Source organism: Pithys albifrons, chromosome 10 (assembly GCF_047495875.1).
Source record: "Pithys albifrons albifrons isolate INPA30051 chromosome 10, PitAlb_v1, whole genome shotgun sequence".
NCBI classification, from domain to species: Eukaryota; Metazoa; Chordata; class Aves; order Passeriformes; family Thamnophilidae; genus Pithys; species Pithys albifrons.
The window spans coordinates 18374208-18446296 of record NC_092467.1 but is presented as its reverse complement, the minus strand read 5'-3'; the positions used below and the strand labels follow the sequence as shown (position 1 = coordinate 18446296).

The window sequence follows — 72089 nt, the reverse complement described above, 5'->3', positions numbered from 1 at the left end:
CCACATTTGCAATTAACTTCCAGTTTAATACTGGAGTGATTTTACTTTCCCATAGACTTTTTTCTTTTTGTTTTTTTTCATATCTGTGAATGTCACTGTAGCATAGTTATTAAAATGCCTTCCCATTTTAAGTACTTGAATTTTATATATTCTATATTTAAATGAGTAGTAAATTGTCCCAGTACTTCAATGTTAGATAGTTACAGTCGTTCACACAACTGCAGAAGGATTAGGTAGCAACAGAAATTAGTCAGAAAGTTGAAAAATAATATGCAAACAAACAGCTTTCTGATTTTCTGATTAATTTTAATGTACCTGATGTAGGAACTATGCCTGATATTAGCATTAACATGTTATACTTACTTTGTGTTCTATAAAAGATGGATCTGTTCAGCCATCAAATAGTGGTGTTTCCATAGTTGGGAAGGTCTAATATATCATCTGATGTTAGGACATGGAATACTTTAGGACAGGGACCATTTAATGTATATAAGTTTATACCTGAGATAATTAGGTACTGGTATTCACATCAGGCAAAAAAAGAAAAAATCAATTCATGTGATGTTATAGATAAGGAAACAAAATTTATGTTTCAAATTTTAATCTAGTAAAACTTCTAAGATGCAGAGAGGTTCTCAGTCTAAAATGATTAATTTCCTACTAATATTTTAAACTACAAAGACTCAAATTCAAATGCTGTTTCAAGGAAAATAGGTAAAGAGGGCATTTTGGTCAGGAAGGTTTTGTGTGTGCTTGTATGTTGACACGCAAATGTAATATGTCTGGAAGATGTTGCTGTGACTAATGACACAAAAGAGAGTAAATTGTAGAGCCTGATTATCAACAGATAACAAGACATACTGTATATAAATAAATGCTCAGCATCAAAACCCATTATTGGATTAGCTATATAATCATGTTTCAGGCTGTAAGTCTGTGCTGACAAATGAACACTTTTCATTTGGCTCAAGGTCCTCATCAGCAACGGAACTAATTTTACATTCTCACCCATTAAGTGAATAAGATGTGGAAAAAGCTGTCTGCTTTTTGAAGTGTAAATTTGCTGCTACAGGCTGTGCAGACCAAAGCTCTTTTGAAGCAGTGAAATGAGATCATCTCTAGGGACATGTGAACCTGACAAAGTTTAGGTCATTTCTGTGGAAGGTACAGCAGGGGGGAGCCATTTGGATATGGTTTCAGTAGTGACTTGCATGGGGCAATCTGGAAGATGCTGAACTTCACAAGCTTTTTGTTCAAATTTTTGAGAGGACTTGAACTGGAAGCACAGATGCAAGCTTTCAACCCTCAGACAGAAAGCTTCATAAACATCTGAACTGGATACTTAGCCAGCACAGTTTGGGACTGCTAAGCAGGCTGTGTGCTGAGCCTCTCCTGCTCAGCAGAACTTAGCAAGTCATTTTTAGGGGCTGGATACTTCCCCTGCTTTCCCCTAGCCCCATACACACCCCCACATACAAACGGAGATCCAGGACCTGACTTGGACCTCTTTCTAGAAAAGGTACTGGAGGTGAAGAAACTAGACCATCACATCTCACTTTCTACCTGGCGAAGTCCTGTAGGAGAGAGGACGATCACACCTCTGAATCTCTTCTGGTGGCCAGCCCCATAAACTGCAGCATGGCACCAGCTCTGGAAGCTCCTGGGAGGGGCTGTGCCCAGGGGAGAGAGGCATGGTGGCCATGGAGGGCAGTGTGGGCAGAACGGCAAGGGGAGGACCCCTCAGAGGGCTCAGTAAGGATCCCTTTGGTCAGCTGGTGTAAGGGGCAGGACGGCAATAAACTCCAGGAAGCAGCATTGTGATGCACCACAGTGCAAGCAAGGGTGATGAAGATGTTGCTGACATCAGCTTAGAAGAAAAGATTCCCATGGAAATAATTTAACTTTTTAGACTTCTAGACACGCAAAGCATTGTTTAACCACTGTTTAAGATCATGAAAAAAATATCCCCAGGCTGTGTTGTGTGTCTAACCACAATGTTTTTCATTTGCAAACCAACAGAAAATTCAGATAGGCTTTGATTGTTCATTTGTTAATTTGATTCCACCCCCTTCACTTTGTTTGCTCACTGGAACGTGCTTGCATGGCATAGGCTTTTGGTCTTTCTTGGAAATTGTACAGTTGTTTCATCCACTACTTCCTGATTTCTTGTAGCCCACCAGTGATCCATGGACCACAAGCTAAGAAACACTGTGAGAATCCTGTATAATGCTGTGTGGGTATAATGAAACCAAAGAAAATTACAGGAAGCCCAGGCTGTCATATTTGCATGAGAAAATAAACCTAACCCTTGATATGCCCCTGTGTGAACAGGGCTAATTAAAACTTAGTTCAAGCACCTTGAGCATATGGTTTTGAAATTGTTTTTCTAAGAGTAATGGCTATCGAAGAGTAAAGATGTTTGTCAGACACTTGTATAAAACAACAACAGGTTTTTGAAAATATCCTCTGGGCAAACAATTTCACTGCTTTCTCCCACAGCATTTTTGGCCAGATGCATTAACATGTAGGAGCACCTGACCAGCAGAACTGAACAGAAACAGAGGTGGGTAACCCCTGTGCAGTCTTCACCTGAAAAATAAACTGAAAGGAAGGCACCCAAAAGCAAAATTTCCACTCTCTTCTCTGAGCTCAGCTTTCCAGATTTGCTGCTAATGGTGTTGTGCCCACCAGCAGGCTTAGTTGTCCACTTGCCTGGGCACACAGACAGGGGTTTTGGTCCTTGGAGCAGCCCCACTGCAATCAGCATCGATTATTCAGGACCTCCCCTTTCTTTTCCTCATCAAAATAAAGCTATAAATACTTCTCTACCTCATTGGCATGTTATGAAAGTTAATGAGTTGATGTCTGCAAAAGACTTGGAAAGTATGAAACGATGTGGAAGTTCTGAGCACTGTGTTGTGAAGGTCTCCCTTTCCCCAGCTTAAGGCAGAATGAGTTAAAGTTAGCCAAAGGGGATAAGAGAAACAAGAGAGATTTCATGAGTGTACCAGGGGAAAAGGAAATACTGGAGAGAAAATAGACCCATTAGCAAATGAGGAAGGAGATGAAGTTAATTATGATTTTAAAATGGATGAGCAGTGGAGCTGCTTCTTTTTAAAAAGAAAAAAATCAGTCGTTAACAAAAATAATAAGGACAGACAATTAGGAAGAAGTGAAGACCTTGTGAAAACCGGTTTGATTAAAACGTGAGGGGGAGAAAACTTGTAAAACATTAATATATGTAAATGAGCAAGTATAGGTGAAACTCTCCTAAAGAGCAATGAGAAACTAATGCATTTTTCCAAATATTTATCCATGACAGATGCGAGGAAAGTCATATTAGAAAAGAAAAAGCAACAACTGCCACAAAAAAAAGCTAACGATGTTTGGAAAAATGATGCGAGTGGTTACCTGCCAGTAAGTATTTGTCTGTACTAAAAGCAAGAAGCATAACTGGAGTGAGCAGGCAAGCATCACGTCAGTTGGGCTCTGAAGCCAAGCATCACATCTGTTGCGTTATGAAGCCATGCTACACAAATGAGGTTTCATTATAGAGTTACAAAATACAGCAAGGAGAAACCCAATACATGCTGGGTCAGATCCAGAGTTGCTGCTCTGCCTCTTTACACCAGCAGGTCTATTTGCAACATCTGAACTTGAGTAAATCATTTGACAGAAATACCTTGGAAATTTGAGTCTGAGAAAAGAAATCCAAATTGGCTTTGATAGGAAGGGTGTCATTTGGGCTGAAAATGGCAGTATGAGGCCACATAGAAAGTGATCTGAAGACAAAAATTAAAATAGAGTCTAGCTGTAAATATGTTATGATTATTTCAGCATAAAGAATGATTAAGACATAATTATAAAAAGAAAACAAGCTACTGTGTGAACAGCAGAACTAGGGCACCCTGGTTCCCAATGTGTTTAGATGCTGTAGTTGGATTCTCTGGTGTCTAATAGGTTTCCTCTCTGACAGCCCCTCTGAGGTGCAGTGGGGATGGCACCTCAATGGGGGCAGTGGTAGGGGTGCAGTTTGTGATATCTGGGATAGTCCTGTGTGTTTGAGCCCTACACAATCTCCAAATGTAACTGTTATCAAAAGGCCAACCTTTCCAAAAGTTCTGAGGAGGAAACTCAGAGAGAGTGATCACATTTACCTCAACCATTTATTGAGAACTCAGACTTAAAAATCTAGCAAGATGGCAAATTCTGAATGAAACTTGGATTGTCACAAATTAACAAAATGCTCTGAATCTTGAGACCCTGTACCTCTCCTTTCTCTTCTTTCTAAAACACTGTGTCTATATGGATGGAGTATATACAGGTATTAGCTGCAATGATCTTATTTTCATACCTACTTCTTAGCTACTATTTTAGAAGCTTCTCATCCTCCCCCACCAAAATGACAGATCTGTTTGTTCCATTTTAGTGTAAATGATTAAGGTAATGAGGAGTTTCTATACTGATTACTTTGAGATATATTATTCTTTAAAGCCAGCCTCTCTCTGACTGTTGAACATGTACAACCAGCTATGATCAATAAAACTGTTTCTTGCAGAGAATGATACATACAGAACTTCAGACAGGTTAAATTTGCCTGTTGCAGGGAGGGGATCAAAGCTGACTTACAGTTTATTGATATTAAACTTTCAGTATAAAACTAGATCTGTAGAACCTACTGAAGATCATGTCTATGTCTTCGTTGCTGTACTGGGGACTAAAGTGAGCACAAAGGCACTACTTCTTGTCTGTAAATCAAGAACTATCACTGGGGCATTCAGTAGCTTCATATATGAGGACAGAAGGATGCAACTCTTTTTAAGAACACCAGAATAATGTTATGGTGATTCTTTTTCATGTCCTATTTCTATTATCTACTTGATAATAGCAGAATTTTTAAAAGCTTTTAGCCTTACGAGGTTTCACATGTAATAAAAAAATGTGTCCTACACGGTTTCACACCAGTAAGAGGTCAGAGCACACATGGACTAAGAAGAAATCCCCTTAAACAGCAGGGACTGTGTAAGGAACACCTCAAATATGATTTTGAGAAAAGTGACTTAGCAGTTTTCATAGCTGTAAAGCTGACTCACAGATGCATGGAAATCCATGTCGAAGTATAAGTCCCTGTCTACCACCAGAATTACAAAGCCCAGAGCGGAAAATGTGGAAGGAATGGTAGGCAAACACACAGAGAGCTCGGTTCCCACCTGCAAACACTGTTCTTCCCATGGCTCCAACACAGTTACCTTTGGAGTGGCAACTTTACCGGGGGGAGGATTAGGGCCCCTAGAGAGCCCTTGTCCTCTCCTGCCTTGGGTCACACATCTGGGCAGCACCCATCTCCTTCTCCTGCTGCCAGGGTAATGTCGACCCTGGGCATGAGCATTTACACACCCTGATTCCTTCTGTTGCTTTAGGTTCTGGTTGCCCCCTGCCCATGGTTTTCCTTGTAGGTTGCTTATGTCTTAATAGTGCAACTTAGTATATTGTGCATTCTCTGGGAGCCTAAAAAAGCAAGACAGATTTTATCATTTGAGCTGTAGATATCTAATGCCCATTACGGACTGACTAAATTTAGTAGAGTGGCAATTCACCAGACTACTAAATTTAGTTAGGCCATCCGGTCATATCATTTTACTTAGCTTAGTATTGAATATCATAAGATAGGGCCTATCAAACAGTATGGCTCCAGCTTCCCCAGCTGCAGATCATATTATCATTATAGCTTTTCAAAACATTCATGCTAACTTTCTTAAAGCCTTGACATTTTTTAGTTTGTATATTTTGTTACAACTTTATAAAGATGGTCAAAATTAATTTGGTTTTCACTGTAGAGATCACTGTTCAAAAAAAAAAGATGCTGCTGTTTTCATTTAAAGCAAAATCTTTGACTTCTCTGTTTAAGTTCAGTTAGAATAGGGTGAATTTTATTATCAAAGCTAGGTGGACAAGGTGGAGTCCAATTTGGAGGAAAATTCTGCACAATGTTTTTCATTGCCTTTATGCATTTCTTGTTGCCATTTAATGCCAGTTTTAGTCTGACAGAAAAGAAAAAAGCTTTATGAGAATCCAGACAACCTGGCCTGTGACAGCAAGAGGATTCTCAGTGCTGAAAATTCAAACTTGTCTTGTGCAGATCAAATGGGGAAAAAAGAGATCTTGGTAAGATTCCATGCACAACAGCTGGAGTTATGATGTGGGATCAAATATGCCTAACAGAATAGCAAGTACAAAGTCAACAGTCCTGCTATAATTCTGATATAGTATATGGAAAGAAAATTGCAGTAGCAGTATTCTAGGAGTCCATGGACTTAATAATCTTTTTTGGTAGGCCTTGAAAGGAAGGCAGTGTCTCTCCATCCCGAGTCAGTCATTTCCTATCCAAGTAAACTGAACTGAGATCATCTAGATTCTGGTCTTCGTTTCTAATGAGCTTTCACAGTAAAACAGGAACTAATAATCTTGAAAGGGGAAAAAATGGTCAAAAATCACTCAGAGAACATTTAAAGGTTTGTTCTGAACAAGCAGGGCTAAGAAAAAGGCCTGAGAAAAGTGTGTCCTGGGATCACTCACAGTTAAAGCACTGATTAATTAAGCAGAGGGTCATTCTTCAGAAAGACTTAAGGGCAGTTTTGGCCCTGGGGCTGTAATTTGGACACTTCTGGAGTTCTAGATACACTGAGCTATTCTGTGCAGGGCCTGTGAATATGTGCATTCTTCTGGCTGAACAATGGCATCTTTATTTAAATGGGAGCAACTAAGTAAGTGGCTGTCTCCTAATATGGGTGGTATTTCTTCCTGCTCTGCCTCAATCTCTGCTGCTTTCCCGTGGCCTTATCAGTGCTTTGTAGCACAACTTACAAAATGAAATCTATTCATAATGCTAAAACCCTCCCCCATTTATAGACACAGGAAAAAAACCCAAACGCTTACATATCCTCCAATTCTGTGGCAGGGTGTTTACTTCTTTAAACGCAATTCTGCTTATCTGACACTGGTTTGGAAATTAATAAAATGGTGCCTGGCTTTTATTGTTTTGACTATAGGAAGGAAATTAATCCACAACTATTACAAGTGTTTGATCCAAACAAGCAGAGATACAACTACGGTTTCAAGAAACATTGTTCCCTGTTTGTCAGGTATCCTAGTGCTCCTGACAAGTCTGATTTATTCCTCCCATGTTTAACAGTAACATTGTCCAGGTAGATGATGCCCATTCATCTTGCTTTGTGTAGGTATTTCTTCAGGGTGGCTTTATTTATTATGCCTTAACTACTGTTTCTCCTTACTCACTAGGTTTAGCTCTGCCAGAGGTTAGAAAAGAGATTGTTTGTCTGAAGAGATTGAGGGTGTGGTGAAAACACTCTGTGCCAGTCAAGTGAACCAAAACACTATCTGAATTACAAAGCAGGCTGGAATATAAAATTTAACTGACAGAAGATCTGGACCCCACCTGTGCTGAGAAACAGATAGAAAAGAAATCACAGGAATTGGCCATGTACATCTGGAGATAGGTCTGGAGAAGGGGGGCTGTGTCCCCCAAATCCTCTCAGCAATTAACAACAGTGGAGCAAGATTTATAGCATGATTGCATGGGGAAAACTAATGTCAATGTTTATGCAACATTAGTTGGTACTGTTAATAGTTAATTTGGTGAGAGCAGGTTTGCTGTGAAACTGTACTGCAGAAATCTGTGACTTTGCTTATCATGGGGACTGGGCTGTGGCACCACCTGTCCCAAACCACACTGCAGCTAACCAGTGGCTGCTGGACTCCAGGACTGGGATGGTGGGCAGACATCTTGCTTGTTTCCACCAAAGCCAGAGCCCAGGCACCTTCGAGCTGCATGTGCCTCCACAAATAGTGCTTCCTGAAATACCTCTGAATGTCCTAGATCTGTATAACCACCAAAAAACATTGTACAGAGTGCTGCTTTGGTATTTCATGCAATTGCCATGTAATATAAAATAGACCATCCTAGTCTTCCCTGTAAGAGTTCACTCCAGCGCCCCACGAGTGTAAGGCAGAGAGGCAGCCACACTGGTGGTGCCACTGCAGCTGTGGCCCTTGGTGGAGGCAGTTGCCTTCACACCTGGCAATCTTTGGGATGGGGACAAAATGGGACGGAAAATGGCTGCAATTATTGCTAGATGCTGGCTGTTGGGTCTGTCTGACCCGCTAAGCAGTGCATACTGTGGGAGAGGGCACCAAACAGATGTGTGTCCCACGGCTGCGTGGGGAAGGAAGCCACGAGCCGAGCCCTGTAGGAGTCCAGAGAACAGAAGTTTTGCATTAGCGATGAGCCAGAGTTGGTTGCTCATATTTAAATGGTACCAGGCTCTGGGGAAATTTAGATGCAGACCTGAAATACATAGCTTGGCAAAAGACTGTTGTTACTGTCACATGTCTGACCTCTGGAAAATAACATTAATTCAAAAGTTAAATGTGTTCAGCTGACAGTGATGGAGTATTTGTGTTAAGGAGGCGATTTTTCAAAGGCACAAAATCAACTTAGGGATGTGCTACAATTGCTTCATTGACATCTTATAGAAGGCCAGAGTGCAGTAGGTCTGGGAGTGCTTTCAGCTGCTGTGAGGCACTCATTGCACTGAGGGGTGTGGTTGTGAGCTCCCACTAAAAGGGCTGCATTTCCAAAGGTGGTTCTGAAGATTAATGATCTTTCTGGACACTTTAAATGCAATTATTTAGGAAATTATTTCTCCTTGCTTAGTTTCCAAATAGGCAGTTAGATGGGACAACCACATCTTGTAACTAGCTTTGAAATGAGAGAGCAGCATTGCCATAATTCTGGAGATACCTCTTTCTTTTCTGAACTACTTTGGCAGCTCATGATACCAACCTGTCAAAATGATGCTCATTCTGTATTACACAGAGTGTATAAAAACTTGTGTTTACATTTTGTCTCCTTTGCCTTTTTCAATTTTGCTTTACTTTTTTATAGTTTTGTAACTTAAGCCATACGTATTTGGAGATGGGTTTTTTTCCATTCCTTGTCTAACTTTATGGCTTGTTCTGGCTGAGGCATCCTTACATGATTTGATTTTACAAGAAATATAGGCTAGCACATATGTAAGTAATTGTTCCACAGTCAACCAATCTGTCTGGAGCACCAGGGGAAGATATATAATAAAACTTCTTTCATGCTATTTACAAACTAAATTGCTAGCTCTACAAATGATGCAAAATATTAGGAACTGCAAAAATAAGGCTCGAGCTAGTTAGCAGGAAGTATTAAAAGTATGGTGGAGCCAAACACTCATCAGAGTAATATTTTCATCAGAAACAGAATGTACTGTAACCAGGGGAGATAAACATGAGTAGGCAAAACTGACTCTGCTTAGAGCCAACATGCAGCAGAGCTACAAATCACACAGTGCTGAGTGAAACCTGAAAAATGGAATCCTGGGTCTTCTACCAGGAAGGATCTTTCCTGTTCTGAGCAGGCGTGGGTCAGGAGTAGGTCATGGGCACTGCCAAAATGTGCCAAAATACCTCTGTGCCAACAGCACAGAACAGCTGTGACAGTAGGTAGGAGGGGAGGCCAAGCTGTGCCCAGCCTCTGGAGACCTGCCGCTCACTCCTTGTGCTGGGAGCAAGTGGCCCTCTGATAATGGAGTGTTTAAGGAAGTGTCACAGAGCCAAGTGTATTGAGAGCAGGGAGCCATCATGGAGGAGCTTGGTAGCCTTTTCCACACAAAGAAATGTGGGAGGACTTTGGGATTTCCAAGTAGGAAAGCAGTGAGAAAACAGCCAAGAATTGCTGCTGAGGTAGAGTAGCCAACCTTGTTTAACAGAAGGTGCATTGCAGTGGTATCAGCAACGTGGAGTCAGTGCTGCAAGTGCCGCATAGTAGGACTTATTTAAAGAGGCTTTTGTAAAAGTCTTCGAGCCAGTTAATTACCAGTTTTTGTTATGTCAGGAACTCCTTGAGTTAAAGCAGAAAGAAACTATTCATGAATATGTTCCAGTTCTGTAGTTTAATGACACAAATTTAAAAAAAAAAAAAAGAAAGAAAGAGAGAGAGAAACTGATAAAATGATTTAGTTCACAGAACAAGTGAAAACCCTTACAAAAAAAGCTGAAATTACATATTGTACCCCATCTACTCTAGCATAAGCCATTGAAATTGCTGGAGACTTAGTTGGACTAATCGTCCATTGCAGTTATGCAGGAGCATTAGGGAGTGCATGGGGTGCCTATGGGCCAAAGCACCAGCCTATGAAAGAAAGAGAAATTACCCAACAGCATTTTTAAAAGAGTAGACATCCAGGTATGAAAAGGCAAGAGGCTTGGCTTGCATTTTAAAAGCATCAAGAGCAAATGAGGAATTTAATTTCATTTATTCACTAAGTGGACTTGAAGAGGTGTGAAAAAAGGACCAAAGTTGGCCAAGCTGGACGGGACTTTGAGCAACCTGGTCTAGTGGAAGGTATGCTTGCCCATTGCAGGGTTATTGGAAGTAGATGATGTTTAAGGTCCCTTCCAACCCAAATCATTCTATAATTCCGTGAAGTGATGTTAGGCAAGAAAAAACTTTAAATGGAAAACAAAAATCTACAGAGGACATTAATGTAGACTCATTCCCTTCCTGCTTACATCAGTTTTTGCCTCTGTACCTCCCTGTTCACTGGGAAGTTATTGATGGATCATGGTTATGGCAAGCAGATTCGGGCCTAGAAATTCTATCTGCTCAGAATATAAATCATATTGCATGATGCAAATTGAATCAAACTGAAGATATTGGAGTAAATGGCAGATGAGAGCCTGTCTCATACACTCAGCATTCTTTAGACATTTACTTTGCTACTTTCCACTGTTCAGAACACCCTGAAAATCACAAACACACTATTAAATTGAGGTTTAAAAGCACCTCAGGAACAGAAACAAATCATAGCTTGTATCTCTGTGGGCTAGAATGCTATTGCCAAGGGGGTGCTTCCTGCATGTGTCTGAGTACCTCCAAAATGACCTGCCATGTGCATATGTGTCCTGGTTTCTTTTTTACAAAGACAGTTTGTTAGGAATTTAGCCTACCTCTTGAGAGAAGAAATGAGGCCAGCATACCAGAATACTCATCTTCCTAGTTCTTACCATTCCATACCTAAGATCCAAGACCTGCTCATGTATTATGAAACATCTTGGTGAAAGCTTTTATGATTTTGTGCCTATAAATGCAATAATCTCTCAGGATATGGAGACAATGCAGAGGATATTGAACACAGTTTTTTAGGTCTTTTCTTTTTGTATTCCTTGTATCTTTTCATCCCTGGTAAACTTCTCTGTGTCTGGCTTGTCAGAAGTTCCCGAAGTCCTACACCAAACACCTTAGGTGACGATACTACTGTAATGTAGGGCTGACCACACTGTACAGGTTGTCAGCCTTTCAATGGTGCTCTCTTCCCAGGGCTGACTCCCCATTTGGCATGCTGCTCCCCACTTCTCCTTGCTCCTGCTCCCCTCCTCTGCCCAAGGGCTTTGCTCTGGGTGCAAGAGCCCTTCTGCTCCACACTGAACTCCCAGGGTTCAAGGCACAAGGCTTTTGCTGTGTTGTTCTTTAAAGTGCTAATTTGGTTTTACTAATATATTTTCAATGGTTTGGATTAGAGGTGCTTGTAAGAACATATCAGACCTGTCAGGTTTACAAGTCCACTCACCACCTCCACCCCCTTACATATATTTTTAAATAGCTAATTAGGAGATAATGCCAGTAGAACAAAATACTGTCACAAGATAATGATCTCACACCGCTATAGAAATGGTAAGTGGAAATGTTTATTTTCAAAGGGAAGAAACACTGATCATGTGCCTAATCCTATATTCTTAAACAAGTAAAATTCCTGTAGATTTCAGTAGAGCCTGAGGTGACAACATCCTATTACTGTGGTAGTATTTCTGGATACCAAACGGCTGTAAGTGATGCAGTCATTTTCTGCAAATGATACTGGTGCAGTATTGGAACAGATGTTTCCCTTACCTTTATTAGCCTGTTGTATCTTCTAACTTGGAGGACAAATTTTGCATATGCTTCATTGCATCAGCTTAGATGAATTTTTTTTTTTAGGATGTGCTTTAGGAAGCAGTGAACTGTGGTTTGGATGAAGTTATGCTCATTTTTAACTTACTGACAGTTCATAATGATGATACACAAGTCTGGGGTGCTACTGCAGGCTCCCTTTGGTACACTAAGGAGCCTCTCTGTTTAAATCAAAGATGGCCTTTCCTCTGTCCTTCTGGAATTTTGGAAACAAGAGTTGTCTTAAATTCACCTTTCAGCAATAAACCACCTTATCTTTCTGGTGGGGGGGGGAAGGACTACTCACAGGCAACAGATACAAGTTTATTAGCTCATCTGGCATAACTGCTCCTGTTCCCCAGTAATAGATTTGAGACAATTCGGGGCAGTTTTACCTCTCACTCAGGCTCATCCTTGTGTTTGTATTCCCACCTGGTGGGGGCTGCACCGTGCAAATCCTTCCCCAGATCACCTGCCAGGGAGCCCCTCTCTCTGCTACGAGGCAGCAGTAATGGGATGGCTACATTCGCCTTTACTGCCTTCCCCCAGGGAAACCTCTCTACTGCAGCTCTGGACTCACTTTAGATGCAGGGTTGTCTTACAGACAGGTGAATACTGCAGTGGAAATTGGAGGCAGCTACAGAGCTGCTTTCAGAGAAAAGCCTGACAATGAAAGCACTAAGGTTTATCCTGGTCAGAATTAACTTGCAAAAGTTGTCAGTGCTTCACCATGGAAGGTGGCCAGTGGTTTTTAGAAATTACAGCTGCTTTCACAATTAATGAAGGTTCATCATTCCACTGGATCATCTCTAACCTGCTGTAATTGTTCTGATTTTTATTTTTTACCTTGTTCTCCAGTTCATGTCTAAATACAAGAAGATGTTTATATTGCATACATTCAGCTTTAATTGGCCCTTAAAAGAAGGTGTTGATTAGAATCTTCTCAACATCAACAGCTCGCTCGCACAACATTCTCTAATTACTGTTTATTAATTTAGTTCAAGTGGCATAGTTGAAAGCCCTGCTCAGATGGGAGAAGTAAATTGTCACTGGTATTGAATATGTAAATTATGTGCCATGTAAGTTTCCATGAAGAATGTTTAAAGTTAAATGTTACGCACATAAAGCCTTCCAGTTTCATCTAACCCAGCCATATGACAGCTTTGAAAAAAGTGTCATGAAAATTTACCAGCCCTGGCAAAAAAAGTACTTGCCTATCCTTTACTTTTTCTATTAACATAATCATGTTGATAATAATAATTTATTTGCCCATCAAAAAAAAAGTAATCATTCATGCTGGATGGCTGGAGATTTGCAAGGCTGCCAATTGAATCTGAAGTACATGTTGCTGTAGCATAGACATTCAGCAGCCTGGATTTCTTGCCCTAGTGCAGTAACCCTCCCTTCTCTTTAATTAGCTCATAAAGTCAGAATTTCTTAAACAAAGTACTCATTAAACATTGCCTTGTTACATTACTTTAAAATGCAATTAAAAGTTTTGAGAGTGTTGTGGAGTTTGTGTGTCAGTGTCCATGTCACTCACTACCAGTTTCCACCCACTAGAACAGATCAGAGGCCTGCCATTAAATACAGATCACAATTTCATAGTGTTTGTATATGGACTAGGCAGAAAACAATATCCTGACGGGGATGACCTGACTGCACCTTGTACTTCTAGGAATAAGAGAGGAATGGAGGGGAGGATATTCCAGAGGAAGGAGGAGCCCAGAGTATTAGTTGTGCTTCCACCTCTGCAGTTCTGTCTCTGTGACCCTTTGCATGGCAGCAGCTGCACATTGCTGGTAAGTGTGCTGCTCCCAAGTCTTCCCTCATGAAGCTGCATGGGAATACCACACAGCTATTCTATTATACATGTGAAACAATGAGACCAGACATTCTGCTAAAAGAGAAAGAAAAATATCCAACGCCTGAATGCTGCCTGGGCCTTCACCCAGTCCTCACACTCTCGCTGGCTGCTGTTATCATGAATGGCACTGATCTGTTCCAGGAAATCTCTACAACAAGCATTATGTCACATATGATTACATCATTCCCTCTAACCTCTAGGGCTTCCTGTTGATATCTTTGGAGCTCTTCTACTACCAACTGATATTAGAAGAAATGCCAAACAGTATTTTATCCATTTCTGTCTGCCAAAAGGAATCCAAATGTTTCCCTTCTGCAGATTTCACCTGCTGATTCCAATCTTTGCTTCTTAAAACAGGCAAACTTTAGTGGGCCTGCTCAAGGTCCCCCCAGATGTTTCCATAAAGGATGTGGGGGCATGCGAGAGGCTTTTGACATAGAAGGGGCTAATGCCTCTGACAGAGTTTATTTATTCTTAATGTCTACCAAATTGCTAATCCAGCCTGTCAGTTGTGTAACTTCTGTTAAAAATTTCACCCCAGGAGGTTGTTTCTCTCTTTCTTTCCTAATTCTTTCGTGTTTGATGCTGCTTCCCAGCATGGGCTATGTTTCACCCCATCGTTGATTTCAAGCAGTGTGTTGCTTGGCATTCCTCTCTTCCCTTGCAGGACCACCTCTACAGGTATATAGGAGACATTTCTCTCTTGGAACAGACAGTGGCACCCCATCAGCTTCTCCTTGCAACCCCCACTTATCCAGCACTCAGCTGAAAGAAGCAGGGCTCAAAGTCTTTCCAGATTTAACATGCAAGATTTTTCCCTCTTGAAACCACTATGCTCCTTGGTTTGGGTCTTTTTTAATTCTTATTATTTGTCTGGTTTATACCTTCCTTTCATTCTAGCCGTTTGATTTTTGTGGCTGTTTCTGTGTTTGTTCGCTGCTGCACTAGGTATCAACAACATGATTAAATTCCAGCTCTGACTGTTGCAACCTAAGTGCTCTGCCTTCATTATCCGCGGTGCCTAAACCTATTTGATCTCTAATAAGTTCACCTGCAAGTGTGTCTCATTTGCATGATGAGGCTAACTGGTGTAGCCTGGGTGCATATTGGTCTCTGATTTCAGCTTCTCTTCGATCAGGTGCATCAAACAGAAGGAACTATTAGAATTGCCAGCAACTGTATTTTTTTGTGTTAATCACGTCAGAATATTAGGAGTTCCAAGCAGCCTTATGAGGCTGGAGAAATCCAGTGATAAAAGGCATGGGAGAGCTTCTGATGCCAGATCACACACAAAATAGCAGTGTGCTGGAGATAGCTGGTCTGGTTTGATGGCACACAGTGCTGAGATCACACCCAGTTCCTGACCTGGCTATTCAGTAGCCTGCTTTGGTGAGTTGCACGTCCCACTGGCCCCAAACCTGTGAGGGAGCTGTGCCACCCAGCAAGGACCTCGCCCTTGGTCCATCGGGGTCAGAGCTGGAGGTGTCCTTCAGCCCCTCTGAGGGTCTCTGCCTGACTGCCCTGAGCTCACACTCATCCTTGCTGGTCCTGCACTTAGGCCCAGTTGACATTTATTTGGCATTAGTGCCAAGGACTGCCCAAAGTGTCTAGGGAGAGAAAATGTGTTTTCTTACACCAAGCTTTTAGGAACAAGAACCTTTCTTTATGTCTGAAACAGAAACAGGAGACTTCAAAGCTAAATGTAAGTAGAGAACAGCAGCTCAGGAATTGTGAGATTCATAGCAATAGTGCTGAAAATATGTCAAATTGCCTATTTCCTTTCTAGATCAAGTTCAGGATAGGCCTGTGGGTTTTTCTGTGTTCAGCATGACTTTCAGACATGTGATTTGTCCCACTGCAGCATTCCTTTAGTTCTCTGATTTCAGAATTCAGCTTTTTACATTCCATTTTAATTTGAGACAACTTTTAATTGAACTGAATAACCTCTGAGAAAACTGAAAATTCTCTCACTGATCCGAATGGGTCCTAGACTGAGTTTGCATTTCATACACAAAACCAACTGTTTTCTCTTGCTCTTGGGCTTGCACAGAAACTAAAAAACTAAACCAAGCAGAACCAAACAAAAGAACTCCAAGGATCTCATCAACAGTATTTGCTTTGCACATGAACAGTAATTTTTCCCTAGCACATACTTCCAAGAATTTTTTTAAATGTCATTCATACATCACGTGCCCTAACAGACAATAGCTGTTCCAGAGAAGCTGTTGCTCTATATTAGGTCAATGATCAGTGAACTAAACATTTTCTACTTAGGCCTTCATATGATAAAAGCCTAAGAGCTTTGAAGGAGCCATTACAGACTATTGCCTAGAAGAAATATCCATTTGAAAATTCAGCAATTATGTACTTCTATAACAGCGTGTAAAAGGAGCTCTGGACCCATTATGGGTTATTGAGTAAATAATGTATTTTTAAAAGTGTCTAAGTAATTTATATGATAGCCTGTATTGGCAGCAAAGAGTGATTGTAGACTAAACATTCTGTCTTGCTTTCTCTTTAAAAATCTCATTTAAATCCCTAAATAGCAATTAAAAAAAAAGAAATCCCTGATGCAGTTTCAGTATTTCTTTAGTAGTCAATAGCTAATGGCTCTGACTTCACTGCACTGAGGCTGCCATTTTGTGCTGAGCCAGTTTCCTCTGGTCGGACTTACTTTTTTTGTCTTGATTGGATAAGACAGGAGACTTCATTATCAAACATAATATAGAAGTGTCCATAGGCCTTCTGGAGGTCAAACTCACAGTCATCAGACCTACCCATAATCAGGAACAGCCACGAGCCAAAAGAGACACAAGCCCAGAGAGAGAAGACAGGAAGTTGTCAGTCCCTATTTTGAGGAAAAAAATGAGGCTTGGAGAGAGAAAATATGTTGTCTGAGATCATGCAGGGCACAAGGAACCTCTGTATCTCAAGACCAAGTGTTTCCTTGCTTTATGTTCAGACCTTCTATGGAGAGGCACAGCCTGATCTCCCCATGGCTGTGGATCCTCAGTGCTAATGCAAACCAGTCCTTTACCAGGTGACTGCACTCAGCACTTTCAGGCATAGGGCCTGGTCAAAGCAGATAGGAAAATAATGCAGTTCAAAAAATTTCTATTGCAGCAACAATGTGCTACGAAACAGATGTGCTGGAAAACAAACTTGTTTTCTGCTCTTAAGTGTGAAATAAGCTTTCCTTAGTCCTTCCCTTTATTTATCACACTGCTTTCTGCTTTGTCAAAAATTGTAAGAGTAAGTTGAAACAATAGTTTTTTAAGAAACACTGGTGCTTGAGCTGCACTGAATTTTGGAGATTATCTTGAGATCCCCTAACACCTGTTAGACCAAGCAACCTTCTGTGCCCCAGGAACAATACTGTACTTTTGTACTACATATACATTACAATATTGCAATGCGCCTGATTTGAAAGAACAAAAATAAAACAATTTTCTGCCTATGGTGATGCTACACCTTAACTCTTTTTGATGGTATTTCCCTGGCATACATTTGAGACAAAGTCACTTAATCTGTGTTTGAACTCACTTTGTACGTGAAACACCCCAACAGTCAGCAGGAAGCAGGCATGTGTTTTCCATGACTGCCAGCATTTCTGATTTCCGTTTTTAGAGGCTGTGTAATGCCTACCCTGCATATGCATGTTCAGAGCATATTGTGTGCTTCCCATAGCTAGGTATGCCCTTCAGTCACACCTCAAGAACATCACCTTTAGACCTGGATTTGAATACATCTGTTTAATTTCTCATTGTTTAAGAAAGTGATTCTGATACAATGAATGAAAATGTGGCATTTTAGCTCCCCTGTGGGAGATGACAAGAGATAGGTCTCTGTATCAAGGCTGATGGCACAGCAGAGTTTGTTTTTTGTGTGTTTGGAAAGACAAAAAGAAGAAAAGAAATACAAGGGTACCAATGGGCACAATAGTTCAGAACACAAAAAAGAAAGAGAGTGACTTAATGTAGAAGGTAGGTAAGGTAGTAGGGGGAAAGGTGAAGTAAGAAAAAGTGGTGAAGGACTGGTAACAGAGTCAGAAATAAATGGAGAAGAAACAAGATGAAAGGCATAAATACAGTTAAGTTGTATTTGCGCAAAACATACAAGGTCTAAGAAAGTGATCGGTCTCTCTCATGGCTAGACTGTATTTGTCACTTAGGAAAAGGACAGTTATCTTTGGGGATAATTGACTGAGTGGAGATAAAGTACCTTTCACTGGAGCAATTCTATGACAGAGTAGCCAAAAATCTCAGGAATGTTGTCAGGTATTGGATGATCCCTTCCAGCTCTCTTTTCTATGAACCCAGCATCCCAAAGTGTATGAGTGGGAACAGTACCTCACACTGAGGTGAAAGAAAACCTCATTCTCCCATCATGTTGATTTTATCAGGGTTTGCAAGAAGATCTAGCAAAGCCAAGTGTGCCTGTGCCAGTGGTCCTCCCTTGAAGGCTGGAGCCTTGGATTGCTCCAGTACATATACACATGTACAGCATAGGAAGGCACAGGCCTTTAAAGTGACCACTCCCTCCCATGCAAGTCTGCCCTGTTTTGTTTTTTTTTTTTACACTCCAGTCCACTAAGTATGATAGTGGTAACTGGAGGAAACTTTTTTGCCTGGCAGTACTTCAAAGTCATTAGATTCATTATTCGAGGGTGTGTATGAGATTCTGGAAGTACAATTTATGTCTGCTATGCTGTGAGATCTTTGGTATGATATTGACTCACTCATTGGCACCTGAGAGAGGTTTGGGGAATTCAGCAAGCTTTCAACAATCCAGTTTGAGAGATTAAACAGAATTATAGCTCACTCAGGTTTGTCCTAATTTTATTAGAGTTTCACCATTTCTAATTGCATAAACATATGCAGCCAAGTATACAGATGGGGACTGTGATGATGTACAAGGACACTCAGGCTCGATAGTCAACTAATTGGTGGACTAAGTAATAGGGCACTTGGAAAGATTGGTATTTTTTCAGAACATTTCAGGGTAAAATCCTGTCCTCATTTAAACTGAGGCAATCAAGAGAGAAAAGATTTTAGCCATAGATTTTGTTGAAACTGGAGGAAGAGATGAGAGGAACTATTTGATGCAGAAAAATATCCAGGATGAAGGTTGTTGTTTTGGGCAAGACTCACTACTTGTCTTGGACATAGAAAAAGATTGAATGTCTCAAAACCATGGAACTGGCCTGATCAATATGGTAACATCAGGTATTTGATCAGGGCTAAACACAAGACAAACAATGGTTAACAATTTCAGATATTACCAGGGCAAATGAGAAGTCATTTTCCATGAACATTGTTATGGTTAGCAAATACCAAGCTGCAATGTGGTCAGCAATATTTTATAAGTTGTTTTAGAAAATAAATCTGGTTTTGCTATGGATAGAAGAGCTCTTGGGCCCCAAGTTAAAGTGTGCTATGGCTGTTCCTGGTCACGTGGTCCCAGCTGAGGTACTAGCATGGCTGTTTATGTGGGCACTTTGGCATGATATAATATTGCTGTCCATATCTGTTAAGGGAATGCTGCTGTTGACTTACTTGCTACAATCAAGATAGAAAGAGGGGTGGGAGGGAAAAGTCTACATTCAGGTTTTTGCTCTTGGATGTATTTTATCTCTGATATGGCATCTGCACTTTGGAATGCATTCTAAAAAAAAGGGATATTCAGCTGTCTTCACTTTCAGCTGATAGAACATAATTTTTAGTCTGAATTAGGCCCATTTGGACAGATTTTTAAAAATCTCCATGGGTAACAGACAGAGAAGACTTTTCCCTCACACTAGCCTGGACTGAACACTTGGTGGGCAAGTAAAATTTTACATTTTTTTCTTATGAAAAGTTGAATAGACCAAAAAAATTGGACACATATTTGGACCTGTAATTCTCAGCAAAGGTTTGCAAAGCCTCTAAAAAGTCAGGATATTTAGTAAATGAAATATTTTCTAGCAAAAAAACAAGAACAATAGCAACAACAACAAAAACCAAAACAAAAGACCACTCAACAAAACCCCAAAACAAACAAAAAGGAAAACAAAAAAAAACAAGAGGGATTTAGTATTTTTGGGATGTAGTTTTCTAATAATGACTTTATTTTCTTCTTCCTCCTGTTTAGGCAGTAACATGCAAACTCTGACCACACCACTGGTGTGAAATTGCTGATTAACCTTTTGACTCAGACAATTGGGCCTTCTCTCAACACCAACTGGTAATGCAAAAGACCATTAGTAGTTAATATTGGGACATCCCAGATCTAGATGTCGAAAGGTTAATGAAAAATTAAGTATCTTGCTTTTACTGGGGAATTTGGAAACCTTCCCCCCCAAACATTTAAATTTTTGTGATAAATAAGCCAGATTGGTTGAGCTGAGAAAGACGGGTGTTTTGCTAATGTGTACAGCTGTTAATTGAAAAAGATTTTGTTATGCTTGTTCTTTTGGACATAGATAAAAGAAAGATTAGATGGTCTTGAACACCCCTTTGTCCAAATACACTAGTTAATAATAACACTTTGTTCTTTCTGTAACAGCCATGGAGCAACTCTGAGTGCAATACTCATTTTCTTTAAGTCATATCTGCCGGTAATCATTCCTGGCTTAAGACCAGCTGCCATTAATTTGTTTTATGAAAATATAACAACAGTTTTGCACTCAAAACTATTCTCTTTTTAGGTAAAATCTTCAGCATAAGCTGGTTCCCTGTATCTACCATAAATGGTATATATCACAGATTTTGGTCTTTAAAACAGAAAGATAATGTTAAAACATTTTGATTACCCTTTCCTTACCGCTATCATTCACAAACCATCTTTTCTAATTATGGCATTAGGACATTTACATAACCGGGAAAAGGGTCCTTTAACTACATTTCTATTATGTTTGGCACTTCTGTGAAAGGATATTATATTCATGTGCATTAGAGATTGCTTATAAAAGATCAAGACAATAATAGCAGATCAGACGATAAAGGTTCCCTTTTCTCCTCCCAGACAGGCTGTCTCTGACAGAAGAATACAGTTCATCAAAAGTGTCTGCAGGTTGTCAAACTCAGTGAGATTTGGGGACACTCAGAGGCTGTCATGGCCAACAAGAAGATTTTCTGTAGGGTTCTGCCATCATTCACCCTCAGGAAATAATCACTCACTACATTCTGCGTGCTCTCATGATAGAGCTCTATTTGAGAGAAAAGAGCCATTTTATCAAAGGACAATATATCCCTTCTCTTGGTCCATGCAGCTTCCATTATCAGACCATAATAAATCATATTTATGTTCCCAGTTAATAAGACTGATTACAATGCAGGTTACAGGCATGGGAAAAGCAAAGCAGGTGAAAAGATGTTTTAATGAAAATATGATAAGCAAACAGCTTCTTGTGAACATTTCAGGCTGTTATTTGTAATGATCACAGGCAATTTTTGATACATCTTCCTTAGCAATGGTTTAAGCTGCATAAATTGGCTTGCCACTTTATACGTTGAAATAGGAAGAATCCCAGTGTCCTTCTTATGTTGTCTAGAATCATTATATATATTATAAGCATAAAATGAGTTTAATGTATGTGCTTTGAAAAGAGGGGGAAAACAGAAAATCAGGGAAGACTGATTTTAATGCTTCTCAGAATGATTCTGAAATTTTCTACTCATCTTTGTTACTAACGGTGCATTTTCCATGAAATTTAGGAATGACATGTACTGCTTTCATCTCCTTAAAATTAATATACTGCGCTCTCTGTTTTTCTCAATTTCTTCAAAGTTCTTTTTAGAGCACTGAGCAAAGAAACAGAAAGAAATTCTCCACTGTATGTGTGAGCATATCTGCTATTAATGCAGAGGGGAGTCAAGTATTTGCTTCTACAAGAGAATACACCCCGGTGTTCTACACTAAAAGGTACCCTGTTAAAACAGTGCAATCATGTTTAACTGCAGCACATGTGATGCATTCAAGGGCCAACATGCACAGAGGTTTTTTAAGTGATTTGGGCTTTTTTTTGTTAGAGCAAATGTTCTGATATGATTTTAGCATATAAATGTGTGGAGGGAAGTGGCTGATGGACTGTCTTGCTCTCATCTTGTGAAAAGTCTTATTTTGTTATGTTGAGCATCATACTTTCAAGATGAAGTTGGAAATTTAAGGAATAATTTCTTCCTGCTCATACGTAATTTTGACCAAGTCTTTGAAATTTTACATCACTTGTAGAATGGTGACAAAGACTCCTTGGTGTTGTGTGTCTGTGGGACCTGTTGTGGTCTCTCCTATATCCCTAAAACCACTCCTTAACAAATTTTAAAGCTTTGCATTTGTCTTGGCCCTGGGGAATGACCATGAAATTACCTCGACACTTTTAGGACACTTCAAAAGAGCAGTGCCCACAAAAGAAACAGCAAACTGCTCTTCAAAGGGAGCATACTGATATGACAACAGACGTAGATAATGTACTTCATGATGGAACTGCTTGATACAGAGGAAAACATGTTGTAACTGCCTTCACCATGAAAGGGGTTTAAAAATGCTGCCTGCCAACTCCACAAAAACCAGAGCTGCTATTTCGGTTAAAGGCCAGTGGATTGTATTTTTCACGTCAGTTTTCACTAACCTCAAACATCACTGTTATGACACACTGTCATTTAACCAAACCAGCACTCTGGTGCCATCCAAACAAGCAGGAAAAAAGCAAACACAAGAAAACTTAAATGTCCAATTCATAAGTGGGGGATGCATGTGAATGAACTACTTTTGTGTAATAATACTGATTACTGAAAATGAAACACTTAAAAGAAAATAAACAAAAAGCAGTGCTTTCTGAGCCAGTGGTGTTTTCTTGGCTGGCAATTTCTCTTTGTTCTGTTTCATGACACCAGGCTTAATGGTAGAAGGGGTGTTCTGGGCCAGATGTCAATCACAATGTCTGACATAAACAAAAATAGCTAAAAAGGCATGCCAGCATCTTCCTTTTGTTTTCCCATTAGCTCCATTTTTCTTTTCATAGGCTGACAAAAAATTACTGCCTCCAAGTGAATTCAGTAATGTCACTATACATCTAATATCTAGGAGACCTTTTGTTTTAGCTTTACTGGGCTTAACCACAAAAGACACTTGACATTGACAAAGAATCTGTCAAACATACAGTGATCAGTGCAATGAAACCTCTCATGACAGAAGGGCACTATTCTGCCTCCCCCTTGCCTCCAGCAGCAGCCTGTCTGAGCAAAATATGCTGGAGCACATGTAGCAGCTGAACCATTACAGAGCAGGCCAGAAGCTGAGACGTGTCTTGTTTAAATTGTCATAGCATATTAGTATAATTAAAACCGCCAAAAGAGTAGAAAAGATAGATGGAAATGTTACATTACTTGTTTCTAGAGATTAACCTCCAGCCAGAACTGAAATAAAGAGACACATTTTGGATTTCTTAGAGCCCTGATATGGAAGAAAACAAGCCTGAGAGTACGTCTCTGGAAGTGTGAGACATGAAGTCATAGTTCCTATATTTATACAAAAAAAAAGCAGAAATAGTGTTTCAGACAGACACTGTTTCCTCTGTGATTACAGCTCCCATTGTGGCTGTGCTCTGCAAAGCAGTTGTATCATCCCTCAGCTAACTCCTTTGCACTCTCCTTTGCCTTCGCACCCACAAGGTCTTGACAACCCTTGGCCCTGCTGCTGAGCTGGTGTCCCCACTCTCACCCCTTGTCTTGGTCCTGCTGTTGAGCTGGTGTCCCCACTCTCACCCCTTCCCTTGGCCCTGCTGCTGAGCTGGTGTCCCCACTCTCACCCCTTGTCTTGGTCCTGCTGTTGAGCTGGTGTCCCCACTCTCACCCCTTCCCTTGGTCCTGCTGCTGAGCTGGTGTCCCCACTCTCACCCCTTCCCTTGGCCCTGCTGCTGAGCTGGTGTCCCACTGCCCACCCGCCCCATCGCTGCGCTCGGCTGGTGCTGCAGGTGCTTGCCCCGGAGCAGTGCACCGTGTCCTGGCTGGTGGCTGCAGGGGCCATGACACATGCCCTTCAGTATGGTCAGGAAGTCATCCTGCACAGCTTTTCTACCCTAGGGCTTGCTGGTGCCTGAGGAGGTGAAACAAACACCTCCTGGTTGACCAGCCCTGAGACTGTCCTTGCACACAAGAGAGCCAGACAGGGAGCGAGGAAGGCTTGGATTGCTTCACCTAGGCTGTTTCTGCTTCTCATTGCAGAGGAAGATGTTTGAACAATGGCTTCAATTTAAAATCTGACCTTTCAAATGCCAAGTTTCATTCTTGTTTCTGTGTTGAATGTATAGATAAAAACATACGGCTTTCTAAAACTGACCCTAAAAATTATGTTCTCTTTATCAATAAAATGTTCTACTTCCCATGCATCGTTACCTCTCGTAACTATTCAGGACAAACTTATGACTCAAATTTATAATGATGCTCTGAGTTGTGAGTATGTGGTGAGAAACTGGTGTAAAACCTTCTATGTAACTGTTCAGTTGTAGAAGTTGGAACTCAATTTATCCAGAATCTGAGGAGGACCTGAACTGGCTCTACTAGTCCTGAAAGACGGAAAAAGCAGCACAACTTTCCTCTAACAAAACTGGTACATTCAAGGAGAAGATGCAGGAATCAGGTGGGTCTCATGTTCATTTCTTCTGATATTAATGAACTTCACAGCCCTGCCCCATTTGCTGATTTGTTTTAAGTAGAGAGACATTAAGTAGGAGCCTTAAATTTCAGGTTTTCCCATATTTCCTGTATTTCTCAAATTTAATCTCAGTTAATGACTTCTCCATGTAGGGTTTCTCTTAAATTTCTGGCAGGGCCTGTAAATGTGCATAACTAATAAAAAATATGTTATCTGCATTTAGTGTTGGCTTTTGGAACCCTCACCGCCAAGTCACCTTACCACTGCATCTCCCCTCACATGCATTTCTGTGTAGTGCCAGAGGAATGGAAAACAGCTATGAAGTAAAAGCAGATTCTCCTCCCATTAAAGGCAATGAAAACTATGCTTTTACTTCTACTTACTCATATAATAGCGGGGGAAAATGAAGTGGAAACAAGCACAACAAAACACCTCTGCCAGCTATCTACAAGCTAACCAAAGCTTCCACTAATGAGGCACTCTGGCATTTTGAGAAAGACAGGTTCTTCCAGAAATGGAAAAAATACACCGAGTTTTTCTTTCAGCTCTGAAAGGCTAGTGAAAGAGCAACAAATTTTAATTCAAAAAAGGGATGGCAATCAAACTTTTAATGCTGTCTATGCTATTAAATATCTACAGATGCCCCTATAGTTTCCTGTCAACTAAATGCTTTTACATATTTCTTTGGCAGATATTAAGTATTGATTCTTATCTACCTCACCTAATTATCCACTGTATTTACAGGTTCATCTAAGGTTCATTATGGACATAAAATTCTTGAGAAAGTTAATAATTTCAAATCACAGTAAAAGAATAATTTCCAGGTCAGATTTTCTAAAGACAACTCAATACCATGGACAATAACACAGTCTACTAAACAATACAGTTTGTGGAAAAGATAATAGTACAGATCATGAGATAGCAACAGATTTTACATTATGATTTCCAGATGTCTTTAAGAGCTTAATGCATACAGCATTGGTTCAAGTCTAATCTGCATGGCAGAAATTCAGGTTGTTCCAATTTTCTCCTTACTGGGACTGTGTGGAGGAACTGTCTCCCCAAGGGCTGTAGAGGATAGGTTGGGGTATGCTTTAGTAAGAATACTCACTGCATTGCCAGCTGCTCCTAGAGTACCCAGTGGTATGATGTGCAGCAAAGAAAATGTTTCATATTTGCCTACTGGGACAGCACTGTGCCCAGGTCTTTCTGATAGGTGACATCAGAGCTGGCTGCACACATTGGCCAAGCAGGCAACTACTTAGGGCAGCAAAGTGATCTGTGCTTCCAGAGTGCTGGAGAAGCAGGAGGGCATTGCGCTGCTGCTTCAGAGAGAGGAGTTTGCCTGAACAACAGGGGGAAGTCCGACCTAGCAGTTTCCACATTCTCATCCCATTGCAGAAAGCTGGCAAATCTGCCCCGACCATCAGCCTCACACCTCAGCAGCCCCTTCCCTGCACACTTGCTCCTACATGGACAGAACAGGCCTCCCTGTCCTGTCCCCAGCCCTAACCATTAGAAGCACTGACATTCCCTTTTTCTTACATTGCTGGAAAGACCCGAGTTACAGCAGCCTGTCACAACTGTCAGGCATCTGTGACAACCTGGTTGTATTCTTCTAAGCACTGTGTGTTGATTCACTGGAGAGAGGGTGGAGTTTGCCAAACTGAGACACTCAGAAACTCCTGGGTTGATTGTCTCCACAACAGGAGGGCAGTTTCCCTGCTATTTCCAGGGTGCAGCTTTGGAAGCAAGGTTCCCTGAATATCCACTGTAAAACAATGTATTGCATCAGTTCCCTGAAACCAGGGACTTGGTCAAGTCCACAGTATAGTGGTGTCAAGTGAGAGATGAAATTCTCCCTCCTGTCAGCCTGGAGGATTTTACAGCACTTTGCAGGGCAGCCCAGTATCCTGCTGTGCTCAGAGGGGCCATGGATGTCCAGGAGTTTCTGGTGGGTCTATTTGTGTCTGTAAACATGGGATAGTATTTCCTCTTACACTCCTGCTGGGGAACACGTTACTGGTATGGGTTAGATGGGCTGGATAACAATGCAACAATATGCCGGGACACTGAACCAAGCCTGCCTGAGTTCAAGAAGTGTTTGGACAATGTTCTCAGGCACGTGGTGTGATTCTTGAGGTGTCCTGTGTAAGGCCAGGAGTTGAACTTGATGATCCACATGAGTCCCTTCCAACTCAGCATAATCCATGTTTTTATGATTTGCTTTTCAATTTCAGCACTGTCGGGCTGGGAAGTGAAAAAGAGCTCTGCAAACAGGACAAGTGTCTGACATGACAGTGCAATGCAAAAGAAAAAAAGGCTCAAAGCTACTTTTTCTCCATGGAAATCATGCAAAAATTGTCAGTTTAGGACTTCATGAATTTCTCTCTGGAGTAAAAAATTCAATGAGTGCACAAAAGAGTGTGAGGAAAGAGCATTTTGTCTCCAACCCTGTGCACAAAACCTCCCATGGTTTCAGTGAGGATTTTAGCATCTCTTGCAGTCTTCAAATGTTGTGCTGTGCAAGGATGTGCTTATACATAATTTTGTAATTGAAATGGCATGTTTACTGTTCTATTTCATGCTTGATTGTGTTTTTTAAACACCTTTGCTCATGCTGCTAGAAGTGGGATTATAATTAAAATGTCCTGTTGAACACCTTGTTCAGTTCAATGAAGGCATAATAGAAGTATAAATACTTGTTCTCATTGACTCTGTGATGTCAGCAAAACAAACACAGTAAATCACACATAATCACAGAATATTCTGACTTGGTAGGGACCCACCAGGATCTTCAAGTCCAGCTCTTTGAATGGGATGAAACCAACAATCTTGGTGTCATTAGCACCATGCTCTAACCAACTGAGCTAATCTCAGAGTCAAATGTCATAAAACAAATCTCTCACCAAAATATCTGTGGGATCCCTGGAAAGGGGAAACAGAACCTGTGACTGGGCAAAGAGGGGAATCTCTCTTTTGGTAAAAGGAAATATTTTCAGATACTCCCTGTGATATAGATGTCTTAACTCAGGCACAGAAGGACTGACTGATTGATTGATTGATTGATTGATTGATTGATTGATTTAGCCAGTTATGAGAAAAAAATCAGAGTGGAATTTGTTCCTCTTCTCTCAGTCCCTTGGCCTAAAGACTAGACACTACTTTCTCCTACACTTGCCATTAGGGAATGCCAAGTCTGCTTATGAAGTATTAATGAGAAATTTTTATTTTATTCCTGTTTCCTTAAAAAGTCCACAGATACCCAGACTTAATTTCTTTATGGGGGAGTGAAACTACAACACAAAGTCCAAATGTTTCTAAGTGACTGTCCAGTGGTTTCAGAATTTTTGCATAGCAATAGTGGTTTCATTTTCTTCATGTTTTTTCTTGTAGTCTAAGTTACCATTGATGATGAGATGTCAAACCATTCTGGCCAGCACTTGTTCAGTCTTAAGGAGCTTTAGACTACTTTACAGCTTGAAATTCCAGGTAAGTAGGGATGTTCCAAGATTTAGACTAACTGATGCTTCTTGGGCAATTTACTTGGATACCTTGGCTCAGTTTCCTCCTCTGAAAAATGGGGAGAACAACTTCTGTGTTCTTTGTGCTCTTTGATGTAATAGTAATTTTAATATACTAAATACTAGGCTGTACACTGCACAGAACCCATGAGGTTTTGTGTCCTTTCACTGGCTGAAAGAGGGCTCTCAAAATCAATCCCAGGATGTATAATACTTCTGTGCCAGAGCAGGACTTGCCAGGCAGTAGCTGCCTTACAGGGAAAGCCCACATGACCTTTATGAAGCAGGCAAATAAGCAGACCCAAAGGGTGTGGAAATTCCCTTCTGTGCCCAAGTTCAGTTCCAGCTACTTCAGGCTCAGCAGAAGTTGGGCAGGCAGATGGTTCTCAGGATTTGGTCTTTTGAATGAAAGCTGTGAGGAAGTGACAAAGTAGGAGGGCTTTTTCCCTGGGACAAGAAGCAGGTGGGTACATAGGGCAGTCCAGCCCAGACCAGAGAAAGATTCAGCAGCAGGGACAGGGCTACAGAACATGAAGGACAGAGTAGACAAAAATGTTGTCAAGTGGGATTGCAACAAAAGTAGTTTATTTCTTTGAATGTCTCATTCTATGTACAGGTGCAGCTCTACACACCCACACACGCTGCATTTATTTCAGTGTGTGATCATATAAATACCTGCAGGTGCGACACTGAAGAGATATCCATGCTGAGGCATGAATATGGAGTTCCACACCTGTATTTACTGCCTGGCTTACACAATGAGCTACTGCAGTCAGTGGGTTCTCTTTCCACCTCCCATATGCACTTTAGAACTAAAACTGAAGAAAATTCAGTCCTGGTAACTACATTTAACAGGATGCCATGGCATAGAACTACAATATGTGATGGGGAAGGTGTATGAGCCAGTCATCATTACTTCACTTTGTTGCACATGTATATACAAAATTAGGAAGAAACTAATTTCAGATAAAAATGGCCACATCAGTTTAATGTATGGTAATAAATCCACGAAGCTGTAATTTAATGTGTCTTTTGAGGCACCTAAAACTTCAGCTGGCCTTCACTACAGTGACTGGTTTCTCTCTTCTGGCACACAGATGTCTCCCAGTCTATAATACTGTCAGATAGTCCATAATGCACAGGATACAAATCTTGGCTTCTGCTGAAACCATGGGTCTGAATTCACCAACTTGCTTACACATGAAAAAGTCTCAGTCACAGCATAGTGCTCATGCAGCTGGTTTCATTAAACAATAATCTGACGCTAACTACTTGACTACAAATGCCCTCCTCCCAGTGTCAAAAATATAAAACAACTAAAGGATATAAACTGGGGGCAACATTTTGCATGTAATTGCTGCCTGCAGAGAATCAAGGTCGCTAAAGTTTCTTACTTTTTATAAGGTCTTTATTGATAACTTTTGTTTCCCAAAGAGAAAAATAAACCTACCAAAGTTCCTTTGAACATTTCAGCAGCCTTTCATAGCATTAGCTGTGAAAGTAGTGGTGTCACATTCCTAATAAGGATGCATAGGAACTGTGTTTTAGTAGTCCATGCTGCTTTCTTTGTGGAAACTATCTCAGATGCCTTGGGATTAATTGGCAGTAACTTCTGTTTGCACCATGATTTCACAGGTATCTTTTCTGTTCTCTTCAGCATATTGCTTTGAAGATCTAGGGGGAAAATGTGGCACTCGAGCATTCAGTGAAACCCAGTTTGCATCTCCATCTAAAGACAGGGAATGTGTTCTCCTGCAACAGAAAAGGTGGAGGAACCGCAGTGCCCAAATTTCAGCAAAAAATTTTAGGTAGTGTTGTCCAGGCAAAGGAGTAATGAGAACATGGTCAGTGGAGATTTCATAGGAAGCAAAGGAGAAAAGAAAGCACAATTTATTTTTCTGATCTGAATGTCACTGCTTTGCCCAGAGGGACCACGGCTGCCATCCATGGCTCACAATAGTGAATGTACTCTGTGCAGTGACACAGGGAAAGGGACCAGAAGTGGCTGGAACAGTGGAAGAAATAACACTGTGCTAACGAAGAGTTTTGTCCAGGCAAAGTTACCTCCCTTGGAATTAGCCTGGGTATCTCCCCATGACACATTTGTTTTGGAATCACAGCATGTTGCAATTATTAGGCTCTGGCAGGCTCCTAGGTAGGAACTGTGTCCAAGAGCCTTTATTTCATCTGCTCCAATTGGGAAGAGTGTGGCGGTTTCTTTTGGTTGAGACTTTGCTATAACAATCTGAGCTTTAGTCACTGTGAGACTGGCCCTCTGCAAAGCATTCAGTTGGTGTTACAACCAGAGACAACTGAGCTCCAAAAGTGAGCGCAGACCATGTCTACTTATTAAGTAAAGGGGCATGTGGAGAGCCCATTACTCAGTAATTGGTGCTAGCTGCCAGTTAGCATTCAGCAGGACTTCCAGCATTTGTATAGACTTTACAGCCCAGAAGGGCCTAGGATTGTTCTTGCCTTATTTGCTGCCACTATAATCAGCTGATGGCTCTCAGCTTTACAGAGCTACCAAAACCAGCTTGATCGGACTGAAAGGCACCTGGAAGTACAGGATGTCCCCAAGGAATTCAGCCTGAGGGACCTGCAAGTCTGAGAGACTTTGTGGCTAAGGTTGCGTTACAGTTTTGTGGGCTTGCAGGTTTCTTCCCCTGCCATGAAGAGTAAGATGCCGAGTGGAACTTGTGGTAGGTGACACAAACGCCTGCCTGGTTGTGTAAAACCTTAAATAGGTCTCTAACGATGAGACCCTCAAGTGGTGTGTGCCTCTTTAGGGGAGGCAAACAGCACTTCGGTATGGAGAGTCTGGAGAGGCAGTGTGGGAAACCTTTATAGGAACGACTGCACAGACATTTAGACGGAAATGCAGCCCTGTGGGGTACGTGCCCCTGCAGCTTCGCCCTGGGGAAGGAGCCGCTTCCCTCTGCAGGTCACGGCGCTGCTGTGGCTCCGCTCGGTGTGGTTTGTGACAGGGGCACACGGCCCTCACTGCGCTGCCGGGACCGGGCCGGGCTCTTCTCATATGGCTATTCCCTGCAATATTATATATATATACATATTTTATTTACAGCATAGGCAGCAATATCCCCCGAGGCTGACAAGCTGGTTGAATAAGCTGCTCTCCCCCAGCAAGAGGGCTCTGCCGACACCTGCAAAGTTAAAACCTGTCAGCGCTGCAGGTGAGAACGCGGCCAGAGCAGGGCCCGAGGCGCGGGGGTCGGGCCCGAGGTGCGGGGATCGTTAGGTACCGAGGCGCGGGGGCCGGGCCCGAAGGCCGGTCGGTACCGAGGCGCGGGGGCCGGGCCCGAGGGCCGGTCGGTACCGTGGCGCGGGGTTGGGGCGGCCCCGCAGCCCCCCCGGCCCCGCCGTGCGCCGCCGCGCCCGCCAGGTGGCGCCCTTGCTCGCGGAGTGGCGGCGGCGCGGGCGGGCCCGAGACACGCACCCGCACCCCCGTCCGCAATTTCGGGAGCATTGTAGCTAAAGTGTTTTCAACTTATTATTATGCATGAGTAAAAATTCCATGAATGTGTAAGATTTTCGCTTGTATTTCCCTCTTTTATAACACCATTTAAATTCCTCATTAATAATTTAGCGGCGTTCTGGATTTTAATCACTTCTCATCCCGGCGGTCCCTGCCCGAGCCAGCGCGCTGCGCTCACCTGAAGGTGACACGAGGCAGGGCCGGGCCAGGGACACTCGCCCCAGCGCCCTGCCCCCCTGCAGGCTGTTTCCTTCACAATTAAAAATGCAAAGCTTACCAAACTTGAGGCTTGAGTAGGTCAGCATTAGTAAAAATTAAATTTTTCTTTCCTTTTTTTTTCTTGCATCTGAGTTTAATTATGGTGGTATTTGTTTGATAGCTTGTTACTGTAAATAAAAGAGATAAAAGCAGCCCTTCACTCGAGCAGCTCCAGAGCTGTGAAATATGTACCTAATTAAAACTATTGGTGTAAGAGGCTAATAAAGTACATGTGCCTAGTAGATATCTTATTCTAATGAATCTGGGCTAACTTGCTCTGAGTGATGTATTTCAGTGTTGGTAGTAAGGGCTGAATAATTACGGAATTTATCATGAGGTGCTCACAAAGGGCCAGGAGGACCTGGGAGGGAGGGAGGGAAGGGCCATGGCGGGGCATGGGCTGGCACTGCGGTGTGGAGCAGCAGAGCCCTCAGCCTGCCAGGGCGGGCAGGGAGCCCCGGGCTGGACCCCGGCACTGCCTCCTCACCCCGATGTTCCCCGATGTCCCCTGCTCTTCGCTTGTAACGGTGAGGAGCAGGACAGGGCGTGCGCTCCTCAGACTCCCAACCCCAGTGCAGATGGGTTGTTTAAAGCATTTCAGATGGAGTTTTGGTCTTGCGCCAGCAGCTAATCAAAGTCTTAATTCTGGAGAATAAAAGGGCCAGGCTTTGCAAGCTTCCTCCAGCTGGTTTCTGCCAGGGATGCGGCCGGCCGGCACTCCAGAGTGCCCCAGCACCAGGCAGTGGGGCTGGCCCTGCGCTGGTCACTGGCCCAGCTGTGCCAGGCCTGCAGACGCTGCCCCACATTCACCCCGGCCTGGCCCGTAGGGAACAGAAGGCCGGCAGGTGAAAAAAATGTGTGTCAAGAACCCCTGCCTGAGACCTGAGCTTTGCCCTTTGAAGCAGTACAGGTTTGTCAGGAGAAAGGGTACGTTCTGAGAGACTCTGGGTAATAATAAAGGGGCTGGTTAAGCAGAGAAAAGGCCTTCAGGGTAGCATGTATTCTTATTGCTTTTTTTGCAACCGAGCAGAGAAAACATCCCAAGGCAAAATGTGTATTGTAGGCTTTCCCGTAGTTCCCAAAAACAATTATTTAAACACTGGCACATGCAGGTGTCCTGGCAGCGTCCCCCGCTGCCCCCGTGGGGTGGCACTGCCCTGTGCCCGAGCCCCCAAACCTGGGGGGCTGGCACTGCTCTGTGCCCGAGCCCCCAAACCTGGGGCGCTGCACTGCCCTGTGCCTGAGTCCCCAAACCTGGGGGGCTGGCACTGCCCTGTGCCCAGGCCCCCAAACCTGGGGGACTGGCACTGCTCTGTGCCTGAGTCTCCAAACCTGGGGGGCTGGCACTGCTCTGTGCCCGAGCCCCCAAACCTGGGGGGGTGCACTGCTCTATGCCTGAGCCTCCAAACCTGGGGGGCTGCACTGCTCTGTGCCTGAGTCTCCAAACCTGGGGGGCTGCACTGCTGTGTGCCCGAGCCCCCAGACCTGCAGGGCCCAACACGTTGTGCCTCACCCCCTGAGCAGGGGCTCTGGGTGCCATCTGGGCTGTGCTGTCTGTCCCGGACTCAGATCTGATGAGTTCAAATGACTCTCTACAAGTGTGTGGTAGCTGCAGCTGTTGAAAGCGCGCCGGCAGCTTCTGATCTGCACATGAATTTGGAGGTTTTTTACAAGTGCTGCATCGGCAGTTTTTCTGCAGAATGAAATTTTCACTATTGCTAATATCAGCTGGGGAAACAGGTGGAACTTGTTATCCTGCTCACAAATCCTGCCTTTTCACAGGGAAGAGATTGTTTTTCATGGCTGTACGATCTGTTAATAGGGTAGATTGAGAATAAGACTGGAGAGAACTAGCCTGTTTCTGTCTTTGTCCCTGACTTACTGTTTGACCTTAAGAAAGTCTCAGTCATTCTAGAAACCTGGTTTCTCTATGAGTGAAAAAAAAACAATAATAGCTGTATCAAAAAAGACAGTCATCAATATCTAGAAGTGGTTGTAAAATTTCAGGTGAAAGTGTTATGTATTGTCACAAAAATGGTGTCTGTTGTGCTTTCTTGGAGACCTGCAAAAGTCTGGTTTTTCCTGCTGAGAGAATTCTTTCCATGTTGCTCAATCAATGATCATTTTAATATATTTTTCTGCCTCTCAGTTACATCTCAAATATTTGTGTCTGTGCAATTTTCATGGTCTCATATCTTGTCTCTTTCTGTATAGAAATGTATGTCGTCAGCTTGAGGGGATGCTGTTCCTTTCAGCTTCTTTGTAATTACCAAAAATAGTTTTACCCTGTTAAAACCTTTCTGAGTTGTCGACATGGCATGGTATAGTATTAAAACCTCATTACTCTGCAGCAAACCTTCCTGGGCATTGTGTTTACTTTCTGATAACATTTCTAATAAGAAGCCAAACACCAGGAGAATGAAGGGGATACTTACACTGTTGGGTCTAGTGTGACTTTGCATAATAAAAATAATGCAAAAATAATGACACTCTTGTGTAGCTAAGAGAGAAAGAAATACAACCAAATTTTTTCTGCTGGCTTTTCATCAAGGCAGAAAACCTGTGTGTGTTTTCTGGACGAGCTTTGTTTATACTATGGTCTGGAACCTGAGAGCAGAGATTCCTGTGCCTGTGCAAAGTTATTTTGCTTTCAGCATGACTCCACCAAGAGACCCCAGCATAGAGGACTACTCCCTTTTGAGGATAGTGCACTAGAGTCCTTGGCAAGGCCTAGAATTGAGGTGCTCTGAACTAGAGCTATGGATAGAATAAGAGCTTAAGAGCTAAACTCAATTACTCTAACAAAGCCTGAGGCTGCAAGGAAACTTTCCACCCGAAGTATGTTTCCTAAATGCTGATAGCAGATGGCTCTCCCATCCCACAGGCTGGGGATGTGCTGACTTTTCACTCTCAGTGTACCTTGTTCTCACATCACAGAACTCCTAATTTTTTGTTTTTAATAAGTGTGATCTGATAAGCTAAGCTAAACACACTTTTAAAATACATTTCAAGCATAAAGATTGTTACTAAATCCATTGTTCAGATTCACAGAGATGGTTAATAAAATTTCCTTTTTCCTTTGGCACCTATGTAAAATCTGACATAGATTTAATTCTGGTAGTAGGGTAGAGGGAGGAGTACAACCATAACCAGAGGTGACCAGTAGTGGCCCTATCTGGCTGTGTCTTGCAATTTCTGCTCTTGTATGATGAATTGATGTCCAGCAGCACTGTGGTTTTCTACACTCTACCCCTACCTTTACTCTGCTTTTTTACAGCTTTGCCTCAGCCTTCTCTGTGAAGCCAAAGATGCCTGACATTTGTAGCCATGTTTTTGAGACTACCTGCTCAGGAACATCTGCTCATAGAAGTCTATTTTTACTATTTTGTGTATCTGAAACAACTGGGGACTGGATGTGTTGTTGCCAGGGTAAGTGTGTGAAGAGAGTTAGTTTAGACTACTAGAGTGGAATGAAGCTGTTGATTAACGGACTCAGACGCACAGAGGCCGGCGAATCATAAGGCTCCATCCCTCTGGGTCAATGGTCGTTGGGACAAGGCAAAGAGGAGACAGGAGTTGAAGAGACACTGCTGTTTTGGAGTCTGTGTTTCAGGTCACAGTCATGTCAGGTCAACAAAAGTCATGTGTGAATGGTGCCAAAGCAAACTTGATGGTTGTTCATGAATATTTATTGTCTTTTTATACTTCATTATGGCAGACTTTTCATTACACACCTTTTTTTAAAACCTACCAGACAAAACCCCAAAATGTGCTCTGTTTTGTACTACAACAGGCAATGAGCCAAAATGTAGGTCTGAGGAAACTTTTGTGTCATCCTCTCCTTGGAGCTTTATTTCAGATCATCTATGTTGTACTGGATACAACCCTTTCCACCTAAGCTGTGGTGACCCCAGACATTGTCCTCGGACATGTTTTGGGGCTTCTGAATGGGCTGTCATGCTACTTGTAGCAGCACTTGCATTTCTTCAACTGATCAGCAGCTGGAGGTTATGGATGGTGCTTGACCCCTGACTTGACTCATACCCTTGTTCTAGACCCTGGTGCTAAATGGTGGGCCAGACTGCCTTTCCTTCCTCCCATCAGATTACAGATAGTTCTTTGGCATGCATCCAAACCTAATGCAGTATAGAGGGAAAGGTCTTCAGGTTCCCAAAGTGTAAATACACATGTGGTCAAAGCCCCAGCTCATTAAATCAGTACGTGCAGTGCTGACCAGCTACTGATACATGTTTTCATCTACACAAGGTAAATCGGATTGAAACTTCACACTGTTTAAACAGGAGAGCTGAGATTCTTGCTTACCTTTGAGTTCTAAATTAGCATGCACATGACTAAGCTTCATGGACATGGAAAAGCTGGTTCTGAGTTAGTATGATGCCTATACCATTGATTTCACTGGACCCTTTTGTATCAGGAACCACATGTACACAGCCTCACATTGTGAAGCAAGATTAATTTAGCTTTTGGCAAATTATGTGCTGTATAAGAATGCTCTGAGAATTACTTGGCTTGCAAATTTTACTGCTCAATTTTTGCAATGCAAAGTACCAGTAACATGAACTACTGGTTTCAGCTGAACTTTACAGAAATGTGAATGGCGGGCACCCAAAATGAGATAAATGGTGAAGAACTAAACAACATTAGGCCTACTGAGTCAGATATTAAGCACCTCAATATAAATGATAACAGAAGATAAAGGTAATGGCAAATGTTTTAGTGCTTCAGTCCCTTTAAAAATACAGATGGTGTAGCCTCTCAACAAAACGTGGATATGTGATTCTCAGCTGTAATTACAGGGAACAACACAGAAGGCACTACCGAGAATACTTCCATGTTTCAGTTTCATGTTATGTTAATGTTTCTAAAATCTCTCCACTTTCAGAAGCAAAATTCTTGTTCTCTCTCTTTGAATTGTTATAGCAATAGCTGAAGCAAAACAAACTTCCCATGATATACCTACCTTGGACAACAGAACCACTCTGGAGAATATAGGTAAATTAATGGGATGCAAGCTCATTTTTTGATGTGCTTCCTAACTGTACCAATTCACTTGATGCAAGTGTTTGTTACTCCAGTCAGTGGGAATGCAGAGAGATGAACTTTTCTTGCTCTCTGTATTGCTGATGATAACTTTTTCCTTGAGTTTTATTCAACCTTAAGAAATTTGCATCCTTCCACACATCTGTATTGGTTCCCGTCTTACATGTTCATGTGCTCTCCTAGATCAAATATATATTCTCCCTGGTGCCTTTAGACATCATTTACTAGCTGAAAACCACACCACAGCTGCTGCTTGCCCCTGGTCCCTCCCATATCTCTGCCATCAGAAGAGGCCAAGCAAGCATTCCCTAATGCACTACAAGTAAAGCCAGCCTGGTTAGCTCATATCCATGTTCATCACCAGGTGAAATGAATCTGGCTGGCTTAATTTAAACAGATTAGGAGGTGATTTGTGATCCCTTTTGCTAATGGAGCAGTACATTGGGTATTTGGAAGGCAGCAGTAAACACTAGAGACAGTGCTGTTTTCTCCAAGAAGAGCTTCTCTGTAGTCTCAGGTCTTCTCAGCACCCCCATCCTTGAACCCAATCTTGCACCCCTCAACTTCCACAGTTTTTCTACATGTATTACCTATATTTTTACCTTAGCGGCCACAACTAAAGATATATTTTGACGTTTTAAATGTATCTTCTCTGTTCAGCTTGCTCTGACTGTCTTTATTAATTAAACTTGTGTCTTCATATTGGTTCCTTCAGCTCATCTCTTTCCATTTGCCTTCATTATACTTTGCCATCCTTGAACTGCACTGAACTCTTCCTCATTTCACATCTTCCCATACAATATTCAGATCTGCTATTCCTCTGTCTAATTTTACTATGGCTAATGTGAAAATCTTTGCTAGAGAAGCAGCAGTGAGGAGACAGACCTTTCTTCCACATTCATTCTCACTCTTATGTAAAATCCCAGCTGAAAAAGGGCATTCTCCTCTATGATCATAACTTCACATTCCTCTTTTTCCTCCTAGTCTTCCCATTGGAATACATTTTAATACATCCTCATCCATGGAAACTGGACTGTTTATGCTTGCAATTTTTCAATGTGCTTGGAGTTGGGTTTTTTCAGATGAACGGTATATTAAGATTTAATCTGAACCTAGTCAGATAATATTGACCTGCAATGAAAAAGCTGTATGAATGAGATAGCAGCAGACAGCCTAAAGTGCTGACTGCCAAGTGCTGACTGAAAAATGATACCCCAGAAGTTTGGTGGTGCAGAGCAGACGGACATTTATGAATGGAAAAGCTTTCTGGTTGTTCAAATATTGTGATTTGAATTTTTTAAATTTTCTCAATTTTATACAATGTTTGCCAAAACTTTGCCTCCCTCTGTAGGCTACCGCATCCTTATACCAACTGTAAGGCCTCTCTCTTTTGCCACAGTAGATTTCCCCAGAATTAAAACAAAAAAGAAATTAATCTAAGACTTTAAATTCCTGATACTCCTCTCTATGCCCATTTCAGCTCTATTTCCTACTGTTCAGAGTTAGCAGTTATCAGGAAACATGTATTTTGGTTCCAAAATCATGATCTTCTGAAACAAATCCCTAGGTATTATAGCATTGCCACAGTTTGTGAGCCCCATTGTGTTAGGGCCACAAACAATGAGTTGGCCTTTGCCCAAAGCAGCTTTTAATCCAGGTCATGTATATGGAAGATAGGCAAGGGAAGCTGTTTCCACATATATCTGAGTTGCCTGGGTTAGATGTTATGAATTATTTCAACAAATATATTCCAAACCTTCCCCTTCAGTTTTTCACAAATTCCAAATTTGGATGCTGCTCTAAATGAAAAGGAACAATTAAAATGCCTTTCTGAATGCATTTGAAATTAAATAAGTTACTGTAATTTCCCTGAGCAAGCCAGCTCTTTGGAGGGGGCAAAAGTTGCAAATGGAAAAACAAACAAACAAATGAGTGAATAACTATGAGACGTGCTGCCAGAGACTCAAAAACCAGCCTAGTAGAATAGGGAGGGAAAGGCTCTTGTCTGCCCTGGGTCAATTTGTAGAAACCAAAATGTGGGAGAGAGTTGAAATAACTAGGAGGAAAAAAAGAAGTCCACTGTTTTTTCTCTTTTTAAAAATCCGATTATGAGGCTACCAGGACCCATGATACTGCTATGAAAGAGGACTGACTTCAAGGATGTTGAGAAAAAAAACAGAAATTTCCAACTTCTTTGTTCAGGTTGTTCCTTTGCAGGGGTTCCTTTGGTGACATAACTAAGAGGTGAGTCCCTTGGTTGCATCAGTGAAGGGGGAGAATGAACCACAGTGCCAATGCACCAAGTTAACTGCCAGTGAGCCAAGAAAACCATGACCACGGCTACCCTTCTTGCCTGCCAAATCCTGGACCAGTGAGAAATCAAAACACGCTTTAGGTCACTCTACAGGTATAGAGCATGCTTCACCTCCCTTGAACTGGGGATGGGCAGTGAAGGGTACTGCAGCTGCTGCCTGCCTGCTCTCCAAAGACTTTCTGTTAAGGGGAATCCTCAGTTGTCCATTTAGGGTGGTATTAGAGCTGCATGGAGCTGCTGAAGCATGCAGAGAGGCTGCAGATGGGGCTGAGTACAGCTTGATACTTCGCTGTTAAGCCACCAGTTACAGCATCATCCAATGCCTGCTAGAGGTGGGTACCAAGATTGCTAGTAATGGCTAAAGGCAAAGCAGGGGGTCTGCTTTTAATAAAATGGTAGTTTATGAACAGCATTTTTCCTATTATAATGATAAAATGGATATGAAACAGTTACACTCTGCATCCTATTTTTTTTCAGTGCTATTTATTTTTTTTAAACACTGAAAACAAAAGCAAAGAAGGGGAGGGGGGAAAAAAGGAAAACTCCCTTCAGACAACAATCACCTTTTGAGTTAAATTCTCATGCTTGGTCTTAGCCCAGAGGGATTTGTCTTGAGTGAAGTTCGAAGAAAATCCTTTCAGCAGTTTCTGAGTTACTTAAATGTAACCATGGAGGTTTGGATTCATATGCTTTTTTTTTTTCTTGTATAACTCAAAAATAGCTTTCCTTTAAAACTTCTAAATTAACCCTCCTTAACTTTTCAACTTGTCACCTATCCTACTGTATGGCTTATAAAATTTTAAAGCTAATAGTATAACAAACTCAAATAATGATACTGCAGATGTTCAAATGAATCTTGGGAGGAATAAATTATTGGAGTCACAGTGGGTTGTTAGTGAAGAAAGAGCGGCTGCATGCCTTAAACCATGTGTTCTTACTGGTTTGTAACAGGCACAATTTTTTCTACTATTAAGAAGCACCAGTGTGCTTGGGTTGGATTTTAATACTCAGTTACACATACAAAATTAAGCATATCAGTCCTGATTCTTTTTTTCCTCCTGATAGCAGTGCTTTAGACATGTCAGAACATTCTCTTAAATTTTCCTGCTTTGTTTTTAACACAATCCTGAACACCAGCACACTTAACTGTCTCCTAAATATTTATAAGCTTCAAAGGCACTGAAATTCTCTTATTATTTTATTGCCAGAAGATTGAGGCAATGAGAGGTGAAGTGTCTTGGTAAGTTATGGTTTTTCCTTCTTCTTTATCCAATCCTCCTGTTGCTTTCTGATGTTTCTTCCTCTTTGTCTTCTTTCCAACATTTCTGCCTTGCTTACAAGTCCTGTTCTCACCATCTCCTATCTATCTTTCAAACATCTTTCTCCTTTTATTCGTCTTTAACAATTGCACTGAAGAGAGCCTGTGATAGAGAGAAATTATTTTTACTTTGGCATCAGCTTTTCACTTTTATCTTTTCCCTAAATGTCTGGGATGGGTCCAGGCAGCTCTCTCCACTTTCATCATCTCTCTTCACATCCCTCGTGACCCTGAACTCTCATCAGCAATCTGATGTCTGCCATGAGAGCACCTCCCATGAGCCAAAGCCACAATCAGACCAAGGTGTTGCAACACCATGCGCTGCTTTACCTACTTACCATGCTTGCTCTGCTGCTTTCTAGGAACTGGACACCTGTGCCAGGTTTTTCTCATGGAATAATGACAGTGTTGTCACCTTCTACATGTCTCTCCTCCTTGCTCTTGTGCCTGTCTTCCTCTCCCAAGCTTTTGCACTTCAATCTCCTGGCTGGTGCAATTTAGCCAAGGTACAGGAACCTCTCATTCGGCCTCTGCCTGAGGCAATTTGAACTTGAATCTCTCGCCCCCTGAATTAGCACCTTATCCAAGACATTATCAACTGTTCTGTGAGGAGGGTGACCTGAGTCCTTTCTTTGAGTGGGAAAACTTGTGCTTGACTTGTCAGCCTTGTAGTGGAGGCGCTCACTGGGATGGGGAAACCACACCTCTCAGAGCCTGCCCCAGTCAATACTTAATACAAAGTATGGAGGTATCCCCTGAAAGAGAGTAACAAACCCCAGGTTTCTTGTTTTGCAATGCTTTGAGAACAAGCACACAGTGCAATCCAGTTAATATTTAGTTATTCCATACAAACTGGAACAACTCCAGCAGGATGGACTGGAGAGAGACCCTGTTCAACAAGATCCTTTTAGAACTGTGCTGGTCTCACTTTGCTGTGGGTCAGCTCACTCATACCCCAGAGCAGCAAAGGGCACCACTGAGTTGATACGGGATTAGGTAGTGAGGATATGTGTGGAGACTGGGGGAAGGAAGGGACAGAGAAGGTACTCCTGAAGGTACTCTGTTATCTATGGTGGCAGGTTTGTAGTTGTTGCTGAAACAAGCACCTGCTACTGCTGCCTCAGTCATCATTCTGGACAGGAGTGGCAGCAAATACATGGTGGAGTGAAGTCTGTTAAAAGACAGGGCAGCAGGCTGGGGCACTATAAGGGAAATTGCTTTTAAAGTGGAAATTCAACAAAAATAGACTAAAGAATCTTAAAAGACCAAGTCAATGCCAAAGCAGAGGAAGCCAGAATGACTTCCAGAGCTCAGCTATAGGCAGTTGTCCCCCAACATAAGCCAGACACTGTCAGTGTATGGGAGACATCCAGGAACTTTCTCTCCTACAAAAAATGCTTGGGACATTATATGTTTTAACTGTAATGGAAAACTGGAGCTGTAGTGCTCAGTTCCAAAGGAGAACACTAACCATTGGAAGCAACGTGGTACAGGGGGCTGTGTGTGTGCATGGTGGTGTGTGGCTGCTCATCTTTCTCTGAGGGATTCTATAGCTTCCTTCATTCTTCGCCTCTCTCATATTACAGAAAGAAGGTAATTTTTCCTGGCCATTTACTAAAGCTCATTAAAGACCGAAGAGAACAAACAATGCTATTCCTTAGAGACTACCATTCAAAGTCATTCTACAATTCTCTGTTCTAATACTTGAGACAAATTAATTATTCCTTAGTGAAAAGTGTATAATTCCTATTCTTCATTTTTGGGGTGGGGAGTGGGGAATAATAATAGGAAGTTTATATCTGAGTCAAAAGCTGTCTGTGCTGAAGGGAAATGAGAAAAAATGTGTGTTCCAAGAAGAGTAAAAGCAATTATTCTAATAATAATTCTAGGGATATTAATGTCTTTTTAAAGTAGATTGCTTTCAAATAAACACCAAAGTTGAAGGCATAGGAAAGGCTGGTTTATTTATTAATCATTCCAAAAGTGCATTTTTCTAAATGAACAAGTGCATGAGCAACTTCGCTGGCACGTATTAAATTTAGTTAAATGGCAACTTGTAAATGTCTAAAAACTTCTGTAACCAGAGACTAATTTGTTTAACGTGTTGAAAATGTTATGTGGATGTGAGGAGCTACATATTAAACTTCAAAGCAAAATGCTCCAGAGATTACACCATCTTAAAGACTGCATATTGGAAAGGCCTTTATACATTAAACATAAAGGATTTTTAATTCTCTTCTATTTTGAATACTTGTCAATCTGTGTGACTCATGCCTAAGATTGTAAATTGTCATTTAAGGTGTGATGTCCAAGTTGAGGCCTGGACCGTGATTTGCAAGGGGCTGCCTTTTCTCTTTCATCTCTATTAATTAATCCTGTCTCAGTTTGCCCAGCGTACACTTCTGTTGACATCACCTTTTCCATATACTTTAAAGAGTCCCCAGAGAGATCTACTGCAGAACAAAAACTGGACAGAGAATACATTTGGAAACCATTTTATTTCTCAATTACCAACCAAAACGTATGGAAAAGATTTACACTCTATCTGATTTACACAATAATTATACTTTGAAAGCTTAGAAATAAATGGCTTGATCCCTGAAATCATTAGTTACTATACCAAATGTAATTGGTGTAAACTAATGAGTTTACTGGATGGCTGACCCTTAATTACTGATTATAGTTAAACTCCAGCCAATCAAAAATTTGTTTACTTATAAAAGTGCAGTATAGTATTAACAAGCATTACATTTCCAAGCAAGCAGCATTATGATTAGTTGTAGCACACAACTCCAGCCTGTTCAGGGCTATCAAAAGCAGCTTTTTAATAATAGTGCACTAAGCAACCATCACTCTCTTACCTCAGCATCTACCAGACAAACAGAAGAAAAACCACATAATTAATCATCTCATGCAATAGAAATAAAGCATCTGGGCCAGACTCAGGCAGGGTATACACAGCCACCTTAGTCAAAAGAGCTGCAAGAGGCCGGGGATTTGCTTTAAGATAGGATAACTGCCATGGGGAGTCCTGGCCCTCTGGAGGGGGCAATCTGGGGTATGGAAGTGAAATACTGATTGATTATGTGCAGTATTGTGTCATGTGGAGAAACCTATCGACAAAATAGGTTTAATAATTCCTTGAACTAAGGAGGGTTCCTTGGGCAGATTCAATATGCGGCAATAAGATATTTGGTTACTCTATTGGCAATCCCAAAAATTCAGAAGTCATGGCTCCTCACTATTCATTAGATCAAATGACGAATCTTTTTAAAAATAAAATAGTAAATGGGAACAAATTATCTTTATTTGTCTCTGGTTGAGCTTTAAGAATTAATGTTTTTACCCAACCAGGAAGACTCAAAATTCCTATTAAAAAAGTTGAAAGCTGATTTTTATTTAGATCATTTCCAGAGTTCAGACTTAAACAGATACACCAAATATTTTGATAAAATCACAGGACTTTACAATATTTACAGTCACATACTTAAAGACACTTGGGTAAATTACTCCAATGTTTTAAAGATGTGGAAATTCTCTATCTCCTAGATTGCTCCTGTAAATACTAAACTTAAGATAGGAGACTGATATCAGAAGGCACAAGCATTAGAAGATCAGGTCTGATAAACTGCTGCTGCAGAGATTTAGTTGGAAGAGTATGTATTTGCTGGAGCTCTGTACTGTGTGCTCTTCAGATGACCCAACAGACCTCACAGCTGCCAAGATTCATTCTGTTGGGACTACAGGTCTCTCCCATTTCTGCTTTTCTCTATTATGTTTCTCTCTGGGACTTGCCTCTCATAAGGAGCTACGCTCAGGAGAGGACTAACCTTATCTGATGGCTCTTTGGAATAAGTGCTGTAACACTTGCCTGTTTATTAGTATAAAAATTTTCTTAAAACTCAGAAAACAAAGAATAAATTCATTCTCAGAATGTCTGCACATGGGTTAAAGTGAAATTTATGCATTTACTGAACTCCTGTTTGTGAGATGTGTCTAGTGTCAAGAAAAGGTTAAAGTTGTTTACTGCCTCCAAGCTCTGGTCTTAGAAGTTAATTCAGAGCTGTGCTGTGAGGAGCTACAGAGAGTAAGTCCTTGGAGCAGTAAATTGCTGGGTTGATGTCAAGGTCCGTGGGCCTTAATAATAAAATTAGTTTGTTTCTTAAGGAAATCCTAGCAGGGACTTTTATGGTTACATAAAGTCATTATAGTGTTTTACAAGATAACTTTAAAGATGCTGTGGAATGATCAGAGTTTGTGGGAAGGGATCATGTTTTTTATTATTTTTGGAATATCCTCAAGCTGTCATAGCTACAGCACTGCCACTTGGAATAGCTGCTCCAAAGTTCAAAAGAAAAGACAAAAGATTTGTTGAAGCCTAAGTCAGGCAAATAGGGCATATCTGTCCAGAGAAAGCTTGTTGAATTGAATGGATCCCATGCACTTCCTGAGAATTGACTCCAGTGTTGTAGGAGCTGGATATTTGGAGTAATCACAGTGTTTTACTGCAATTTCACAAGAGCAGATAGAGAGCCTATGAAGTTCTACAGGCTCTGCTTTTCACAGTTCTCTGTTGGAGGATTTAGGGGTGAGCAATTTTAAAAATCATGGAAAAGGAAGAAGGCATGTTTTCCAAAACTTCAAGATTATATGAATGCAAAGACAGAGGAAACACTATACCGGACAAAAACTTTCCACTCTCTGCACAGCACTGCTGGTTACAACACCACTGCCATTTCTGCTCTGCTGGCACTGAGGCAACACCTTCCAGTGTGGAAGGAAGACAAGGAACCATTGATTCGAGAGGAGGGGAACAAGCTATGGACCAGTTCACTCTCCCCAGCCTGCTGTCCCTGTGGCACAGGAAATCTGGGGCTTCTGGATGGACTGGTGGACCAAGCAGTGTAGAGCCCCACCTTCTTCCTTTTCTGTGAACTCTGCCTGTTTCTGTGAAAGAAAGCATCAAGCCCCATCTTGTTCATGGAAATACAACATATTTTAAAGCCGTAGTTAATGGATAAACTGTTTTCTGACTGGATGAGCCACACAATAAATCTCTTTTTGAGTCAAATGCAATGCAACTTATTCAGTTACAGTGAAATGAGCCACTGTCACTTTGCTGCACTAGCATACATCAGGCAAAATGCTTCTATCTTCATCAGTCTTGTAGTGAAATAGAAATAAAACAATAGTAACAGAATGGTGTCACTGGATCTGTGGCACCTGCTTTAAAAATAAATCTCTTAGCTTTGTCTTCACTATTACTTTCAATAAATGTCCTAGCATTGCCACAGCATTTATCTAGCAGCAGGAAACCATTATCCTATGACAACAATCTATTCCATTAACATTAGCTCTTAATTGTAAGATTGTTTATAAGACAGCAAAAGCTACTGAATCATAGTACAATGATAAGAGTTATGGTCATGGAGTATAGAAGTCACTCCAGTTCTGAAGAACAACTTAAGAAGAGAGCTATATTTTTGTATGAAAAATAATCTAATATTCTTATGCAATACAATGCTTTCAGATAATGGATTACATGTGCAAGTAACTATTAAAGATTTAAAGTTAAAAATTGTTATTAAGAAACACTTTCCTTAATAAATGGTATGGCTAAAAAACTGAATAGAAAGCTTAGAAACTCTCCTTTTACTTTCAGCAAGGCTGCATTGAGTCAAACAGAGAAATCATAATAACAGAAGCACATTTGTCTGGTGAACAGAAGGAATGTTGCAGAATTGAGATATGAAGAACTTCACTGCAGAATAGAAGGAGAACTGTCATTCTGATTGTTTGTCATTATTGTTTCATGTCCAGTTAAGTGAACTTAAAGTGACAGTTGTGTCATAACTCCTGGCATCTATGTAAATTTCAACTCAAATATGATAGAGACATTTCTGCCAGATGCAAGTCACCAGGCTGCTCTCCCTCTTTATTTTTGTAACCTTTCATTTTCTCAGACCATGCTGGTAGCCTTTAAATTAAAAAGATAATACGGGATCTCTGTTATGTGTGTGTTTCAGTTCTCAGTCTGCATCTTGCTTTCTCTCAGCTCTTTTAAACAATGCCCAATGTCAAATTTCCATCAGAGAGTCACCACAGACATCTGGATGTATTACCTAAAACTGTGCCTTCCCATGGGTGATGTATCATAGAGCAGAACCCTATGAAAGTCCAGGCTGTCAACGCTCCCTCAAGACCTACAGAGAAAATGGCTCGAGCAAATGCTCCTCCATTGGTTTGCTATAGCCCAAGCCAGGTATGACAAGGGTCTTCTCTGGATAGGTGTAAAATAAGAGGAAAACCTTGGACATGGACCTTTCTGTAAATTACAGCATTGTTCAGAGATTAGGGTAACTTCAGAAGGATATCAGATGTACTCCATGGTGATGAGTTACATGTGAGTAACTCATTTCCTGTGTACACTCATAACAGATAGATAGTCTAACGACAAAGGATTTGCAACTGGACACACATCTTTGAAAATAATTTCAATGCAATTATAAACATATTTTGTGTGGACAACATCATCAAAACTATTAAACATGCTGTTTATTCATTCAGGCATAATACTAATTTTTTCTGCATATTTAAAGTTACTTGGCTAATTAAATAATACAGGCTTGAGCTAAGTGTTCATTTTTCATTGTAACACATTGCATAAAAGACAGTGTTATAAATATGTACCTCTGCATTAGGTAAGCACATTTTGATCAGTTGAGTCAATTTTTATTATTTTAATTCTTTTCCAGTTGATCTTTTTTGTAAATTTGAAGTAGCTCAGTGGCGACTTTTCTCTATAGTTTGGGTCTTCAAACAGCACCAAACTGTGCTGTCCCACCCTCTAATCCAACTATTTGTTAAAGTGACTACTGAATAGAGGCAACATATTAATGCCAGTTCTATAAAAGTATCTGTGAATAAAACATTTTTTACCTTCAAGGGTAAGTTCTATATGTTTGTATTTTTTTGTCAAAGGGTTTTTTCCTTGTTAAAGATGGAGACATATGAATCATAAAAATATTCATATTTGTGACAAAATATCACTCAACAGGAATGTCGTCACAAAAATCAGTTGTCAGAATATGTTTATCAAATTAATTTTATTTGCTTTAAAATGCCTTGTTTTATTAGACTGTGTAATGTAAGGCCCTCTTTCAAAATTCATATAGCATTTCCAATTCTAAGATAGTTTTATGTAGTGAACTTATTATCACATATGCATATTCTAGGGGTCTCTAGAGACTCTCATTTTAAAACAAAAATTACATATAATTACAAACTCTGATATCTTTGATATAGTCACAGAACTTGCAGGACTTTCTGCTACTTGCCAGTAGCCTGTGGTCATATATCAATTCTCCCAACAGGAATGTGCACAGGATAAATTTAGTGAATGTAATTTTAGCCATATGAGGTCATTACAAATATAGCCTTAGCTCTTTCAAAAGTGGACTTTATTGTTAATATAAATATATATCTATAATTACTGACATTTATATTATTTGGCTCCTGTCCTAAGTTATGGATACAGTGATGATAAAAGGGTCTTGCAAGCCCTTACCTAAGCAACCTGTGGTTACTTCCCATGGTTCTGCGTTCCTGTAAATAAAGTTACTCAAGTATTTATCAGCAAATCAGAATCTATATACACATTTCTAAAAGTGACTTATCTTACTCTTTTGGGCAGATAGTACTGTCTGCTGCTTAGAAAAGAATGCTTAGAGAGAAGCCATCCAGGATTCTTCCCAGCTTCTGCCAGGATGCGGCTACTGTATCACTGGATATCCAACATAAATACTTAATCCAGTCACATTTTTAAATTGTTTGAGGCCCAAACCAGAAGATCCTACGTGAGTAAATGGATGCATAACTTTAAAGTAAGAAATGGCCATTGATTTTTCATCACTGCTTCAGGAGACTGGGGTCAGAGGGTTTGTTTTGAAAGTTTGTTTGTTCAAAAGGTGTAGCTCAAAAGACACATGGATTAGCAAAGTGCCACATGGAAGATCTCAAAGCAGCAGCCTCAATATTTCTCTCTGAAGAGAAAAGAGAATCGCATACGTATAAAGTATTCAGGGAGAGAACCTAGAGGTCCCATAGGAATGCAGTATTTAGGGAGAGAATCAAGATTCCTTTCATGACCGGAGAGATAACCCTGATGCATTCTGGACTACCGGCTATTCTAGCGGCATGTCTAGGTCTGAGAATGATTTGGATCACAGCCTGTAACGTTTTCCAGACATTCAGATTGCAACTACTAAGCCAGCAATTTTATGCTTTCCTTTCCCTGACTCCAACAGTACTGTGATAGAAGCAGCCAGATTTTCTTCTGCATTGTGTTTTTTATCCATTCAGCCAAAATTAACAGTCTTCTAAGGGTAATGTATGCCAAGTGAATTTAAATCTTGTGGACTCAAATCGACCTAAAGTTGATGGATACATTCATGCCTACTGCTGAAATCTACCAATTACACAGAACTATGTTAACTTACCATAGAAACATCTCATCTAATAGCACAGATGATGTTGAACTAACTAATTGCATTATGGCACATAGACAATGAAAAACATAACGAAGATGACAGCACAGCAACAGCAGATGCTGCACAAAAGAAAAATTAGAAAAATATTGCTCTGCAAAATGCTCTCAGTTAAGGTTTCCTCTGTTAAAATTAATCACAAAAATTTGTGATGATCAGATTTCATAAAAAGATATGAACATTGTAATGCTATTTGGAAGACATCATTAAGCCATTTAAAACACTGCTCCTTGAGAAGGTAATTCCCATTTTTTGTATCACTATCAGTTTTAAAACTAGCAAACATTTCAGTGCCTATGGCAGAGTTTCTTGGTAGCATATCTTTTCCAATAAGGAAAGGTCCTAATGGCTCTCCCAGAGTCTGAATTTGGTAGCTTCCAGCCATTACAGGCTTAGATAATTAGACAACTTAGATTTTATTTTAGCTTGGCATTTACTCTATTCTTGTGCTCTTAACTGTCAGGGAGCTAAAATATCAATGATTGTTGATTATCTGTAGCATGTTTTACTACTTTATATATTTTAAATTGTACCAGATCCTACACAACAAATCTAAAACTGCTGAGTATGTTTAAATGTAATATGTACATGGAGATTACATCCAGATGATATATTTCATAAGCCTATGCTAAAAAAATGCAATATTGTTAACCCACCGGTCCTCTCCTCCCTTTCTCTCTGGAAGCTTTCCACAAGCTCCCAGTCCACTTTATACGGACTCTGAACATATCCCAGTCTACGGAGAAAGACAGAAATAGACTTTTCTCCTGCGTTTAAATCATTCCTGAGGTGTCATTCAAATTTCATTTCCTATATACTTAGAAGCAAAACGTATCTACACTATCCTACGTTTTCCCAAATACATTTTTCCGAGGTAGACAGTTTTCCCTTCAATTCTAAATGATTTCTGGGCTCAGGGCTCGGTGCGCGGGCAGGCCGGGGCTGCGGGACGTTGCGGGAGGGTGCAGGGCTGCGGGAGGCCCACAGGTGGCGATGTGGTTAAAGCACACCTGGGCTGGGAGTCCGGGCAGGGAGCACCCGGCGGGTGTCAGCGGGTCCCTGTGCCGGGACACTCACTCGTTAGAAAGCGCTCCCGGGAAGAGTTCCGCGTACTTGTGCGGGGCATCGCGTCTGCGTCAGCCGCCAGCAGGAGCGGGTTTGAAACGCTCTGTTGCATCGGACATCGGTTGGGCACACGGGGCCCGTAGCTCAGTCCCGCTGCCCTCACCATGGGTTTGTGTGACAGGGCAGCGAACGTGCCCGGGACAGCCCCAGCCCGGCCCTCCCCGCGGGGCAGCGCAGCGCCGGCCAAGGCGCACGTCGAGCGCGGCCCGGGCGCTGCTGCCGTGCAGCCAGCGCTGTATTGGCTGCTGCTGACGTCAGCGCTCTGGAACCGAGAAACTCCTGTTAGGAAGTTTTCTGCTCTTTCCCAGATCCCGGGAATGTGCAGTGGATGAGGCTGCGCCGCCGCGGGCGAAGCGCGGCCGCGTGCGCGGGGTGACAGTGTCGCGTGTGTTTGTGCCGGCCGCGGGGCCGCGACACCCGCACTCGGGAACACTTTTTCCGGGAGTCTGTTCCAGCGCTTCGGTGCTGTGCTTATCCTGTGTGCTGCCCTTAGGCCTCACAGACGTGCGCTAATGCGTGGTAGGTTTTTAAGTGTCCCCCACTGCACATTACTTGTTCCGATTTGCCGTCATCTCCGGGCTTGTCCCCCAGAATCGCCGCTGCGTTCCCTGCTGACGAGTCGTGCTGCCAACTGCGGCTGCTTAACCCTCCGAAACCTCCGCAGGGCGGCCACCGCTGGCCGTGCCCCCGCGGGTCCCACCGCGCCGCTCCCTCGGCTCCACCGGGGGAACGTGTGACAGCCCCGGCCCGACACGGCCCCTCCGCCCACGGGCCAACCGGGCCCAGCCCTTGCGGCCTCTCCCGCCCCGGCGCGGGACCCCAGCCCGGGGTGCGGGCAGCGGGGGGCGCCACGAAGGCGGAGAGAAGCGGCTGCCACGGCCGCGCCGGCCCTCGGCGCCTTCCCTGGGGCCGGCGGGGCCCGGCGGCAGGGGCAGCGCTCGGGAAGGGCTCCAGGGGACCCCGCCGCCCGGGCGGAGCGGGCCTGCCCTGGGGGGCAGCCGGGACGACCCCTCGCTGCCAAGTTTCTCAACTGGTGGCCGGGAGCGGGGCGGGGCGGGCGGTGCCCTGACGGCCGCGCGCCTCCCCTCAGCGCCCGGGCGGCGCGGCCAGCGCTGCCCACCTGACTCCCTCTTTCCTCTCCATTCCCCTCCTCCTCCTCCTCGCCCCCTCCCTTCCTCTCTTTTTTTTTTCCTCCCCTTTCACTCATTCCTTTGTCTTCCCGGGGATTGGCAGGTTTTATTATTCCGCCTGAACAAGCCGGGGGCGGATTGGCTGCGGCGGGCTGACGGGGGCGCCGAGCCGGAGTGTAGTTGGGATTCTGCTCTGTCAGTAACACATGTGTGAGCGCAGCGGGCACACGCGCACCGTGCGGGCACACACGCACTCGCACGGGCACACTCGCACCCGCACCCGCACCCTCACGCTTAGACGGGCAGAGGGGCCGCCCCTCGCCCTCCGCCAGCGCCGCCGGATCCCGGCAGCAGCTCCGCGCCCAGCCCCGCTCCAACTCGCTGGCTCCCGCCCGCTCCGCTGAGCGCCCCAGCGGGCCGCGGCCGGCCGGCTCCGCGCCGCGGGAGGCTCGGCAGCCGCCGCAGCCCGGAGAGGGGGCGGAGGTGGGGGGGCGGGCGGGAAGAGGCACAAAGTGAAGCCACATTGCCAAACTTGCCCGGCGATTGCAGCAGCGAGCGGCGGCGGCGCCCTGCGTGTGCGGCTCAGCGGCGGGGACCGAGCTCTGCAGCTCCCCTCCCGGGAAACCGGAGCGGGAGGAAGGACCCGGGCAGACGCCTCTCATAGCAATATCTATATTTTTCCAGCCTGGGCTGCCCCTTGGTGGGCGGGGGGCTCCCTCCAGCGCTCCCGACAGCCGGCGAGAGGGCGAGCGCTGTGCTTGTTTCTTTGCAAGGAGACCTCCTCAGGCACCCCGAGCGGCGTTTCCCGGCCTTTTGCAATATAGCGGGGAAGCAGGTAAGAAGTGCCGGTCGCTCCCCCGTGTTCCCCAGCGTTCGTGTGCGCGGTGCCCGCTGGGCAGAGGGGCGCGGAGCGGGGCGCCCCGGGCATTGTCGCGGCCCCGCGTACAAAGCCTGGCGGCGGCCGCCGCTAAAGCGCCTTTCCTTACACCCTTTCCCGGCTGCCTCCGGGAAAAGGGCTCTGCCTGCCTCGGCTGTGAATGGAGGGGACGGGGAGGCGGGGGTGTTGGGCCCTGGGACACCCGCTTCCCCCGTAGTAAAACACTGTTCTGAAACAGTGGCAGAAAAGATCAAAGTGAGCTCTATATTTCTGTCCTCTCCGGTTCCCTTCCTGCCCCCCACACGGTCTTTTGTTTCAATCCAGGAGAAATTCGGTGAATCACCTAATTAAAACCAAGACATGAATTAAGCATCCATTTTTGTACTACAAATTACCAGCTCTCCGCTTGTCCCTCCCTTGGTCTCCATTTAAAAAGCACCAGAGGCGCTGTTAAAAGGGGGGGTTATTTTGCCTCCAGCTTCCAGCTCTGCTTTCTATTTCACTGACTCCTATCCCAGGACCTAAATTGCTTGGCTGTGTAATTACTAGAGTAAGCCTATTTAAGTTAAAAGCTTTCCCCCCCTTCAACTCTAAATGAAACTTGATGAGGGCCCGTCCTTAGTTATCAAGGGAGTCACTTTCTGGTCAGTCCTCTTGATTCATCTTTTTAGATTTAATCAGCATTAAGGTATTGCTTGTCCTTAAGAGCTTTAGCTTAATGGGGTTACTGGCTGGTTTTCTCAGTGTAACATTTCCCATTTTATATTTATACATTTTTGCCTTCGACAAAGACGAGCTAAGGTGGTGGCATGGAGCCTTTTTCTTTCTTTTAAGATATCCGAAGTGATTTAAAGCGTAGGGAAACGGTTTAAAGACTTGGAGCAGGAAATGCAGATTCATTTAGGCTGTAGCTGGAAACTGTAACAAAAGGCAATTCCTTGAACAAATGCATCAGAAATCAATTTACATAAAGGTATACGATGCGTTCAGATAAATGCAATGCTAATGGCTTTTAGAGTGGTTTTCTTTCCAAAGTCTCGGGGTTTTTGTTACAGCTTAATTGGTGCAGTTCTCCCGGTTTATTGTGCGGTCACTGGACATACCTCCAGGTACTCTTTCTGAGGAAATGTGTGCTTAAATCGGCCTCAGTTCTCTTTCTGCAGCCGAGTTGGGCCAGTGGCAGGAAAAGTTCGTCCTCCCTTCTCTGGACGTATCAACCTGAAGGTCCTCAGCAGAGAGCCAGATGCCTCGGCATGAGCACATACGGCTTACAGAGGACAAAGACAAAACATGCTGCTTAATTGGCAGTAAATAACTTGATCTTTTTATAGTATAAGAGACTAGAGGAACACCGTGAGTTTATTGGACTCTGGATTGAAGGCAACAAATTAATCGGTTTAGAATAAGCTTTATGAATTGATTCCTGTATTATCTCTCGGTTGTCCTGCTTGCATAAAGCATTTATTAGAAAGTGAAAAATGCCCTTAGTAGCAGTTTCGGGTAAGGCCAGAGTAACCGCAGCCGGAGTGGTGCACTTCGTTACTCCGCTGCTTTCCTAGGGTCGGTAAACTTTTTCAGTAACAAAGCTTTAGCATTTAAGCTGCTGATCAAGGACAGATTAGCGAGACAAAAGTTGAGTATGTTTGTGTAGGAAGTTAACAGGCGTCCTAAAGTTCAGTGATCTATTATTGGGGCCAGTGTCCTCAGTCTGGAGTGTCTTCTCTGGGTGTTTTTAGGTCTCCAAAATAAAACTACAAAAAATAGAATCTCGAGGTCTGGAGGGCCGGTCCCGAGCCCCTCGTTACCGCCCTGAGCCTGCGGAGCCTCTCCTAGACTGAAAAACCAGTTTCACAACTTCTCCCCCCCCACACACACACTCTTCACACACTTTTTTTTTCATCAGCAAAACAAACCCTGGGACTGTTCCTGACTTGTGAGCTGCAGCTGCACGAGCCCGAAGCGGGGGGGCGGTGGGGCGCGCTCGCTCTGCCCCCGATCCCCCGCCAGCTGCGCGACCGCGCCCCTGCCCCGCGCCCCGGGCCGGCGCTGCCCTCGCGGTCCCCGCCGCCCCGTCCGGGCCCGTCCCGTCCCGGCGCTGACCCGCCCCCGCCCCTCTCTCCGCGCAGGCCATGGTAAACCCCGGCGGCAGCGCGCAGCCGCCCCCGGTCACGGCGGGCTCCCTCTCCTGGAAGAGGTGCGCCGGCTGCGGGGGAAAGATCGCCGACCGCTTCCTGCTCTACGCCATGGACAGCTACTGGCACAGCCGCTGCCTCAAGTGCTCCTGCTGCCAGGCCCAGCTGGGAGACATCGGCACCTCCTGCTACACCAAGAGCGGGATGATCCTCTGCAGAAACGACTACATCAGGTGAGGCGACGGCCGGGCTGTCGAGAACCACTTTCCCCCTTCCTCCATGCCTTTTTCTCATTTTTTCCCTTTCCCCCCCTCCTCTATTTCTCGCGGTGGGTGTGCGCGGGACAGGGGTGGGCAGGCTCAGAATCGCTCCTTCATTAGGAACGGAGACGTGCGGGTGCGGATGTTAGCGCCTAGCCCAGGGCGTAGTTGCGACTGCCAAGTGGAGGGAAGAGTTGGGGAGGGGGGAGCGGAACGACGACTGTAACTTTAAAGTGGTTTGTCAGCACAAAACAAGTCCTAACTAAAAATAAACAGCAATCAGAGAGGCTAAATTAATCTGCTTTGTTGTAGTGTTGAAGGAGAAGTGTGCATATCTGAACGGTAAATGTTAAAATCGTAGGGCTTAAATAAGTCTGTGGCAGAGGTGCTAAATAATGAAATGCCTACCTTTAGTATCTGATTAATTATGATATTTACATAAGCACCTTTAAACTCCTTTGAGTGGAAACAAAATGACTCATTCTCTGTTCTTGTGAAAGAGCTGATTAACCATCAGTTGGAGGGCCACTGATTCTACTTATAGCAAAAACCAGTGGTATGATGTTTGTCTTCGCATTGTTACAGAGAAGCTTTGAAGGGACATTTCTCTTAATTTGCAGTGTAGAAAATGCAGGAGATAGGAGGTATATATGCTCGTGCCCTTTATTATCTCTTTCTCTTTTGAAGCCATTTGTTTTAAATGCCACAGATTTGGGTAGGGGGAACTAAGCCTCACTAATCTCACATCTGTTGGGGTACAGTAAGATTATGCACAGTATCCCTTCCAACAAGTTTCCAATATAATTAATAGAAAGAATTTGTGAGGTCAGGTGCCTGGACGATCTTTTCAGGTGAACTCAAGCTACTTAAACTCATTAATTTAAAAGGAGGCATTTTGAAGGATTACACATTTAATTTGAGTAAATGGTTTGATAGACTGATGCACATGAATGCTTCAAGGAGGTGTTCTGTTTCGACATTCAATAATTAAAAAAAAACAAACAAAAAAGCCCCATACCTTCCCAGCATCACAGAAATGCTTAGCTAAAACAAATTGTGTTCTATTTAAATGCTGCTGGCTTCTCATTTACAGTAAATGTCAAGAGTTAACCCAGGATTTCCCTTCTTCCCGGTGGCCAAAAAGTTACACTGTTTTTTTCCTTTCTGAAAAAAACCCTACCAAAAACAGCCATCAAGTGGTACAAGTTTGCTTATGTTGTAGACTTTACTTCTGATTTAGAAAGATAAGGGCTGTACTGAATATGTGCCTATGCACAGAGACCTCCTTAGTTTAAGAGCACAAAGTTAAGACTTAGTTACTCTGATAGTACAGCCTCTGACCTGGTACATAGCCATGGCTTTGGGAAGTTATGTAGATAAAACATGTCCCTTGGTATCTCTGAGGAATTGAAGCCTTAGCTTCACTGGGTTTGGGGGTATTTTTAGAAAGAAATGCTAAAAAATCAGCGCAGTGGGAGGTTAATGGTGCTTTTTGGTCATCATCCTAAGCTACAAGCCTAAGCCTGGCAGAATTGTAATTCAGTAGAGCAGAATGGTGCTAGGGAAATAGTCTCGTTTGAAGTGGAAAAATCAACACAACTGTTAAGATGCACTGAATAGTACAGATTCATCACTCGACCAACACCATCAAACAAACCCTCATGTCTGATTGCTACTAATTAAAAAGAGAAGATGCGTCCACTGTATCCCAGAGGCAAGTTCAGGCAAGCTTATCGGAGTCCTCTGGTCTTGTGTTGCCAAAAATTAATACTCGTTTATTTTAATGTAGGCGATTATGAATAGGGTGCTTTATCAGATGAGGGGGTTGAATTGATCTCCTTGTCCTATCGCCTGACTTCTCTTTAGATCTGTGTAATTTGACTTGCAAAAATAACTCTGACAGATGCTTGGCTGAAACTTGAACTGGACACCACACACTCCAGGTGGGGTAGGATGGCCTGTGTCTGCCAGGGCTGAGTTAACTTGGAGCTTTCCCACTGGAAATGGACTTTGCAGCCTTCCTTGTGGGTCATGCTGGCATGAGCGAGGCCCTCAACCTTTCCTTGTTTGAAATGGCTGCATTTGGTTGTACAGGCAATGCCACCCATCTGACATCGAGTCTCTGTTTTCCCTCTGCCATCCTTTCCCCTCTTAGTTTTTCGTAGGGCTTTTGCAGTATCACATTATTTTCCCAGGCAAGAGCCACAGGCACAGTTCTCAATTGGAGACATGGGGCACGCTAGACACGATTGATGAAATGAGAAAGAGGATTGATTGGCCCGGCAGGCGTCAGGTGAAAGGGACTTCACTCTTTAGGGCCAAGACCACAGGGCCATTTATTAATGAGCTTTTTAACCGTCTGAAGCTGTATGTGGGGTTTTTGTTGTTGTTTAAACAACACAACACACCCCTTTCTCTCCCTCTCCGCTCCTCCCTCTCCCCCCCCCCCCCCCCCCCCGCCCCCTTCCCCATAGTCCCCAAACCCGCAAACAGCAGCAGCTTTCATAGAAGGCCAAGGTTCCTGGGAAAAGAGAGGGAGGCGAAACCCCCGGTCTGTCCTCTCCCTCCTCACGGCGAGCAGCGCGCTCAGGGAGGGGAGCAGAGCGCAGCCCTCCCAACCTTAAAGATGCCAGATAAAGCAGCAGCGTGGCAGCGAATCCGCACAATTAAAAGCTTTAATTAGTGTCTCCTCCATTTTCTCTTAGTTCTGATAGGTTTTATCTAATGAGATCTGGTCCCTGGCTTAGATCTGCTCGGAATGACGTGTCCGAAATGAATGAGAGCCGCGTCGCAAACAAAACATTTAATTAACAAAATTGGCCTCTAAGAGAGAGCAGGGAGTGGTGAGGGAGAGGGGGAGGCTGCCCGGGCTGCTCTTAAAGGGGCAGCGCCCGCCGCCCTTCCGCGGGCGCCCGCTCCGCTCCGCACAGCGCGGCGGGGGCGCAGCCCGGGGCGGGGGCGGCCGGACCCGGCCGGGATGGGAGGGGGCCGCCAGCAGCCAGTTCATTTCGCTGGTAATCAGCGGCAAGCTGCTATATTCAGGGAATGCTGTCCCTTTAATTGAACAGGCTAGGTAATTAAATGGCACTTTTCCAATAGGACGTGCTAGGTAAATCTAATAGTTGGTTATTTAATATCACTTTGAAGTCTGCCCACTCAAGCACAATGACAGCACAGGAGCATGTGAACTATTAGCTAGGAAAAAAAAACAGGATCTCAAAAATTAATTAAATCGCATGCAATTTAGGGGGAACGTTTATCTTGATTTGTCATAACAGAATTAATTCAAGGCCTCCAATTCACTTGGGGGCAGATCTGTTACTCTGAATTAACCAAGCGTAATTTGGCTGGGGTTTTTTTTCTCCTTTTTTTTCTTCCCCTTCTCTAATGCAGCACTTGCCATTATGCACAGCCCCCCTTTTAAGTATCAATAGCTTCTGGTGCTTTTAAGGTGCTTGGTCTGTAGTTATTCTGAAGTACCTTTAATGGACTTGGCTTCAGGCATAATTTCTCTGTTGCCTTTCTTTGTTACATTTAATATAACTTGTGCAGAATTTAGATGAAATGCAGGGAATGTACAGAAACACCGATTGCTTCTGGATCAGTAGGTCTGGATGTGCATTTCTCTTTGCTACAGCTTGGATATATGTTTATGGGCACAAATGTGCACCATGTTGTGCAAGAATCAGAGCACTTAAATCTGTCTCCACGATTTTGGAAAGCACTGGAACCTTATTTTGTTAGTACAAGTTGCTAGAGGTGGGTTTCTGCTGATGCTGAATTTTGAGCAGCAAGAGAGGAAACTGGGCTGAAAAGGTTTGCTGCCTTCATTCCCCCACTCTTGTACAGAAAGTTCTGAAAAAAAAAACCACCAAAAAATCCCCACCAACCAAAAAAATGAGGAGCATTTCTGTGTTTAGGGGTGTGAGGAATGCTGTGTTGGAACCACACAGTAGTTAATTTAAGGTGGCTCAGAAAAATGCTGCTAAGTGTAGAGGAGCTGCCTTGTCCATACTGGGAACCTCTTGATGTTTGTGATTGATTGCATTGCCCAAATGTTGAAATATTAATGACCTTCTTGGACTGAGGACCCAAAGAGGAAACTGAAACCAATTCTGTCATCACAATTAAAGAGTCCCCTGGCTTTAATTAGCCTGACCTGGGCTATCTCTACCCATTGCTGCAGTTAAAGAGAAAAGAGCCCATTAAAGTCCAGTCTGAGACCGATAGCTACTTAATTGAGTACCTAAAGCCTCAAGCCTTTTAAATCAAATACTGTCCTGGACAGTCCCCCTGGTTAGATAATTAGCTCTCCAGCCTCACAGAAACCATGTGAAACAACTTTTCCAGTAAAGAATAGTTACTGTGGAAGACTTCCTTTAATGGTAAGGAGGTATAACATTTTTTTTAAAGATAAAACCTTTTTCCTTTTAATGGTATTACAGAATAAAACCATTCATAATGGTAGAGAAGGAAAAATAAGCTTAATTTTCCTAGTAAATAATACAAAGCAGTGGAAAGGTGTTCTGAGTTTGTAAGTAATTTTTAGGACTTTTAGCAGAATATTCAGCTGAAGTGGCTTCCCAACCAGAATTGTCTGGGAACGTGCCTAGGGAAAACCCAGGATATGCGGAAAGCCTCTGGATGACTTCGACTGTTTATTAGAATTCACAGACATTCAAGGTGTGCAACCACTTTTAGTTCAGAAAGAATAGTATAACAATGAATGCCTAATGAAGACAAGTAGTGCAATGAGATCCGCATTCCGAACGCTGTGTTTGCATTTGGGTGCTGCAGTTGTGCAGGGGCTTGCAGGAGACTGCTCACTAGGTTCAGATTCTCCTGGACAACTAACACCATCTTGGTCTTTCTTCTGCACTACCCAAGTAATGCCCTTGGTGCCACCCCCTTACCCGAGATTTTTGGATCTTTGCTCTAGAAATCTATCAGTGCCTTGCTGTCTCCTCTCGAAGCCCTTCCCGTGCACCTTCTCTCTAGTGCCAGCTTGGTTACCAGTAATAATCGAAGGAAGAAAAATGCATATTGCAAAGCTTTGGAAGTAACCTTGATTATATCGTGTAACTGAAACTGGTCCCTATTTGGATGCCACCCTAATAATGGACCTTTAGTTTCCAGACAGTTTAGTCCCTTTGGCGGGAGGTCCTGACAATGTATTAGTTCAGCTTTCTCTTTGTAACCACTGTGATTCTGCAACAACGTGTCAATGTGTCGCAGATCTCAGACTAATTAGTTTTGAAATGGAGTTTTGATTGAACTCTTCAAATCGATTCTGCTGCAAAATTTGTTTCTCAGCTTCCTATTAAAAGCCATCTTAAGGGGCAGTTTTACTACTCTCTCTGTCGTTCAGTCGATACATTTAATAACAACTTACAGGCTATTTTCAATAAAGTGGCGACAGCAAATTAGTAGTTTGAACATGACAAGCCTCCTCTGCAAGCTCAGATTCTGAAAATTCAAAGCAATTATTTTTATACAGAGGCACACTGCAATCATTCAGATTACGGGTATTCTGTTGTAATGTGTGTCCTAGGTTGACACAAACAGAATTCTATGACTTTATTTGGACAGGAAGGAGATGCAAATACTAATATTTATTATGACACCAATACGCTAATTTGTAAATCCTATTACTATGTTTTACATCGTGCAGAAAAGTGGGTCTGTGACCCTGCCAGCTAGTTTGGTTTCCTTTTTTTACCGTGAAATGAATTGTGGTAGTCTTTATAAATATTTGTGTCTATTAGAGACTCGCGCAAAAGCAAATAAAGGTTTTTCTAATTCTAGCTAACGCAGCCTGTAAAAGCAAAACTCCGTAATCATTATTGTATTATATTTTGAATCGATGCTTTGTGCCTTTAAATGGATTTGAAGAATTATGTATATATTTTTCTTCACCACTCTTCTGCCTATTCCCCCCTCCCCCCACTGCGTGTGCCCCCCCCCAATGGCAGATGTTGTGGTCTCATTTGATTGCATAGGAAAACTGCAGTGATACAGCAAACACCCAGAGAGATATGATGACAAATGGGTCCAGATCCCGGTAAATTACTTTCTGCTCAAATCGAAATTTCATTCAGTTTGTTGCTAGCAGAGATGAAGTAATCTAAATTGTGGACTCAGGAGCAGATAGAGGGAAGTTGGAGCAAGCATTTCATTATCAAGAGAGAGAGAAGGTTAGGATGAAAGAGATGAGCAGAGGCAAATCTAAAGTGTTGACACCATGATTGAAAAGGTTAACCCATACACATTATATATCAACCTGGATAGCAGAGAGTTTCTAATGGAAACTCTGCACTGATGGAGGTTTACTGGAGTTTCAATACACTGAGCATGATGTCTTCTTAGATATACAATCAAATCCTCTTAACCCTTTTGATGACTCATATCTCAAGATATGATTAAAGTACAAAAGAGTTCTTCATATAATTTCAAGGACACAATGCATTTAAACTCCAGTCATGAGTTGTATCTTTTTTTTTTATGATGAACCCAGTAATCTGATAAAATGTGTGTAGTACAGAATTGTTTGTGTTTCTAGAGGTGTAAGTCAATATTTCTGATTAAATCCTGTGTAACCATATCCAAGGTAGGGTGAAGCTGCCAGTTGTTACACAAAAATATACTTTTTCATATTATGACACATAAGCAAGTTGGAAGATGGGGGTTCAGAAGTCTAAAACTGTTGTGTAATAAACCATGGCAGTGATGTGCAAAAGTGCCAAGAGCCTTCTGTGTATTAAATTATTCATGATCATCACCTCTGTTTCAGGTTATTTGGAAACAGTGGTGCTTGCAGTGCCTGTGGACAGTCCATTCCTGCTAGTGAGCTGGTCATGAGGGCACAGGGCAACGTCTATCATCTTAAGGTGAGGGGGTTTTGTGTGTATTTCTTTAGTAGCTGATTAGTACTGCCGTGCTGCTTCAGTGTGAAATCTGCATCTGCTTATGAATGAAATGCAAAACAATAACTAGAAATACGAGTATCTATTATAAAGCTTTCCTTAGTGTGTAGCTTTGTTCCCTCGTAATGGGTAAAACTATACTTGAGTTATGTACTGCGTAGTCCCAGCAGGTAAGACTAATGCCATATTTGGGGAGCGAGAAACCAAGCAGCTCCATATCTCAACTGTACTTGTGGTCTCTGAAGTGTAATTTTAAAACCTGCAGCATACTTAATTTGTGCTGTAGTTTCACTTGCTGTCTCTTTCCTTTTTCAGTGTTTTACATGCTCTACCTGCCGGAATCGCCTGGTCCCCGGAGATCGGTTTCACTACATCAATGGCAGTTTATTTTGTGAACATGATAGACCTACAGCTCTCATCAATGGCCATTTGAATTCACTTCAGAGTAATCCACTACTGCCAGACCAGAAGGTGAATACTCCACAATTACTAATAAGCTTTCTTAGAGCTAAATGAAGATCAATTTCTTTTCATTCTAATAGTGGACATTCCCCACCCCTGCAAGGAGACCTTTAAGTAGCTGAACTTGCCTTAAGTTAATTTAGGCACAAGTTGTGGGGAGAAAATACTAACCTTTTAAATATGACATATAGGGCGAGTCAATTTACTTTGGTTTGTGCACGTGCATCTGTACAGCTGTTGAACTCATGTACAAAATGAAATGGAGAGCATACATTAATATAAACGATTAAGAAAGAGAAGTATTTTACTTTATAATCTTGAAATTAAGGACTACAAGAGAGCAGGTTTCTGAGGGAGGAAAATTAGGTCCTTTAATATGGAAATAAATATTTTGTAAAGAGAAGGTTCCTGGACAAAGCCAATGTATTTCACTTTAATATTAAGATTTTAGTTGAGGAAACATGCTGGGGTACTCTTGCAGAAGTATTTTGTTGTCTGTTTTGTATGTCATAACTCAGATTTAAAAACCAAAATGCTGTTTTCTTATCACTCCATAACACTAATAGCTCAACTAGAGATTGTACATCTCTGTGGTTGATGGCTCTTGGTTTCTTGCTAAATGAGTAAATAATGACTGTACAAATCATACAGCGAAGAAGAAGAAAAAATATTTCTGATCAACAGTTGTCTTGTAACTCTGAAACTAGATAGTTTTAGATCTATTTTAATCTCCTTAATAAGTCCTAAAGCTATGCAAGTGAGTGCATTTTGATAACTGCTGTGCCTAATTTGTAACAATTACTGTCAACCTTGAGTTAAGAGACTGTTCATTCCACTCTGGTCCAGAAAAGAGTGGATGTATGACTCTTGCACATAATTTTATTCACATCATATTTCATACTGATTATGTATTGATGACATTGATTCATTTACTCTTTACAGCGCCACTTGCATGGATATTAAATCTTATTGACCACAGATGAATTTTAATTTCAGATTGGTGATAGATTTTTCCATCAGCTCTGATAGTATATTTGACTTTTTCATCATTAACCCAGGCAATCACACAGCACTGAGTTATTGCAATGAAACAAAAAGTGCACACTTCAGTTGGTAATTCTTTATAGATTTACAATAGGAACTTCATTAATGTCTGTAAGGATCACAAAAAATAACATTTATCTGCAAGTAGGAATTTGGAAGATTAAAAAAAATCTGGGACAAATGCTAGGCTGATCTATTCTGTAGTGTACAGTATATTTTGCAGTACTTTTAGTCAGTGGAGAAATATGTCCGAGAAAACAGAAACTGTTCCTTAATTTACATGAATTCTTTTTGTTGTGTTGCTACATTTCAATATCTGTTTGCCTTTTTCCTGTGCATAAATTTACTGATTAATTTTAAGTATTCTTTTAAGTCTTATACAGTGAATGTAATTACATCAAAATAAAACATGGACATTTTTTATTTACTTAATTTGTCAATCGAGGTGATGAGAGAGTTGAGTACAAAAATGCTATATAGTTAGGCAAAACAAAGATAATTAAGATTGGAGGAAAATGTGCAGTCTGTTCTCAAGGAAGTACAAATACAGTTAAAGATTCATAGATTTACACTGTTGTGAATTTTAATGAAACAAATCTGTAATATAGACTAGATAGCAGTGATTCTGTTAAATGAATATTTATAGGTATCCCATTTCAAGGTATAGGTAAAACCATTCATCTTTATACACTGCAGTAAAAGGTTTACCATTCTGAGAGTGGTTTATTCACTTGTCTTCTACGAATGTAAAGTTTAATGTAACCTCAAATAGGTGTCTAAATTGTCATTTAGTTTTATCAGTTTCTTACTATGCCTTAGCAAAACATAAAAATGATTTAGTTGCCATAAAAGCAGTAGACATGATGAGGAACGTAGAACATGGAAAAGAGAAGTGAAACTGGACTGGGCTTGCAGAGCTGATGGCTGCAGGCACCTGGCAGAAGCCAAATGCAGAGAAAATAGAACGGGTTTTTATTAGTTCCTGTCACCGACTGTTACCGGCGCTGCTGCAGCGAGTGCTGAGGCAGATGAGCAGGTATTAGGGAGGAGACTGAGGGCAGACATTGTTGTTTGAGGGTTTTTTCTTTATAATATGGTTTTCCTAGAAACTGGTCTAAGTTCTCCTACTGCTTTTCAAAGGGAATTGCAGAGCACACAAAGCCCAGAAAACTGAAATATAGCTAAGGAAACTAGTTGATAATTCATAAATTTGTCAGGTTTCTGAAACTTTAGAAGCTACAGGGGCGGGTGCCAAGAGAGTTGTGCTTTTTATTTTGCTTTCTTAACAATCTAAAGGTTATAACTTCAGATATGTTTTCCAGAAAGCTGCATGTTTTAGGGCCACTGATTAAAAATGTTCTTCCACTGTAATAGAATTGGCTGTAACAGATACTTTTATTAAGCATTAAAGATCAATTCGGTCTCCAGGTTATTTTACCACTAGATATTATAGATGTGGCAGAATATTCACAGTTTATTGTTTAACCAAAGAAATTGAGACATACTCCCAGCATTGAAACACACCTTTGTTGTGCATGTGAAAGTGACAGTTATGAACTTACTGCTGTCTTAGCACAATTCCCAGTGACTGGTGCAGACAGAAAGGGGTTCATGGCCTAACTTGGTTTAAAAACTTGCAAATGCCTTAATGTTGGCCATTCCCACCTTTTGCCTCCCTGAGGCAATTCACACGTGTAAATTATAACTTCCCATCACTTGCCATGTAGTTTGGGAAAAAACCCTGTTTTCTCTAAACTTGGTACTGCTTGCCTGTGAAGTGGAAATTTAGTTTGTGATACCCTGTGTGCTGTTTTGTTTGAAGGGGCCGTACTGTCAAGAATTCTTTATGCTTTTGTTGGGGCTGGTGGTATTCCTCTAGTATTTCATGTCTGCAACAGTATCACCACCTACTAGAAGTGTAAATTTTCCACCAGTTGGCAATGTTCATAACAAATGCTTGCCTTCAGCTTCTATACTTTTAAATAAAGTATGAGTTGTATTATGTCTCTTGGAGAATATCTTAAAAATCTTCTGGTTTATGTATCACTCAGCAATTCCCTTGTAGTTACATAATTGGTGTTGTCTGTGTCCATAGTAGAAGATATTTGATGCTCATTTATTAAATATGCTTGCTGGCTGCTCCCTAATCTTTGTTCTGGACAGACAAATTACCTTTCTCACACTGAGCTTCAGCTCTGGGGAATTAAACCTCCAAGCCTCTACTACTTTAATTAGCTTGAAAGTGGGGGGTTGCAGTTACTAATAGACCTCAGGCTTTTAGTAACTTAGAGAAAGGGTGAAAAAAGAACTTCCTGGGAAGCGCAAAATGTCATTTAAAAGCCATAAAAATCTAATATATATTATTTCATTTTGGTAATTGCAAACAGATTGTATTTGAAGACTATGGATGATCATTTCTATTTTATCCATGAAAGTTTAGATTTTTATTGGGTTAGACACTTTTAATTATCACAATTCATTAACACCAGTGTGAAAGCACATGTTTGACTTCATATATTAAAATGTTTATGTAACATTAACTAACGCACCAGATGAGGAATTTAAATGGGGGGGGGGGGGGAAATCCTGAAATATCTATATTTAGCTCTTGTGCAATCCAGCATATTAGCCAAAGTTGCCTTGGGAGGATATTGGCTGTACTTTGTATTTGCTTTACACACTATTTCTTCCAATTATAAGATCATATTACGTGCTCTTCACAGGCACAGTGTAATGATTCCTCCTTTTAAACGGAGCCCACCTTCTTCACTGTACGATGTGTTACCAGAAAGTGTACTGATTTCTTGTTGTAGACTTTTTTTTTCCTCTCTGCTTTTTTTAGTAGTGAAACTGTGGAAAATGTTTGCTTTTTTCTGTTTGAAGCTGAAACATTAGCAGTGTGAAAGGGTAGTGTAGAAAGCCTTAATCAAGTCACAGTTGGAAAGTAATCTAATAAAAAAGAGATTAGTGACTAAGGAAAAGACAAAAGCAGTCATGTTGTAGTTTCCTATCTTAAATTTAGCTAAGATACCCATTTTTATTTCTTACAGGTCTGCTAAAAGGTCAGAGTAATGCAGAATGCGTGCCTTCATCTCAAATTTTGTTCATCACAGATGGATCCCATGTCTCCAAGTAGACAAGTCACCTTTGTAGCTAGCATCAATGCCAGCTCCATACCATTGCACCTTCTTTATTCTTGATTGCCCTTCCCACATCTATTGGTGTATTAAAATGACTGAATATGAACATTAAGGACTCCATGAACCTGGGCTAATGGGAGACTGTAGAGAAAATGAAAAAAGATCCACCGGAGGACATCTTGGGGGGGGCGGGTGGGGAAGATGACTAATGAAGCTAATTAAAAGAAGCATTGAAATCTGCTTTCTACCCTCATTAACAATTAGCAGGGCACTGGCCAGTTTGTGCCCTGTGTTTTACCTTAACAACATTCTATTTGCTCTTTGTATATTTAAGTGTTGTAAGGAAATGTGTTTAAATCAAACTGAACATGAGATAAAGATGTGGCTTTTGTGATATTCTATCACAAACACTTTTATTGTATCTCTGTAAAATACAATGTATGTATGCATGTAAGTGTTTTTGTCCTAATGTTGCTACTTCCCATGGCAAAAAAAAAAAGAAAAAAAGTCAGGCTCATAGCAGCTACTGTGTAGAAATTTTCACCTACTTCTAATTTGCTGAATGAAGAAAAATCTTTTATTTGTGATATTTTCAGAGACATTTGCTCTAGTATGGTGTATTTAAATAATAAAAAGTAAAACAAAACTGAATTGAGTATGGGTTTTAAAAGCTTTGCTTTTTAAAAAAAAATTACATTCAAAACATTATTCTGCAACTCTGTCTTACATAGTCATTACCTTAATTGTCAATTACCTTTAAAAGTAGCTTTTTGGTTTGAACTTTTTTTTTCTTATGCCAGTGAAGAATACATTAAACTACTCAACCATGTTACTTTTGGGAAGGATACAGAGCACTGCTTCAAAATTATCTTTATTTTTGATGGAGATTCTTAATTCTGGTAACAACAAGTATTTGTAATTCACATTGCAGTGAATTATGCTGCACACATGGGTGCTGTGGGCTCTTTCTATTCACTGCCTTCCTTCAGAATCACCTGTGTTAAGGGTATGCCTGTGTCTCTGAGCATGCAAGCATGAGAAGAGGGTATGTATATACCGTAAGAGGTCAAAAAATAAAAACTAGAGAAAGGTCTGTACCTCATGCTGAGCACTAGAATTGAGTACTCACAAAAAGGAATACAATAGCTATTCTGATCTGAACAACACAAAGTTGTGTTTGCTGTGGTAAGAGACTTAACTTTTCAACATTGATAATCTTAAGGAAAGAAAAACATGTTTTTTCGTGGGCTATTTCTGAGAACTAGCTGATCTCAAATATGGTCTGTTCTCTGAAAGCAAACAAACAAAAACCACCCCTCCACGAAGCATCAGAGCCAGCTCTAAGCTTAGAAAGGGAGCAACTTCATTTTGTATGTTTTTCCCATCAGCTGCTTGGTGGTAGAGCTGTGCAGAATAATTCTGAGAAAAAAAAATCTGACTTTCCATGTTTTTTTAGCAGGAATACTAATGTGGATCTGTGGCTGTGCATTGTATGCCTTCAGTCAGGAAACTGCTAGCACCGAATGTGCCTCTGCTGCAATTAATAGCCAACCAACTACTCTGCTTTCATAGGAAACGCATTTGGAACACATCATTATGTTACCTTTTTTAATTCTGTTTTTGAGACGGTGTTCTCTGCTCAGCACGCTTGGTTACAGAGTGAGCTTGACTTACGTTTGTTGTGATGCTGATGCACAAAAAGCTGATTTATAGATTTGTCTGTCTAAACAACCAACAGCAGATATTTTTGTTTCAGATTCTACTTCATGACCTCTAGTACATTGGAGGGCTGCTGAATTTCTTCTTTAACACTTCAGTGCTTGAGGAAGAAGCACTGTTTCAGAGAAAAGAAAATGTAGTAATGTACAATATCAGTAGAGACAAAAGAGTACTTGCATAACATAAAAAGCACCACATAAATGATTGACTGACTTTTTTAATTAAATGCACCAAGTATGTATTTTAAATAAGTTTCTAAGCTTTTTGATCTGGCATTAAAGTCTTTAGGTAGTCCTGCAAATTGTGTTGCTTCAATATCTTTGAAAAGACACTTGAAGTCATATGAATATAGAATTCAAGTATTAGTGAGACTGTAGACATCTTTTTCTATTCTTTCAGTATAAGCACTCAAGGTACAGTGTTTAACATGTACAGATTTTTGGTTGTCCAATATAACCTAGAAGTGCTAAGAAGATAGCTAATAATTTCTAGTAAGTAATGTAGTATAGCATTTAGTGATGTAGAGGTTGAAGTTCGTTAACAGCTTTAAATAAACTATTATATGACTCATTTGTAAAGCACAGCTACCTATTTAATAGCTTACTTTAAAAGCATTTCTTAAGTTGCAGACCTATAAGATTACAAATGTCACTCATGTTAGCATAATCCACATGCAAGTGCTGAAGCCTTTGCTTTGATGTGCTAAATTGGAGGAGGACTAATGGAGCTATGAATATACAATAGAACATATTTAAGTAGTATTCTTGCTTTAGGTAAAACACTTTCTTGAAACCAGAGGCATTTCAGACAGTAAAACAGGCTCTAATGGGGATGGTAGGTGTGGAGAGAAGGCTACAGGAAACACTTAGATTTGTCCTTACATGAAGAATCGCTTTTTTTTCAGGAGATCTGTAAAGAAAAACACATAGTTGTTCACCTTTTATCACATGTATTTGCTGCACTGAGGCTGAAATACACCCTCTGCATTTAGTGCTGCTGAAAAGTCATACAAATAATCATTCAGTAAGAGCTTCTCTTACTTTCAAAAATAAATGTTAAAAAAAGAATCAAAGGAAATACTACTAATCTGAAATCATCCTCATGAACCTGGCCGAAATGCTCTGTCTATACTGCATCTAAATGTCTCAATCATATAAATTGTCACTCTTATTAATGAAACAATTTTGTAAAAAGATTGCCCTCTAAATGGGTTTAATGTTTTTACCTATCCAGCTGTCTAGTTATGAGATTTACGTATCCTGGCAGGCAGTGGGACATAAAGCCCTTTCAAACCAAATTCTGTTTGCAACAAGATACTGTCTTTTCAGTCCTACATGATTTATCTTTAAATATTTTAACAGGTTATGCAGTATCTTATGAAATACAAAATGAGAATGTCTTACCAAAATGAAGCCTATGAAATTAAGTCACATCTTTAGAATATTAACCACAGAGAGTTTGTCTTCCTTTTTCCCTGTTAGCTACACTGATAAAATTGGCATCATCTACCATTAAATACTAAAAAAAAAAATTAAAAAGATCAGACAGTGGCAGAGTATGCCTTGCTATCAAGGTGGTCCCTGAATATGTTTAAGGAAAGACTGGATGTGACACTTAGTGCCATGGTCTAGTAGATATGGTGGTGTCAGGTCAAAGGTTGGATTTGATGATCTCACAGATCTTTTCCAACTTTGTTCTGTGATTTCAAAAGATCATTTCAATTTAAATTTTTTATCAAATTATTTGGCTGGTAGTTGTATGTCAAGTGTGAGGGTTTTTGCAAGGAACATTCTGAACAGCTCTATTAAAATAACAAATTGACATTAGGACATTCATGTATATAATTTTTTTAAAAATTATATTTATTCAGTGTGAAATTATGTGTTCTGGGTCTGATGGCACCGCCTGAGCCTCGTGTACATGCAGTACCAGATAACCCCTGTAGCTGCTTGGTACTGTTACTACCAGATGAATACCTACTGTCAGTCCTGCTAAGCCACAGACAAGCTTATTGCCATTAAATAGCTATTTGTTTCTATGAAACTGCAATTAAAATATTACTGATCAGACATTTTAGATTGGCAGTGCCTTGCCTGCCTGTTAAAGAGTGAGGAGCTCTGTCTTCATTTCTGCAGCCTGAGTGGCGAGTAACAGTGCAGTGTAACACGCTCACCTCTGTCCCTTGTCAGGCTGCGGGAGAGGCTCTGATCTCATCACGAACATGCTGAGAGCAATGACAAGTCAGGGCTGATCTCTGTAAGTTGAACTTGCAACTTACAGGACCTGAAGTTATTACTGTTTCTGTTCCTGTGTGAGCAGGGATGTGTACACTTCCTACGGGGATGTTTTCAGCCTCAGATTGATTCTGTTGAGGATGGACGAAGTTGTGGGCCGCCAGCCAATAACGTGGTGCAGGTCCTGGCTTGTTCGAGCTGTGTAAACAGGGCTACTATAGCTCCTTAATCACAACTAATAAAAGACTAGAGGAAAGCAATCAATTACCTTATAGGTTTGGTGTTTGGTTTTTTGTTATGTTTTTTTTTCTTTTTAATAAAAGCAAAAGTTTATCTGACACAGTGATCATTTTCACACTTGTACAACAGATGAGACAGTTTAAAGCAATCCAGTCAGCTTACCTGTGTGCACCTGGGATTTGCTGGTGCCTGTTTGCCTGTGATGTTCCCGGGAAACCAAAGCGCTCCTGCCCCTGAGCCTTGCAGAACTCACCAGCCACTGCCTGGAGTCCCTGGCCAAGCTTGTACCATTCAGGGTTAACTTGAAATCTGAAATGTAAATTTTTGGTGCAAATTAAAAACTTGTTTGTAAGAGCTCAAGGAGGAATTAACTTTGTAGTGGTAATTATAGTTCTTAATTATCACCATATTTTAACGAAGTCTGAGACATGTTAACTTCAGTTTCTGCCTTTTTGTACAGTGGAGGCTGTAGACATCCTGGTTCCTCTGCCAAAGGGGATGACATCACACCTGTGGCATGCATGAGATAAGCATTGCTTCATTTAGACACAGGTTCTTGCCTCTAAGAGGTTCCTTGTGGGAGTGAAATGGCTTGGCTCCTGGTCCTGAAGTGTGACCCATGGGGTAGATGATTGCTGCAGGGCAAACTGCTGTGTCAGGTGGCACATGGATAACAAACACGGGCATGCCACTGGCTGAGGATCCATAGGATACAATAATGTGGCTCCTGGCAAATGGCAGGTAAAATGCCTATGCTTAAACCTCAGTGAAAATGGCCCAGCTGACAGTCAGTAATTCATTAACCGAGGGTGGAATGTGTGAGCTCAAGGCCTGAAAAAAGTCCTGTTTACTGGAGACAGACACTACTGTGTTGAGGAATTCTTTCCCACCACCTCTTCTGTGGGTGTTTTTTAACAAGTTCTGTTGTGTTTCTTTTAACAGTAGCTCTAGCATTAAGCTCACAGAAATGTTTTTGGCATGCAGGAGGCTCCACAGTTCAGAGGGAAGCAATGGGCTGTGAGATGGTAGCTGGGGGTGTAAGCCTTAGTCCTGTCTAGTGGCTCACCAGGGGCTTTTTTTGCCCCACTCACCTCTAGCTTGTCCATCGAAGGCCCCCACAGGAGGACTATTCTTGAGAAATGCTATGTGAGGCTCCAGCTCCTGAAGGACTGGTCCTGAAAAGAGCCTGGGCTTTTAAGCAGCAAAGCATGTACCCCTAGGAAGGCTGGACATTTTTATAGGTGCTAACTTGCAACAAAGTTAAGCTTAAACCTCCCATACTCGCTATTGTAATAGACACCTTGCAGACCATTTTGTCATTTTGTTCCCATGTGTAATATTGCTCATACATTTTTGTGATCATCTTATCTGTTCAGATTGGTTCTCTGCTACATTATTCACCTCAGTTTACAAATGCTGAGCTTGAAAATCGATTTTTTTGAATGATCAAAATGTTGGAAAAAAATAGAGTATTTTGCTTTTTAGAATTGTTTTTATCCACTGATAGATATTTAACTTTAGAAAACCCAAAATAAAATAAAAAATCCTCAACAATTTTGTTGAAATGGTCCTACAAACCACAGTACTAAGACTCAAACTAGGCTCGAGACATTCCTGCCCTAAAAGAATTCTTTTTGAGAGAATATAGCAGAGAGAAAACCGACATTTTGAAAAAGTTCTTTCTTGGTGGGGCCCTGGACCCAGCGAACACCCCTGTGAGGAGGGAGCCACACTGCCGAGCACAGTGAGA

The 72089-nt window shown here is 41.9% G+C and overlaps 1 protein-coding gene and 1 long non-coding RNA gene across 2 annotated transcripts; both read left to right on the top strand.

The window, feature by feature from the left end:
- Window positions 1-21676: 21676 nt before the first annotated feature.
- On the top strand, window positions 21677-28015 carry LOC139676067 (uncharacterized). Its single transcript, XR_011698583.1, has 3 exons — window positions 21677-21806; window positions 24385-24521; window positions 27933-28015. It is a non-coding gene; the product is annotated as an uncharacterized lncRNA (long non-coding RNA).
- A 23494-nt stretch (window positions 28016-51509) lies between these two features.
- LMO4 (LIM domain only 4) lies at window positions 51510-66802 on the top strand. Its single transcript, XM_071564567.1, has 5 exons — window positions 51510-52143; window positions 54312-54550; window positions 61368-61464; window positions 61816-61971; window positions 66057-66802. Exons 2-5 carry the CDS (start codon window positions 54315-54317, stop codon window positions 66063-66065), a joined length of 498 nt encoding a protein of 165 aa, XP_071420668.1. The 5' UTR covers window positions 51510-52143; window positions 54312-54314; the 3' UTR covers window positions 66066-66802.
- The last annotated feature ends 5287 nt before the right edge of the window (window positions 66803-72089 follow it).

Coding starts and splice junctions, on each gene's coding strand:
- LMO4 (XM_071564567.1), top strand. CDS start 54,315: ATGGTAAACCCCGGCGGCAGCGCGCAGCCGCCCCCGGTCACGGCGGGC. Junction 54,551..61,367: donor TGCAGAAACGACTACATCAG/GTGAGGCGACGG, acceptor CCTCTGTTTCAG/GTTATTTGGAAACAGTGGTG. Junction 61,465..61,815: donor GCAACGTCTATCATCTTAAG/GTGAGGGGGTTT, acceptor TTCCTTTTTCAG/TGTTTTACATGCTCTACCTG.